Below are 60,948 nucleotides of genomic sequence, written 5' to 3'. Positions count from 1 at the left end.
CCCCAGAAATTCAGAGACAAGAATCAGTTTGGATGTATCCATGGCAAGACCCTGACCTTACGTGCTCAGTCGTTTCAGTTTACAGAAAAGTTTTAGATATAGTCCCTAACATAGGAAACTGTGAAGTCTGTAATGGAGGTGACATGGTAGGCATTGCAAGATCTGTACATTAAAGGAGCAACTAGTCCCTTAGCAGGTAACCACTGAAAAGTGCCTTAACTATTGCCATTAACTGGTCTTCTAGAAACAACATAGTCTATAGGGCTATTGGATTACAAACTGGAATAAATCACAAATCCTCAGGTAACAACCCATCTCCAGTTCTCACCGGGTTTTCCACCTCAGTCACAGCTGGTGTAAAGCATAGCTGGTCAACTCTGCTTGCAAGTAACGCTCAGTCAAACATTGGCCAAAATAATTGGGCTTTGCTTGGCCAGGTCAGAGACACCGAGCTCACCATGGAAAGCAATATGGGGTTACTTCTGTGCGGCAGTCCAAAGGCATGTATCCCAAGTAACTGGTTCCCAGTCTTGAGGGCTTAATCTTTATTACAGCATCCTGCAGCAGTATGGACATCAGGGTGGGTTTCTTATGCAGATGTTTACCTGAAATTCTTCATGCGTAGCATGAAAAAGCTACCCATGGGAAGAGGCTATGGGTGCCCTCCTCCCAAAAAGACAAAGAATATTCCCCAAAAATCAGTGGATACTGGGTTGGATACTGTGAATGAGGGGGTTGTTTGGTGAACAGGCTCATGTGACAGTGGAAGATGTGTTTTGGGGCCACATCACGCAGAAGGGGAAGTGTTGTTAAGCTGCAGAATAGGACTTGTGCCCTCTAGAAAGGTTCCTATGGAAGTGGGGCCCTGACGGGAACATCCCTTCCCTCTTCTCCTTGCCCAAGTGCTATCCCATGCTGTGCTTCTCTCCAGCTTTCTGTCCAGGTGGTGAGCAAGTGAGTGAGACTTTTAGTCTGTGTTTCTGGTATTCAGGCTAGCTCAGGTACTGCTTGCATGAAGGGCAGTCCTCTTTTATATAGGAACAGAAAAATAGCTTTAAATAATAAGTGCTTGGTCCAAGATGGACAGTAGCCATTTTTGAGGTTCATAGGCAAGGAAGGAAAATATGAAACACTTCCCCAAGCATTTTAGCCACTTAAGTTCCTGATTTTTCAAGGAAAACTCTACCACCACCACCCCCCCCCTTGGAAATTTGGAGGGTTTTTTGCAAAGCGGCTATTCTCTGAAGTTGGAGGAGCGTAGCTACTTGATCTCTCTTTCCAATACACAAAGGCTCCTTGCTTATAACCCAAGCAGAGAAACAGTTAAGCATCTTAAGCTGTGTAAGCAAAAAAGAGGAAAAAAAGTTGCCAACATATTTTTGACAAAAGAGAGGAAAATGACAGGCTGTTTGGGGTATGCAAAAAATTTTTCCTTTCATACATATTGACAGCCAGAGGGGGGTTATTATTGAGAATATGGGTAAAGTTACTGCCAGTTTCTGCTGGTACTCATGTTTAAAAAGAAACTATGGAAACCAGGAGTAGGAATATTAATTAAGTTCAAATTTGGAATGCCTTTGCCAGGAGTGGCTGCATGAATTCAATGAAGCAGCCTGTTGGGTTGCAATTCACTATGTTGTTTGCAATTTAATAGAATGCTGAACTTTTCATAAATTAACATGTTGTTTCAATAATCTGATTAAAAGGTTATATGTTGATAAGATTAGCCTTAGTTGAGTTTTCTCCCTTTCTTGCTTAAAGAACCAGTGTATATGTTCTTTAATCAGTATGCAGCCATAAACTGTACCTTAGGGGCAAGATCATTGACTCATTTAGATTGTGGAAGTGCAGATGAAGTCAGTGCAGCTGTGACAGTTTACACCAGCTCAGGATATGACCCTTGTCCCCAGATTCTGGTGAGCATCTTAATTATAAAGATATTCCAAAAATAATGATTTTGAAAAAGATTTTTATTAGCTGTGGAAGTTGATTTAATCCTATTCTATAGAATAGGATAGCAATGATGATACTTTATTCTCTTCTAGTTTGTTTTTTTCTCTCTTGTAACTTGGCTATATTACATACTATATGATTATAAATGTGTACTTGTGTGTATAAATATAAATATACACAGAGAGAGAGAAGGGGAGACACACACTCATAAACAGATGCAGGAAGAAACCTTTGCTTATGGAGGATCACCTCCTGGGACATTTGAGGTATCTGCAACGGAAAGCTGAGTAGACTCAACACCACAGCGTCCAGTTTAGAAACTCAGATCCACAAAAGTATTGGGGTGTCTCAATTCCGTAGTTTTGAAGAGGAATATCTTTAATGGGTCCGTGCCATGATGTGGCATACCTCAGTGCTCTGCAAGCCTTAGCCGAGTCCACGAGGATGGATGTGAATGATGGGATGTATATTGTTGTCTCTGGTAGTAGTCAAAGAAATGGCACACAGAATCATAGGTGGAAACACCTTCAAATAGAGCGGACAGGTCCTTGTTCAGGAAGACAGCCACCCTCTCTGCCTGATTCCTTCTGTACTTTCTCTTCTGCGTGGACTTAGCCACACTTGAGTCCCACAACTGTTCATCGGTGTCCAGCTCACCATATAACTTGCATGTGCTGGTACATCAGTTAGCACGACAGTTGTTGAACAGAAATAGCCAAATGCCCCCCAAATGGCCTGAATTTTACATGAAATAAGGAAAAACCCATACCTGTTTGCCTGGAAAATCAGATACTAAATGAAGGGCCAAACAGAGCAGCCAGTTCTATTAACTATTCCCACAAACCGTTCCCAGTTTGTGACCCAATCCTGAGCTCAGTTCACTGAACTGTCGCACACGTTCAACGTTGACATTTGTTGACTAATGTCCCTCTCCCATGGCCTTTTCTGACAGCGAAGGAGAGACTTTTGAAGCAGCAACTCTAGTTTGCAGAAGCGTCTTGTCACTCAACCAGGAGAACGTAGGAGAAGTGGTGGGGAACGGAGTATGAAGGCTGAGCATCGACTGTCTTGCGTGCAGGAGGACAGGTGGAGTTATCCATGGGATGCTGCTCCGTTTTCAGGAGTACAGTGAAATACATTCCAAGTAATTCTCTCAAAACCCTCCATGCGAGAGGCAGTGCCTCAGGAAGGCTGCCAGCTCTGTAGAGGAGCAGAGTAGCTGCTCTGGTTTTTAACTGCCTTACATCTTTGTGGTAAGAATGGTGACCGTGTTCAGAAAGCACTTATTAAGCCAAAAATAACCCCCCATTCTTCTGTGAAAAGCGAGTTATAAATATAATCACAGTCAGAAGTAGATCTCAAATCTAAATTGTATGCTTTGCTGACGCTTTTTTTTTTTTTTTTTTTCCCCTCCCGCACCCCAACCAGAGGTTGGCCGATGGTAACGATGCACTTCCCGGAGACGGTAGAAGGGAGGCAGCCTTGTTTCAAGTAACGCTGTTTCTGGGCGATAATCCAAAATGCACAGTAGGCAGAAGTTAAAAGGAAGTGCTTGCTTTTAGGTTTTTAAACTATATCCCTTAATCCTGGGTGATGATTGACAATCATGATTTAGAGTACGAGGTGCCCCTTTCTAATCCGGCAAGTTTGATGTTATTTGCGTATCTAGTATGGCTTTATTCAACTAAAACTAAATGGGAGCCTGTGCAATTGATGCCACATTTCAGAGATGAGTCCTGGACTGGGAGTCTATTTACAGATTAGTGGATACACAGTATCCATAGTACTGGCCTTTTTTAATGTGCCTCTGTGTGTAATTTAAAGACTCCAAAAGGCAAATTTACAATTAAAATGTTTCTTGCTGGGGAAGAATACTAGTGGGAGACTTTTTACATAATTTAATTCACCGTGAAGGGAAGCAATATACGAGATTATATTAATCCTAGTTTGATAATTATAGTAAAATAAGAATACATGTTTGTATTTAATAATGATAAAAAGCTATCATTTATTGGCTTTGTGGTTTTTATTATAACATATGTGCTTGATCTTAGTTTCAACAGAAATGCTTCTCTTCTTGCTGAAGTTTGCAGTAAGTGAATGTAAAATGAAGAGGACAAAACAGTTAATGAGTATTTGCCCACAGTATGTTATTTGTAAAGGTGAGGTGACACTTCTTATCTCCTGTGATCAGCGGCTTTTAAATCAATTTTGCTTAAAGAAAAGAAGTAATAGATCGTGATACATTAGAAATGGCAAATAGAGAAAGCATTTGAAAAAAGCTAGATATAACACAAGCATGTAAAGCTTTGCAGCATCTTCCTCGTTTTGTAGGGTTTACTGTTGATTTACCCAATACAGACTAGCTAAGATGCACCCTCGTGCTGATTGAAGCTTGGCATGTATATTTAGCAATAATCACAAGCAGCTGTGGTGGAGGGAAACCTTCTTTCCAGCCAGCCAGATTATATTAGATTAAAATGATCCATATGTAAGGTGTTGCAATACCTACTACTGGGGCAGGAGGGAAATCACATTATACTTGCAACTAGATTAACACAGGGATTGAGCTGACAAATAATTCTCTCCTGCTTTTTATTTTGTCAGGTGGGAGAAATAAAATGTTGCTACACCAGTGAACTGCCTCGACAAGGCATGCTTCTGTAATTGCTTTGGACGCACACGCCGGCTCCTCGAGTCGGTGGAGGATCCCGGCAGAGCCCAATGCCGTAGGATAAACGTGTTTAAACCCCAGTTACACAACCCCGTCTGCAGGAAATGCAGTTGCCGGTGAGCTGCAATAAGCCAGTTAGTGGACGATGTTGGGTGCGTCGTTTTGCACCTTGGATGCTGGAGAAGGTGAGCGTCAGCTGGCTGAGGGGGGAGCCCACTGTTGGGACAGTGCCTGGGGTAACATCAGCTGGGGAAATAGGCTGCACGCGATTATATTCTGGTGTACTGAACATTGTGAGAGTGTGTTACCATGAACGGGGCGTAAGCACGTGCTGTGTGCTTGCAAAATTCATCCCAGAGGGCAGGAATATTTTCCTTTGTGGCTTGAGACTGTCAGTGGAGGACAATACATGATGTTTTCTGTACTGTCCTAGAGAAACAATAGCTCAATAAAATATTGCATAGAGCTAAGGAGTGGGGGGCAGGGGGGCTGAGCTGGATTTGCATAACTCCAGTGTTGGAATTTGGCTGCCAGCGGGGCAGGGGGAAGCAGGGGGCTATAGAATTCACTCTCTTGATCATGAATAGCACCAGGAGCTCCACACTGAACTACTGGGATGGAGCCGTGGTGGGCCTGGGCATGCTTCCAGCATGCTCTGTCACAGAGGAAATTCCTCTCTTCAGTAGTTTTGTCTGAGCAAAGAGGACAGGGCCAGGATCCTGAGGATCTCTTGAGGAACACATCTATATTGTCATCTTGTTACCGGTTTTGCTGATTTTTTTTTTTCATTATTTTATTTTCCATAACCTCTAGCGGCATCAGATTTTAGGACACCATTGGACCCTCTCTGAACCAGGGCTAAGGCTGTATTCTGGCATCCATTCATTCCTATGCTAAAAGCACCTCCTTACTACTTTTCAGGTTTTGTGCATTGAACGTGAAGCTCAGAGCTGGCTCCTGCTCCCTGAAATTGAAAGCCGGTGTCCCATACGCTTGCAGTGCAGCACTGCTGCCCTGTGCGGCGCTCTCACTTTGTGAGCCAGCTGTAGCTGTCTTGAGACGAGGGTCTTGGATTGTGAGAAGGACCACGGCGCCGTACTGCAGCTTGGGTCTTGTGTCTCCACAGCATCTTGTGCTCTCCCTGAGAGAAGCAGCATATTGCTGGGTTGCAGGTGAGCACTCATCCTTTCCTGGTCCCTTAACTCACACAGTGAGATGTCACATGTTGGGAAAGAAAAGTCCTGAGATGTCTGGTCTGTTGCTAGGAAATAAAGTCCAAGTGGTGAGTGTCTGTGGAATGAGCCATCCACACCGAGGTGCTGGAGTAACAACAGGGCGGCCAAAGGAGCAAGGCTCAGAGCACACCCAGCTGCAGTTTTGATATGTTTCTTATTAGACCTTGATCTCTGCATGCAGGACAGAACAACTAGGATGTAGGATTACATACGTCAGAGGGCTGGAGCACCTCTCCTATGAGGACAGGCTGAGAGGGTAGGGGTTGTTCAGCCTGGAGAAGAGAAGGCTTCAGGGAGACCTTAGAGCCCCTTCCAGTCCCTAAAGGGGCTACAGGAAAGCTGGAGAGGGGCTGGTGACAAGGGCGTGTAGTGGTAGGACAAGGGGGAATGGGTGGCAAAGCACTGGAACAGGTTGCCCAGAGATGCCCCATCCCTGGTAGTGTTCAAGGCCAGGTTGGATGGGGCTTTGAGCAACCTGGGCTAGTGGAGGGTGTCCCTGCCCATGGCAGGGGGTTGGAACTGGATGGGGTTTAAGGTCCCTTCCAACCTAAACTGTTCTATGAGTCTCTGATTACTACTGGCCATTTTCCTACCCAGTGCTGTTAAATATGACACTATGGGACCATGTTTGATGCTTCATTTATGTGTGAAAATTGCAGGTTTATACCAGGATTTGGATGTCTGTCATTTTTTTTTCAACACAGTGACTCCATTTTTGATGGGATGTCGGGCTGCATCTACAGCATATTGCTGCAGTATCATCATTCAGTAACAATGCTGCAGCTGGAGGCAAAGCAGGGCAGGGACTTCAAAGCACTTTCAGTAAGTCAAGAATGGAAAGATCTGAAAGGCATCGCAGTTTGGACTCCTGATTCCACTCAGGAATCCTTGAAAATTAAATCTGTTGAGCTCAATTAAACCCTTTCCTGTTTAATGAATACTCTAGATACATGAAACACTTGCCAGTAAACCTTAACACCATATTCCACAGCTTATGGCTTCTTATTATCTTTCTTTGTATTTCAGAGTATGCCAGCGAGCTATCATATGAAGAATAGGTTGAACAACTTTGGGGTAGCATCGTTATTTAGGTCTAAAATCAGAAAGGTCTTTCAAATGGTGCTTGTGAAACCTCTGTCCCCACAATCACTGTCTCTTCAGTTTAAGGTGTGTATATCTCTGACAGAATTGGTGGGAATGAACTTTCATATTCCTCTTTTTATTTGGGCTGGTTTTAGGTATGTGTCTACCTGTGCAGCCATATGTCCTTGTACCATAGGTGCAATGCAAGGGCATCTTCAAGAGGATGGAAGTGATAACTACAAGTGCTCAGAGCAACTTTTACAGGTTATAATCCTACATATTCAGGAATCTAATCTCTCATAGCCTGGGACCTGGCCTCTGCTTCTAAGCTTTGGTCATGTGTTGAGAAAGGCAAACTCTGTGATGATGAACGGCTGTTTTCCCCTTATGTAGGTCATAACTTGAACAGGGCTTGTCACTGCTCTAAGATTAAATGTTGTTACCAGTCTTCTAGGGAAACTCTGTTTTCCACCCATGTGAAAACCATCTGTTTCTCGTAAATTTGTAGATTTAAACAGCGGTTGTTTGGACAATTTATGTCTTTAAAAGATGTTCTGTACATCTCAATGAGAGTTAAAAATCAATCAAAGTCTGAAAACTATATACTCTCCGCAAACCTAATGAATGCATGTCTCTGAGAAATTGCAGCTTGCATTATATTTTGAATTAATTGGCAATAGTTACATAAAGAGATCATATTAAGGTCTCTGAAGAAGGAAGCTGGGTTAAGAACGAGCTTTCATCTTTAAATCTGCTTTTTCTGACTTTCTAAAAGCTTGATTTGTCAAGATGTAGTTGACTCTTCTGTTTTGTGTATAGATTTTCTATCTTTGTTTTTCTTTTAAACAAAGCATGTGGGGGGGAAGCCAATATAACATCAAAGCATTAAAATAAAGAGCTTTAAGGGAAGGAAAAGAGATGTTAAGATTAGGTGAACAAGGGAAGGCAAAGGTGTGGAGGAGATATAATCAAGTAAATAAAGACATGGCAGTGAACTGCTCTAATGAGACACAAGGCTAATTAAAGAAAAGGAACAGATTTAATTATTCTCAGATATTTTACAAGGCATGAGAATGAGGCTGGCTGAAATCTCAGTTCTGCTGAACTCCAAATTATTACTTATTTCTTTTTTTAATCTTCTACTATGAAGACACTGAAAACCTCCCTGAGATCTGGCCTTATGAATCATGTGTTCTTTTCCTTCTGGTGACTCTTTCAGGAGACAGGGTGTGTATTGTTTTCCTGGCCCTGCTTTCCACTCGATGTTTAGGGAACCATATCGGAAACCTGGGTTTCAAACAATTTGTAGCTTCTGCTCCATCAGATGAGTCCTGGGTTTCTCATTTATTCCCTATTTTAGGACTCAATTTGTGGGCCATAACATAATTTCCTATTAATCTGAGCCTACCTAGAAATGAAGTGGATGTCCCTGACCGATCCCTGCTGTCTTGGGTGAAGGTAGCAGCTTGGACCTAGTCTGCATCTCTCGGGCTAGAGACTGGCCTATGTGGATATTGTTCCTTGACTAATCTCAGGGAAGGATAGAGAAAAATGGAAGTGTGAGTTGTTTGGACCATGCTGAATAAAGGTGACAGAGTTACTGTTTCAAGCATGAGCTGCAAAAGACTCATCAGCCAAATTCAGAGGCCTGTAGCTCTCCCCGTCCATTGACTAAGGAACCTAGGCATGCACCACAAAACTGTAGAGTCTCTTGAGAGCAAGCACCTGGATAGTAGGCTTTGCAATCCCTAATTCGTCCATACCTAAATGCTTCATTGGGTTAAACGTGTGAGTCTAAAAACCTATGAGTGCTTGATCTGCCTCACCTGAAAAATTAAGAAAAACTAAATATTATATTCTGAAAATCAGGCACTTTCACACTCAGGTCTGGGGGGATGGTGTGTGTGTGCTTGCCACACAGAGGCACAGCGTCTGAAGCTGCTTCTGCAGAAGTTAATGGCAAACCTTCTGTTGCCTTCCATGGTGCAGATCATTGTGGATGTGTTCTGTTATCATCAATAATGTATCATCATGTAGTGACAGGACAAGGGGGAATGGCCTGAAGCTGCAGGAGGGGAGATGGAAATGGGATGTGAGGCAGAAATCCTTCTCTGTGAGGGTGGTGAGGCCCTGGCACAGGTTGCCCAGAGAAGCTGTGGCTGCCCCTGGCTCCCTGGCAGTGTTCAAGGCCAGGTTGGATGGGGCTTTGGGCAACCTGGGCTAGTGGAGGGTGTCCCTGCCCATGGCAGGGGGTTGGGACTTTGAGGTCCCTTCCAACCCAAACCATTCTGTGATTCTATGAAAAAAGAAGGAACTCTGACAGGTTCAGCTTTCAGACAAGATGCCTTTCCCCCCCGCAACCACTCCTCACCCCCTCCTCCTTCCTTTTCCTTCGTCCTCCAAAGAAAACTTGTGTGCGCTCGCCTCTTTCGCTGCCTTGGCACTGTATTAGAATACTTGCAGCAAAAGGAAAGAAAGGAAAAAATCCTGAAAGCCATGCTTTTCCCTGTAGTTTGGCACCATCGCTTCAGCTTTCATCAGCGGGAACAGCGTGCCAATCTCACGCCAGCACAAACAGATGTGACTCTAGAGCTTTGAGTGTCCAATGAAAGAGGCATTACTCGCTGAACTACGCTCTGAAAGCAGCCAAATGTACCAGCCTTAGGATTTTCCATTGAGACAGACGGTTTCTCAGAGCTTTGCTTCAAGGTGCCTGGATTTTGGTTTTCTTTATTTATTTATTTTCCCTTCCTTTGTGTGCTGACATTATTCCAACGTTCAGCATATGATTTCTGTTTCATAAGAATGTTATCAGACCAGGGTAAGTGCATGGGAAGGCTGTTCGCTGCTCTCTGAAAACCACTATATACATAATGCAAGACTGTATATATAGATGGGATGAAATGTATTCCACATGCATTGGGAGCTCACGTGTATTGAAAATTTGTGCAACAGATAAACTGTATTTTAATTTCCACAAAACCAGCCAGTTTTCATGCTATTTGAAATATATAAAGCAGTAAAATATGTACGATTCAGTACGCTCCACTGAATCAGAAAAAGGAGGTGCTTAGTTGGCAAAACCACTTAATCCAGACATCTACAAGGGAAATCATGTAAGTCCAACGATGCTTAGTGGCAATGAGTGCCACTTAATAGGGATTGTAGTTCTGCTTAACTGGGACAACTCCAGATGATTTAGTAGGCTTAGTAGAACGGGGTGAACAATTTGCAGGCTGTATTCTTCCGAACACATCCCTTTTTCTGATATGGAAAAAAAAAAAAAAAATCACCAAATGGCCTGCAATATTTGGGATGATATTTGCTCCTCAGAATTTTGCAGAGTCTTCCCTGCGACGACTCCTTGCATGGCTTACGTGTCGGCACAGTAAGAAATCACTGCTTGCTCATGAGCCTGAGATGACAGTTGGCCACAGTGCATCAGCTAATTTTTTGTAAGACTAGCAGGATATACTATGATCATCTGTCCTGACATCTGGCCTATATTAGCCAGAGAATTTCATCCTGAAGTCTCTCCATCAGGCCCATCAATTTCAGGTTGAAATACAATTTAGCTTTTGTCAGGGTAGGAGTCACAAAACTGACTTCCTTCTTCAGTGATGGGTTTCTGGTATTTGTACAATAAACATTAATTTAGAGATGAAACTCTTTCAGACCCAGGGTGAGAAAAGAAACTGTTCTTAAATGGTGAACCATATTGAGAAGCAATGATGTAGCTGAACCATGGTCTTCAAGACAGGAACAATTGTGTTTAAAACATTCTGGAGATTTTTTTTTTCCTAACCTAGCTTTAAAAGCTGTGTACATCATGGTATCCCTTGGCATTATTTCACTAGCTTTCACTAATATTGCTACATTAAAGTCTCCAGAGGCATTTGATGTCCTGCTCCACAAAGCAAAAGGTAAATATATAGTAAGAAACTATTTCATGAATAACTTAGGATCTGGAGAGACTGAACAGACAACCAAAAGCAAGTGGTATTATCCCCATTCTACAGATGGAAAACTGCATCTTGGAGGGATTAAACGAGTTCTTCAAAACTCAGAAGCAGGACTGGGACTTGCACTCTTGTGACTTTGCAGCCTAGTTCTGTCTTAACTGCAAGACTAGCTTCCTCCTGAGATAAGGAATGCTCAAGGTAAGATTAGATTCAGAGACTGGAAAGCAAGTTGAATGCTGAGCTGCGTGACAAGATGTTCTTGTGAATTTTTAATCGTTGGCTGTGTGGACAAGTGTGTAAGGCAATAACCTGAGGAAGTCTGTCCTACATTTTATAAACTGTTGTAGTTTTGCAGCTCTTGGAATGAGGCTCAAATGAAAAATCTGTTCTGTAGCACATTCCCTATCATGTTCCCTCTAGACAAAGCTTTAAATCTGTCAACTTAGTGGTGGTTATTCCAGGAATTTATCCTTGGAACCAACTGACAATATCCCTAATATTTGGCTAGAAAGAAATCTCTTCTGGGAAAGACTAAGATGGTGCAAGCTGATTGCAAAGTGATAGTTGTCCATTTCCTTGTTACACAAATTCAATGATCTATGATTTTCTTTTCTCCTTTACTTGGTTCATACTTACTGGTTTCTTCTTACAACTACCAGTGTGAGTTTAATTCCAGGAAACTAAAACTATGTTGACTTGTTTTTAAAAATACTTAAAAACAGAGTTGTACTGCTGTGGTTCCCTGCTCCATGGAACCTCCCTGGAGGGTGGGCTGGGATGTCAATTCTTTGGAAAGAAGGACTTTTATGGAGATTCTAGAGATGGATTCAGCAGAACAGATGAACATACCTTAATTTTAAGTATATAAGTGGCCTCAGCTCTAGTGGCAATATTCACGTAGTCTGTTAACAGTGCTTCCAATGCAATGGTGCTCATTCATTTCTAAGTTTCTGTTTTGCTGTCACCAACCATGTGAACACTTGCAGTCCTCTCAGTGTAAAGTCAAACAGTGGAGTTAACATCACCAGCGAAGTAGCTGAGGAGCATCCCAAGAAGCTCTTCCTTCAGCCTGAGGTCCCACTGCACCACCTATGGAAGGAGTTTGCGTCCTTTTCCCTCACAGCTCCCTAAAACGGCTGGTTCTTCTCTAACCTTACGCTTCCTGAAGATCTTCAAGTATCAAGCTGTAGGTGCGTTGAGGGTTAACTGCAGATGATTACTGAGTTAAAGATCAGGCTCAGACACAAGTTCAACTAACTGTGTAGACACACTGTGAGTCACTGGGAAGCTTTTGAAAATCTCACCTTAAAGGTCCAACACAACTGCCATTGAACCCCCAAGTACTGACTTCAGTGGAAACTGGGCTTGGCCCTTAGCAAGGAATTCTATGCATGTCCAATAGATTTTACAGCGTTTGTTTTGAAAATTACTTTTAAACAGATAAAATGTGCTGAAATGCCATGTCTGTGTGTTTGGAATAATGAAGTGGGAGCAAATGGCAAGTCTTCCTTTCTCCTAAGAAAAGGTGGGACAGGGGAGAAAAGCTACAGTTAAAACTAATTCATGCTTTTCCTATGAATTTGGACTAGACCCACATTGTGTAATATTTCTTCCTGTTCTTTTGTTCATCTCAGGTTAGAAATGTTTCTTAAAGTCTGCCCAGTGTGAGGCAAAGTCCATATTTCTAGCGACGGATTTTTACTTTGATTGCTGCATCTTAAGGGCTCTGCTGCTAAAATAGAAGGAAAAGTAAATTTTGTGCATTGCAGTCTGCGTTCTTGCTCCGTAATCAACTGTCTTCATACCTGGCACATAGAAAATGGATGTCTGATGGTTTCTGAGATTTCACTTTGCCCCTTGGGACAAGTCAGGAGCTGGACCTGGTTAAAACATCCTTTAAAACTGTGTCCAGTTGTGGAATTTGGAGGAGAAATAACTTTAAAAATCTATGATTTGATGTGTCAGAAGTCAGCTACAAACTAATTGTAATTTTTTTGACAGTGGTATGGGTCTTAAGATGGGTTATGGGTATCCTATAAAGTGTAATTCATTGTCTGTATTTGGCCTTTACCTACCTTTAACATCAGAGGACCCACATCTAGCAGTAACTTCATGCATGGTTATTTGTCCCTTCCTTTTCAAGTTTGTAATTTGCTCATTCTGAGCTGATAAGTGTTTGCTTGTATATATCTGCATGTATCAGGTGTAGATTCACTCAGAGCTTAGAAATGATTAAACAACCATTATCGGTAAGTGGGCCAGTGCATGTTCCTACGCTGTTTGACAGCTGTGCATTCCTCTATGTCCCACTTTCGTATTTAGAACAGGGCTGCACCTACGCATCCATGTAACACCCAGATGCAGAAGCACTGCTGGTAAGGAACTGCAAAAGACCCTGTTTGCTGATGAATTTAAGTTTAAAAAGGAACACAATTTTCCATGGAATGCATTAAGCTATTAACTACGTTGATATAACCCACTCTTCTGGAATGATATGAATGATTTTATCTACCACATATTGATTAAGATCTAAGAGAGACAGCAACTATCCAGGGTTGGACCAGAATAATAAATCGATAATGGTTAATAGCACAGAATGATTTTCATGCATAAATTGTTCATTTGGCAGGGAGGAAACCTGAATCGTAAGTGGGTTCACCAGCAGCATGTGGAGAGCCTTTATGTGACTATTGCCACTGCCTGATGAGACAGAGGGAAGGAATCTGAGCCTTACGCTTTCCTCTGCTTCCATCCTTTTCATGACTGGACCAGTCCAAGCAAAGTTAGTCAACACCTATGATGGTAACAGTCCAGCTGAAGGCAATAGCAAAATTCCTATGGACTTCAAAGGGCAGAAATATTCTGCATCCAGTGGACCGCTGATACGATCCCAATGGTAAATGTAATGCAAGGGAGGGAGATGTGCATGGGTGGATTGATTCTCATCTGAAAACTGCATTTTCTTACCCTTCAATGGAATTAGACCTTATTCCCACAATTAAGTGAGACAGATGCATACACATGTGTAAGACTACATACATATGTTTCAGTCCCTATGCAATATCAGCGAAAACGTTTGTCTTTGTATAACTTCTACTCCACTTCATATAACGTAATGTGCAATTGGCATTTGGTTTCATAATGAAAACAGTGGTTTTTTATGCCGTGATGATCCCAATTCCATACTTGACTGCATGGTCATTAACAAGTCCTGCACAAGCAGGGATCTTTTTAATAAAACTGTTCCTTTTCTCTCCCTTTTGCTGCTGCTTTAATATGCTGATGAGACAAACTGAGCAGTTACTTAAAAGTCGGTGCGTTTGAAAGTCAACTGCTTTATAAGCCATGCCGACGAAAGGTCTCCCAGTTAGTCCAGGGAAGTTGGTTTTTTTTGCTGTCATTTCTGTCCTGTTAATTTGAGCAGAAACTGTAATTAGATGTAAGTGGTCTTGTTCCCACAGAAATGAATGGCAGCATCTGGAGAGAGACAACCGTTCCAAATGCTTTTGGCTACCAGCTCTCTACAAGTTAGCAGTATGGAGCAAGGGCCTGAATCCAGACTTCTGTCGGCCTAATTTTATATCTGTGGAAGCACAGCACTAAATCCAATATTCAAATGCCGTGCCGTGATGGGTGTAGGACAGAGTACATTCCAGACTTTTATGTTGCCTGCTCCTCTTGGGAGGCCAGTCCTCACTGCATCTCCGGGTGGGATTGGACACGTTTCTCCGAATGACCAGGGCTAGGAAAAGGAGAGATGCTGGGGCAAAGGCTTTCTTTTTTTTCTTTTCTTTTCTTTTTTTTTTTTTTTTTCATTTCTTCCCTTTTCCTTTTGCATTTCATTATCCAGTTGACAGTATCTGGGCTCTGCTTCCCCAGACAGGAGCACGGCTGTGTTTGTAAACAGTAATTGAGTTAAAAGATGTTTTGTGTCAGAGCTGAGCTCATTTCTTTATTTGCTTTCTCTGCAGAAGGGCTGCTCCTGTACGGAGGTGCAGCCGCTGCCACCGCAAGTGTCTGCCTTGGAGCACTGGGTCTCCACGAGGTCACGCAGCTCCTTATCGCCACTAAAATATGTCTTCACGAGCATTTATCGCAATCAGCACCAGGGTGTTGCATTTTTATCAAACTTTCTGTCCCCTAAAGGAGAATCAGACTTGAAGCTGATAGTGCTTATTTGGGAGTAAAGTTTTCCATTCAGCCTTCCCCGTTAATTGAAATGCGATGTATTTCTTTCCTTTCTTCAGCTTTTTTAACTTATCTATCTTGTTATGTTCAGTAGTAACCTGCAATCTTTCAGAAGCATTTTAATCTCTGGCCAACCACTAAATACAGCTAATTTTACCTTGTACTATGTGGCATTGCAACATTACTCTCCTGGTACCATGCGCGACAGCTACGTGTGCAGGACAAACGTGATAGCACTTCTAAGTACCTTTTATTAAGCTTTGCTACCATGCAAAGCCAATTCTCTTGTTTTACCTTGCTAACACTGATGCCAATGTAGTCTTTTCTCTGCTTGCTGCTGTTCTCCAGGGCTGTGTCTGGTTTCTTTAGAATATGCAAACGGAGGGGGAAGGAATTTAGACTGAAATTTTTTAGAGCTGCCTGAAAGATTGACAAGAACGGTTCCCATGAGTCTAATGGGACTTGTGTATCTAAACCCTTTCAAAACTATCAAATCTCTGACTTGTGCAGTTGTGGAGGTGTCAGTGATGGCCCAATAAATGAGGGGAATTGAGATTTCCAATTGAAGGGTTGTCTCAAACTTACTGTTGTGTATAAAAGAAAATACAGTCTTTCTTCCCCAAAGCCAGGGTGCTTACCCTGAGTGCAGAATGAAAGTCAGAGCATTTACAAGTAAATCTGTTATTCAGTGCGGGAATTAAATTAAATTATTCATCCTTTAAGAAATTTAAGGATGTCAGACTCTTCTTTCCTTGATAATTTCAGCAATACAGTGGAAAAGTAACTTCAAAATTGTTATAAGGCTAAGGTTCAGTGACTTTTTTTTTTGCCTGTATATTTGGCTGTCCTGGTTTTGGCTGGGATAGAGTTAATTTTCTTCCTAGCAGCAGGTATAGTGCTGTGGTTTGGATATAGGATGAGAATAATGTTGGTAACACGCTGATATTTTAGTTGTTGCCAAGCAGTCAAGGACTTTTCAGCTTCTCAACTGCCCTGCCAACAAGAAGGTGGGGGGCATGCAAGAAGCTGGGAGGGGACACGGCCAGGACAGCTGACCCAAACTGGCCAAAGGGATATTCCACACCATATGATGTCATGTTCCGCTGATAACTGGGGGGTTGGCCGGGAGGTGGCACGGCTCAGGACCAAGCTGAGCATCAGCTTTGGGTGGTGAGCAACTGTGCTGTGCATCACTTGTTTTGTATATTCTTCTACTATTATTATTATTATTCTCTTCCTTTTCTGGCCTATTAAACTGTCTTTATCTCAATCCACGAGTTTTACCTTTTTTATTTTCACTGGGTGGGGGGAGTGAGCAAACGGCTGTGTGATTGTTTTAGCTGCCTGCTGGATTAAACCATGACATTGACACTGTTGACTGTGTACGTGAAATTATTATGCACTCACAAATAGGTATATTCTGTGGACAGTAATTAATACTGTTGGATTTAAAGAATAATCTTTCTATCACAAAATATTTTTACTCCTGTCTTTGTAGACCCTAGAAATCTTTGTCTGCTGTTAGAAGTTGCCCTCTTTTCTTTCTGTCAAGGACATGCTGGTAGTTCTCTGACCTCTTTCATGGACCTCTGAATTTTTTGTAAATGCTCAATTTTATTTCTTTGTCTTCTAGTTGTTCACTAGGATGAATGCCTGTAGCATGGCCTTCCCAGAGACGCCTGGCTGGCGTTTCTTCAATCACGCTCAGTATTTACATTCTATTGCTACAATTTGGATTTTATTATGCTCACTATATTTGGCTGTTTCTATATTTTCTATACTTTCCTATTAGATCTTCTACAGATATACAGTTTGAACTCAGGATTCCTATCAATGCTGTATTTTGAAAGGGAGGGGTTTTTCCTTGGTATACATCCACATACAACCTTCCATACAAGAACAAGAAGTGCTGCTGTGTTCCGGTTTGGTCTTTTTCTAATGCTAGTCTGAAGATGCCTGATCTTGACTGGCATATGCAAGACCTGCTTAATGATCCATGAGAATCCATGATCACAAACAGGACGAAGAGTAATTAATTATTTTTTTTCTTGGGGTTTTTTTTTTAGGAGACTAACAATGCTCTTTTTAAATTATTCCCTTTCACAAGTGCTATTGACATGGGGCTGTAAGCTACATGAATTACTATCTTTGATTAGTGAGAGTTAGACAGACTTATCCAAACTCTGACCTGTCTCTTGCCATTTCTTCAGACACCACCATATTCTGGTGGAGGCTGATTGTGAAGGGCAGGAGAAGACTTTTGGTGATGATAATGTAAGCTACAAGGACAGAGAGATGATCTAGGTAACTAGAGTCTTAATTATTTTTTAATGAGCTGGTGTGAATCCCTTTGTGGAGGGGTTTCTCTTCATTGCTAGGGTAGCAATTTAGATGACTATCCTTCCGATGGACTGCCTGGGAAGTGGACAACGGGGGTGAGACACAGAGGGGATCCCTCATGCAAGCATTGTGGAGGACAGCAGCTGTAAGAGCCCATTTGTGCTGTCAGAGCAGATGCATGGCAGCACCACTGAGAGGTCAGAGATTTGGGAATCCAGATGTTTCTGCTGCAGGGGAGCTTCTGCAGTCTCCAGTGCAGCCTTACACAAGGAAAGCAGGAGGTGGCCTGAAGCCCTCTGAAGGGCCTGTGTGCTCGGACTTAATTGTATCATGGCATCCCGCCTGCTAGGCAGATGGGGGAGAGGAGGAGTGTGACCACCACCTAAACCATCATCTCCAAGAGCCTCTGAGGCTTCGCAAGGGAAGTGATCTGAAATTACTTCTGCAAACAAACTTGCCTCTATTAAAGAATTTCCTGGGATACACAGGTAACATCTCTAGCAGCTATTAGTGTTGTATGATGCATCTCTTCACCTTCAGTCCTACGTCTAGACCAAATATTAATTACTGAGATAAATACAGCTCCTGGTGATTTTGTCTATGGTGCTGTAAAACCTTCCCAGTTCATGACATCTCTTAGTCCTGTTTGAGTGTCTCCTCGTGTTGTGAATGTGAGAGATCAAGCATAGGGGAGGCAGGAGAACTCCAGGAGGCAGAAATAAGTCCAGTCATTCTCAGCTGTGGACTGTACCCCATACAAAATCCTTTGCCTTAGTATGTAGTAGAGGTGGGTAGTAGCTAAGGTGCTGCTGACCTCATGGGTCATGGAGTTAGGTCACCTCCTGACCCATACAGTGATGAAGTGCCATTCATAAACAGATCAAGGTCCATTTTAATCCTTACTGTGTTTGTTTTCTTGGGTGGAGAGGGAGCACTGTCCTGTTAGTCCACTTAGCCAGGCAACTCCATACCCTCTTACACTCTGAAACCTTCCTCTATATTTTCCAGGCTAAATAAGATCAAGATTCTCTTATGCTCATGTACATTACTGTCCTTTAGCTTCAATAGTTTCTTCCTCCAGGCAATAAGTCTACAGATTTATTTACAGCAAATCTATCCCCTCCCAGCTTTGTTTTGCTAAGGCTGAAGAATTATTCTTTATGTGCTGTCTTGCCCCATCAATCCCTGTGAAAAAGCACGATCCCACTTCTCAAAGAGTTATTGGATATCTGAAGCTGCTTTAATAAGAAGTCACTTAGCTTTTCTCTCTACTAGCTCTTGCATTATTCCCTGAACAAAGCCACTTTGGTCTGTGGAAAGTCTAGAATTCGGCTCAATGTCAGAGTGACATCCAGTGGAAGAGCATCAGAGCATCTCTATAGCACACCCACCTGGCAAAATCTCGGTTGTCATTGCTTTAAATTTATTTTATTCTTGCTCCATTGAGCAGGGCAAAAACTTGCCAAAGTCAACATGCAATGAATGAAATGGCTTTCGTTGTGAGACCTGTCAATACACTTCAGCTTCTTTACAATAAAAGGGTGACTCCTTTGACGTCTGGGACTTGCACCTGTCTTCCTTCTGAAAGCAATACATTCTCGATATGCTGAAATGCCACTCTTAGGAAATCAACAGCGTTAATCTATTGGTAACACTAAGGTCTCAGGGCCAGCTGTTCAGCTTTTCTTAGTATCATAGCTCCATTGATCTAAAGCAGCTCTGATGATCCACACTGACTGCTTATACCAGATAAAATCCCTTTTTTAGTTATTTTGTGCAAGGAGAATAATGATTAAGGCTGATCTGGGAACAGAACAAAATGGATTATCATAATAAGTAATAACTGTGAAAGGGGAGGTCCCTATAGTTTGGCCATTTAATGTTTAACTTTAAGTGGGAAGGGGCGGGCGGAAGCAAGAGATGCTCTGGGTTTTTTTCTGCCCATACTAAGTAGATGGCGGGCAAAATGACTCTTTATTTCCCACTTCCTTGTGGTTCCTACATGGCCTTTTCTTCCCATGAGCCACAAGCATCGGTGTCCAGGACTCAGTCCTCTTCCCCTTCTCGCAGGGTTTGGTCACCAGGATATTTCATTCAATGGGTTGTAATGACTCCTGATGGTGGGTAGACAGCAGTTGCTGCTTCAACCCCACGGCAAGCAGATGGAGAAATGTCAGTTATTGACCCATGTATTGTGATGAGTTTTTATCATTGTTTTTTTAATTTTCCATAGAAGATGTTTAGTTTGTGGATCCTGGAGAACTTGTGGGATTCTGGGAGAACCTTTGACCAAGAAGATTTCCCCATCTCTTCCAAATGTCTTACAGGCAAGCAAGGGAAGAGCTTAATTCGCTTAAAGAAGCACCAAGTGTTTAAGGTAATTTGAAATCCTTTATCTGTCAGTATTCTTGACAGCAATCAAGCACAATAGAAAATAAATAAATAAATTAAAATTCTGTAGCCATGGAAGCACACTTTAGATCAGATTTCTATTTGCATGCTTCATACATAAACATAAAACATATTTCATGTACCAAGTTAAATAATGCACAATACTTAAACTATTCTTACTTTTTATCCTTTGGTTATTGTAATTACAAGTAATTTTGTGAAGGATTTTCTATTTTTAAGAAATCACACTTTTGTACTTGATCCAGCTAACAGGATTTTCTTACATTACTTCATAAAGAGACCATCTTTAAACTTCTAATGTTATTTCTTATTCATTAGTACATATGCCTGTAGGGTATGTTCATAAATGGGTTAAAGTTACAAAGTTATGCTTATAAAAGCTCATGGTAATTTGGAGTATCAGGAGGATTTATTAATTTTGAAATCTTAAAAGAGCAAAAGCTAAAATGAGATTGGATTAAGTATATTCTTGCATGCAGTTATTCTAAACACCCTTAAGGACCGCAGACTAACTTACAGAGGACATTATGCAAATATGAATATATCTCTAAGTGCCTCATAGGCTTGCTGATGTAATATTTTACATGGTTAGTTAAGTACATCAAGTAAAAGGTTTGACCTTGATATACTGTAAAAGGTACTTATCCCACAACACCCAATTGTTTTCAGTGCCATTGTGAAATATATCATTCAAACGTGCAAACAATTTTGTGCATAAATCTCATTAAATGTGGCTCCAGCAGCCAAACAGCTGTCCACAATACCCAATCTCTTTAGAAGACCAAAGAACTGTTTCATAATTTATCTTTATCAAAATGTTGTTTATATTTATCGACAGTACCAGGCTGTACTTATGCAGTGAGATGACAATTTCTTATGAGGACAAATAGAGTTTCTGGGCTTTATTACTGGCACCTGTTCCCATTACACAGTTCCTTTTTTTTTTTTTTTTTTTTTTAAGGACATATAGAAGGTGGAAGACTACAATGCCCTAAAGCCAAACAAGGTTTTGGGGAAGGAAAACAAGTTCCAGTTTTGATCTCAGCTCAGAATTTCTGTAAATTCTTGGATTTACTTTCCTCTTTGATTATGCAGCAATAAGCTTGACTATAGGGACTTAAATGTCACATTTTCCTGTATCTTTACTTCTCCTGCCTCCACTCCATTCTATATATATGTGTGTGTGTGTGTATTTATTTTTTTTTTTTTTTCCATTGAGGTGGTAATGAAACAGAATAGAAAAATGGATTGCTAAATATTGCGTGTTATCTTTTCTGTATGTGTATCTGAAGGGAAGATTGGCTGATGTGGCACCTGCAGATTACTTTAGGGTAAATCCTTGTTTGTTCTGTTTAGCATTTTTGTGGTTATCAGTAACTGAACTGGAGGGAGAGACTCTGTAGATGGATGGGGTAGGCGTGGGTTCCTTATATTAATCAGATGGAAAAAACAGATATTCAGGCTTGCACACCAAGACATCAGCCCCCTTCTAAAGTCTGTATCGTATCAAGCAGTTCCTGTGGGGTTCAAGCAGTAAAAAGTATAATCTCCCTCAAGTCCCTCCAAAATGACCAAAGCGCTCCAAAAATATTTATGGCGTATTATGTTGGACTGTAAATACCCAGTTGGGATTGCCTTTCTTGTGGGGTGGTTTGAGAGTGTTCAAATAGTTAGGGGGTATAACTGGGAAAAAAAAGTGCAATTTCATTGGGGTGATGTTGACAGTGGGGGATATCACGCTCCGAGTAGTGGGGTTTTTATCAGGTTCGTCTCAGGAAAATGATGAATTAGCTGCAAAGTACCACTGAGAATATTTCATTAGCGTTTGCCAGCTACCTGGGAAAACGTCACCTTTTGGATGTGGCACAGAATGAAATATTATCACATACACCCACACACAAAGGAGAATACAGCCTTGTATGAGTAAGAGCTATTTCTGTGACTGCCTGCCATGTTATGGTTTTGCTCAGTGGAAAAAGCCAATGGTTTTCATACCAGATGAGTGGCTCTTAGCTCTTCTGTAGAGTAGGATGTTACTTCCAAAACCAAGATTATATTTTGTGGTGACACTTTAGCTCTCAGATCCATTTGGTTTGGGGCTCTCCTATTTTGAAGGTTATGTGCCCTGAGAGGAGAAGAGTTTGGAGGCAAGATGAGGTTTGAGAAATTGTGTTCCTCTCTGAGCCTTATTTGTAAGGAAGCCTGGAATGGATATGTGTCATCAAATGTATTGCTCTTGTTTGACTGGCTTTTGAAGTGAACCCATTTCCACGCAACAAAGACACATCCAAGAGTGTATGTCAGTATGTCCTGTAGAGAATAAACAGAATAGAACAGCCATGTATAAATACTCTTTTCCTTGTCTCTCTCCCTTCGTCAGACCAATATTTCTGTGTTCATATGGATAATTCCAGATATCCATTTCTTCTGTTGGCTATATCTAACCAGAGTAAGCCTGCTTGCTAGAGGATAACGTTTTGGGAAGTTTATTGATTTCTTTTGCTTTCACCTGGAAAATGTAATTACTATGAAAGATGATTTTACAAAATACAGAAGTTACCACTGGGATCTGTGAGGACACGGTGCCTCTGAACAGAAGCTTCCATCTCTGCAGGAGTGGAGGTTAATAAGGAAAGGGTCTGATCTTTAACGAAGTCTAGTACTTGAAGTAATATGCCACACACGTAGTAATTTAGGACCTGGTCCACAGAAGTGTGGTATTTGGATAAGCGGCTGGGTGCCTTGTGAATTTACAAACACAATTAAACAGATTAGGTTAGGTTGGTAACTCGCTGGAAATATTTGTTGGCTCCTTTTGGCATCTGTCTACAACTTTGGTCTCCGAGAAACCTGCCTGAATGTGTCTTAATTCTGCATGGTGTTTGAAAGAATTTCTTTTCTTAAGATGAGTTAATTAAGTAGGTTCTTAGCTATGTATTTTTTTTAATCCCAGTGTACTGCTGTGTATAAGCACACTACATTTATCCTTTTTATCTACTAAAACCTCATAAACAACAAAAAAGTGATTATTAATACATTCTTAGTGCACACACATAGCAAAACCTGTACAGAAGCACACGCAGCGCAGTACGTATGCACATAAAGCAGCAAGGGGTACTCCTCCATCCAGATCTGACTCATTTTAAATTCAGATAGGTGGAAAAAATATCACTGGAAAGATAACTTATCGCACCACTGAAGATAGCTTTTCTTTTCTTTTTTTTTCTTCTCCCACAGTGCTGAGTGTGTGCGTACATGAGCTGTAAAAATCAAACTGAAGCAAAATATAGATCTCTTAACACGAGAATAAGTACAATGCAGTTCTTTAGGGTCCTACAGATTTGTATTACGGATTTCCATGTACATTCACTTTTCTCACTTTCAAGATAATTGGAGAGGGAAAGATCTTTGTTTTGAACCGAGGTAGCAAACTGCAGGGTGAAAGAATGAGATTCTTCTACCTATGCCAGAGAGGCAACACAACTTAATACACAGGGACCTGGGTGGAAAGCTGGGGCAGATTAACCTCAAACATACGCAGCTGACTACGTGAGGGTATGTGTCCATATGTTGACTGGACATACACAGCTGTGCTAGTCACCCTGTGGTTCCGGTGGCAAAGATGCTTTTAGGGTGCAACTCAGCTGACCAGTATTTGATAGCTACTTTATGAAAAAGTGAATTGCACCCTACGCTCCACTGATTCTATTGACTAGATCTCCAGTGGCTTTAGAGAGAACCCAGGGTGGTTGGCATAACATAGCCATGTACATATAGGTAGATGAAACATATTGCTGGAATCTAATGCTGGCTGTATGATTAACTTATTTTTATAATCTTATATTTCCTCTCATTCCGTGTATCCTGTATGTTGTAACTTTGAATCAGGGTTCACCTCTGGTACTATATGAAGTGTAACACAACATGATGCTGGCTCCAACTGGGCTTTCTTGGTGTTGCTGAAATGCAAATAACATTTTTATATTTTCTTCAAGGAAGTATAGCAAAGATTTTGCACAAATTAGAAGAACATCAGATGTTTCCTAGAAGTGAATGTCTAATATCTGGGACATGTAAAAGTGCAAAAACTAAAGTAAAGCAAGAACCATCCACCCCCAAAAAACCACCACTGTTCAGGAGAGCCAAATCTACAGCCACTTTTATTCACCTGACCCTTCCACTCGTAATATGTTGGCAATGCCTTGATAATGTGATATTTTGTCTCTGCCTTCTCCTGTTGTTGGGATGCTCATGTGTGGGGGCAGTGTGGGAATTTGCTTGTCCTTCTTGCTGGTACTGACTCGCATCATCAGAAAGTTAACGTATAAAGGAGCTGGCTGGCTCTCAGCCTTATTGAAATCATTGCGGTACTGTAAAACAGTGCAGCTGCATTGACTTGCACCTGCTGAGGCTCGGCGCTACAGAAACTTTATGGAACAATTACTGGGAATATATTAATAGCAGATGATTAGGTCTTGTGGAAGGAAAGGGTCTGTAACACTAATATATCAGTTCATGTCTGTGCTTGCAAGGAAATTGATGACAAATCTTTCTGATAACTGGGATTTGGGGGCAGAAGGTGTCAGTGATGATAACTGAAAGTTGGGAAAAATGCTTTTGGTCATATAGGGTTTTTTTTTTAAAAAAATCAATATTCCAACAAATAGGAAAAATATATCTTTAGGTGGAATTAAAGGTCTTTGAGCCCTAGCCAACATATCTCAATGTGGTTTGAAGGAATTTTTTTTAAATTCTTAGAATTAATTTTTTTAATAAAATTTAAGTATATTTTGAAATAGAAGCATTGGTTTCAAAGAGAGGGTCCAAAATATTTAGTTTAGAAAGTACTTTTCATCAAAATAATTTGTAATAGTTGCATTAACTGGCTGTTTAGTTTGGTTGACCACAGTTTGTCTTTCATGAAAGATGTGTTGTGCACAAACATCCTCTGTCTCTGTCCATTTCTTCCGTTTCCACGGTCATTGTCAATGTCTGCAAACGTCCCTCCTTTTTCTGTCTCTCTTGACCATTTTCCATTCCCTCTTTTGCCAAGAAACCACATAAAAGGTTAAAGCTTTTGTCTCTTCAGGGCTTTTTTTAACTTCCAGCTTCCTTGTATCTTCTGTCTTTCATAAAGTGCAGCTCGTACTGGGCACGGTGCGCTGCTCTGCGGTCAGATCCTTTCCCTTGCACATCCTTCGGACCTCTCTTTCCACCACACCTCTCTTCCAGCACACTTCCTTTTACGTTCCTTGTCCAGACTTCTCTTCAAAGGCCTTTGCCTCTCCTCCAAGCCTCTATCTATGGCCACAAACCTAGCAATCTCCCCTCCCTTAGGACACCCAACTGTCTTTTGGTTTATCTCATGTTTGGAGTCTTGGCTTTCCATCTCCAAGACATACTTTCACCTGCCTGTATTGCAGCATTTTTATGGATCAGTGATTTCATAGGTCAAAGGCAAATGTGGAGAGAAGTGCAATAAAGTGTGGCCATGGGGATCATACCAATGATGGTCCTCCAACCTAGTCGGACGCAAGCTAGATCCGGTTTGGAAGCTGTATAGACACATTAGCACGGGGCTGTGTCCAAGTTAATAAGCTAATATGTCTTCTGGACCAAACCTGGCTTATGCTGTATCAAGCTTGGATCCATTTATACCAGCCTATATAAATATAAAATAGAATTTTATTGTTCTTGAATCTGCCTCAAAAATTCCTCATGTCTCCTGCCTATGCTGTTGGGAGATTTCCTGCTGGGTTCTGCTACAACAGGCAATCTGTTGTGTGCAGGAGTACAGTTGTTGCCTCTTTCTTGGATAAGAGTAAGAAAAACCCCGGTGGTTGCACAACAGCTCATCTCTGATGTTGGTGGGCATTGTAAATGTGCTCGCGGGCTGAAGCCCTGGGTGCAGGACATCACTAGCTGGTCGAAAGAATTGGCGGGTGTAGGAGTGATATGGAGGTGCAGCTGAAATTTAATTTCCTCCAGAACCGTTCTCCACAAGCTGTGCAAACTTTCTTTAGCTAAATAAATACACTTAAAGACAAAGATTTCCCGTTTTCCTAGAAATACTCATGGTAACAACTGCCTCTGCTTTCACTCCTGGAGCCTTAACAAACAGTCTGCACATTTGCATTTTCTCTAATAGTCTCAGCAGTAAACTTCCTTCCAAAAAGAGGGGAAAAAAGGAAATCTTGTGTTCCCTGAATGCAGAAAGAAATTACACATTCTGTCTCTGTCTCTCATACATACAGATACACAATTTAGTACTTTACATCTTCAAAGCACTGCTCAAATAGGGACTAAATTGTGTTTGTAAACTCTCGCTTTGGGAGACAAGTTCAAATGGGGCTTAAGTCTCAAATGAAATGCTGATGGTCTCGGTCAAGCTCCTAGTGAACGTTTGCCACAAAAGCACAGCATTGTTTGCTTGTATTGATAACAATTAATATTATTACTCTGTCTTACAGCACAGCCCCTATCAAAGACGTATTGTACGATGCAATGGGTGTATGCAGAATAAAAGACCTGCCCTACCTCAAAATGTGAACAGGGGAAAAAAAAAAAAAAGAAAAAAAAAAAGGAGAAATTATCTGTTCTTTCTGTTTTGCAGAGTAGGAACCGGGGGCTGCAGTCCACAAATACAGTTAAGCTGATGCTTACTACTGTCCTGATTTATTACCTATTTTGCTAAATCCAAGGTAAAATTACGAAGTGGTGTGACCATGGTCACGGTGGGATTCTATGTCAAAGCCAGGGACAGAACCTAGCTCTCACAAGGCCATAGAAATTGTGTTAACTGGAAGGTTACCCTTCCTCTCCAAATGGAGTTTAATGAATATAACACACTTCAATAGGTGTATTCATAAGAAGTTAGCCATTATGGATGTAATGCATGAGTTTTTCTCTCTTGGAAATAGGTTACTCTTACTGGCCATTTCCTGGTCAGGTTTTGATGAGTCCCTTTCAGGCACAGTTCCCATTGAAATAGGTTTGCCTGAATGAGGACTTAAGGAACAACTGAATAAAGACCTCTATAATTGCTCTATAATGATTAAATGGTTCCCATGAGCAAGGCAGTTCAGAAAGACGTGCTTTCACTTAGCAACATCCGCACTGCCAAAATGAAATAGCCACATCTACCGCAGGCAGAACTTAATTCATTATCGTTGCTGCTGTTATTGTGGTAGACTAGAGACTGGGCAGGATCCGTCCAGGAGAGTGGTAGACCCTGTACAGACACACTGTACATGGCAGTCGAAGTCCACGCAGTCTTGGGTCTCTTGGTCTGCTCCCCTGTGTGCTGATGATGTGCCCATTTGGAACAGTTTCTTTACTTTGCCTTATTTTTGCCCCATTTGTTCTGCTTTTGAAATTGTATTTGGGTACAGATGTTAGTGATGCAGTTTAAAGGCAATGTTTCTTCAGAAGGATTGGGCTGGAGAGAAGACAGATGTATACATTTAATTTTGAGGTGAGATGCAAACTGTTCCTGCAGGAGTGACCAGTTCTTCAGGTTCCATAAGGTTAGCCAAAGAAAGATGTTTTATTTCCCCATTCTCTCAGTTGGTTTTTTGGGGTTTTGTTTTTTCATTTTTTTAAAAAATTACATACTGTGGCTTACAAAAAAGGACAAGAATTGTACTGAACTCTCTAGTAATGAAAATGGAGGAGTAGGATAGCCTAAGGTGTTGATTGAAAACCTACCTGAGAAAGTCTTGCCCTTTGGACCTGTGGATGCTGGATCTGTTCTTAGGACCACTGTGGAACGGTAGAAGGCAGCAGGAGATGGTGGGTGCAGCAGGCGGAGGCCACAGGAACAGAGCAACCTTCTCAGGGTTTCCAAGAGCGTTCTTTCATTGTGCGTTCATCTTCCCTGAGACTTTTGAGGCTGTTTATTGGAAGGCTGGGGGATTCCCCCAGCTGGTCCTGAAATGCTCGGCCCCCACTTTGGGCACACAGGCCACAGGTCAATGTCACCCAGTGAATACTTGCACCCCAAAGGTAGAAATGGCAATGCTCCAAGCTGAACGATCTTTGGTGATTTCCCTTGAATTTGTGGCTGCCAAACAATGGAGTTGAATCTCTTGAAAATGAGGAGGTCATAAAAACAAGCTATGCATTGTCAGCTGTAAAGAGAGAAGACCATTTTGTTCCTCAGGGCCATATTCTAATCTCAGATGCACAGTATGCATTACCATATAGCTTAAAAAAGCAGATATTTATTTCTAAGATGATACGTGGAGTTGTGTGCAAACCTCTTAAAGAAACCAGTGTCCTTCAGGAGTTTTTTCATGCACTCAGACATACCCAGCAATGACATGGACCTCTGATAGAGCATCTTTGGTTGAGGGGTAAAAGAGAGGATGGGAAAGCCAAAGAGAAGCATAGGCAATGAAGCAGAATAGGCCAGAATTGGAGCTGGAAGCTTGTGAGCAGCCTTTCACTTCTGAGAGGGACGTGTGGCTGCAGCATGGTAGGTTGTCTATCCCATGATAATGTAATAAGACAGCACTAGAACATAAGACTAGAGAGTGTCTTATGTAAGACTAGCATCTTACAGTGGTACCGAGATAATAAGGGAAGCTAATGCATTTCAAGAGGCTGTGGGTTTTATTTGTTTATTTGCTTTGGGTTGCTTTTTTTGGTTATTTTTATTGGTAGTCTTAGCTTGCAACATGAACAGATCATTTGGGCCATCCAAGCCAGAACTAATTGGTGTCAACAACTAACTGGTGTCTGACCTCAGTCTAGCTGCTGGGAAACAGCTGCCAGCATCCACAAAACCATCCTGACAGCAGGTGGTGGTGAGTAATCACAGAAAGATGGGGCCAGAAGGAACCTCAGGAGATCATGTAATCAATGAACAGGTGTCTCCTCTGTCCCTACAGGCTGAATGTCAAAGTCTTCACATGTAAAGAGTTCCAACAGGCATACCTCATGTCTTTGGGAAGTTAAGGGGTGAGGGTTTCAAGAGTGGTAGGTAGCAATGATTCCCCATGGTGCTACGCTGCACGATGGGGCTGGGCTAGGCAGGGTTGGGGTGCAGTGATCCTTGGCAGCCTGGTCAGCAGTCCTTGCTAACTTATCTCCAGAAACCGCAGAGTGGGACTGCCAAGCAGCCCTTGTGCTGGCACTGGTCTGGCTGGCAGCCCTGGGATGCTGTCTTCCAGGAGAGCTGCACGCAAGTTGGGTGAGAGCCAAATGGCTGGCCCTGGAAACTGGAACATCTACTGCTAACAGCTAGGCTTGCAATAGTTAATAGGTATCCAGCTTAACTGCGGATACTTGTGATCATATGGTAGCGTTTCCTGTCTAGGAAAACATTTGCAAAACATTGTATGGGTCTACATAAAGATTGTGAAACATCTCACCCAACAGGATGGGAAAAGCTTAAGCCAGGGTGCAGTGCCCTAATTTTTCTGTCCCTGGGCAGTCAGATGTGGGTTTGTGCACCTGTGAGCTGCTTGCCTTGGTTTCACATTGCATCTTGGGTTACAGGGGTGGTGTCTGAGATGGGAACGGCCAGTGAGTGCTTTGCAGGTTAGCACCTGATTTAAAGGGGTGCAGAAACCTCGTGCAGCAGCAGAATGCTCCCCCTGTTGAACTTTAACCCGTATCGGTTTTCCCTTGGGTTTGGGTAATCACCCTTGGGTGGAACAGGAACCAAACACAGATACAGCACAGCGGTGGCAGCTCCAGGTTTGTATCTGAAAGGAAGTTTGCATTTCTTGTGTAACCAAAGTGGGGGAATAAACCTCCATTCCACATTGCATAGGAGCTGTAGTAGAGCACTGTCATCCTGATGGCATGTTGAAGGGGTTGAGATTTTAGGGTATTTCCTTTGCGTGTTTTCCTTATCCCCAACATCAGTTCCCATAACCATGTGTTGGGCCTTAGCCAGCTTCTTAGTCTTTCATCTAGGAGCTTTTCTTTTACGGGCATTGGGACAGCTGGGGGACAGAAGACAATTCTGGCTGTGATGGGGAAGTGTCACAGTTTGGCAGGCACCAAAGTCAAATAATGTCTCTGAGCCTCGCTCCTGGAGTTCTCACACAACCCAGTAGTAAAAAGAAGACACGAGTTTGCCTTGTGCATCCTCGAAGAGACAGAACAGATGCTAGTTATGAGCCTCCGGGATCCATCTGAGATGAAGAAACAAAGCCAACTTCATGACTCCGTTTATCTCCGCCAGGCCTATAAGATGAATTCAGTCATGCCAGTGTCAAAAACTGCTGTCAGGTCTAGGAGATGAATATGGATACTAGTCATCTCCAGAGCTAGAAGCTCTGCTTGCTCCAGCAGAATCATTCCTGTACCAGTCAACGATTCAGTGCAGCCTACCTGGTCTTTGGGAAGGGGATGCAGTCACAGATTTGTCTCCTGACACCACTCAAACTTTTCCCTGCCTCCAAGGTTAAACTAGCATAATCCTCAGTAAAATGGATCACACAGTGGTGGCTTCTCAAACACAGGCTGAACTACTGCATGGCTCGAGCAAACCTCTCTAATTAATAAACTCTTAGAGAGATATTGACCTCCACGGCCAGCAGCTACCTTCTGTTGGGATATTCTCCAGCCAAAACTGGTGCAGTTTTGACCTTCAGATCCTTTCCCATCCCTTCTGAAGAAGTTTGGGGAAAATAAGGAAGAAAACCAACGACGACAGACTAGATTTTGATGGGAGCTCGGGTTCTGCTCTTCTCTATGTGTTCAAGCAGCTCTCCAAAATCTTAACTGTGCTTTTTTATGGCTAAACAAAGCCGTGACAATGAATTTACAACAGCTATACTTTGCCAGGCCCTGACCCAGCAGAGTACTTAGACAAGTGTAACTTCAAGTCTATCAAGCACAATGCAATCACTTGCACACTTAGGCTTGAGCACATCTGTAATGCCTTGCTGGAGGTGGGCTGGTGCTCAGCACCAAGACTGCAAGGCAGGGATTGCTCAGGAAGAGGCTCATATAATAGGAAAATAATGACCAAAAAGCTGCCTGTTCATTGCAGCCTCTCTGGAAACGCAAGAGGCGGGTTGGAAAGCAAGGACGAAATGAAAGTGGCAGAACAATAAGCTGTTTCAAGCACCTGAGAATATATTTCAAGCAAGAGAGGGGAAATAAAAAAAAAAAAAAACAGTGAAATTTCTGAAGCAGCACTTGAGTGTGTTTTTTTCTGCTGCTGGTTGATGTATCACCTTTCTTATTGAATTTTTTTATTTTGCGCTAAAAATATACATTATCTTCCAATCCTTCTTCAGTGAAGTAAAATCTAAAATGAAAACAAACCACACATTTGGCCAACCCTGCCTTAAAATTACACATCAAGAACATTTCCAGTGACAAATACTTTCAAGGCAAACAAACTGAAGAGAAATTAAAAAATCTCTGTGGGGCATAAATATGTAATTACACTCACACAGGGAGCATTTTATCAGGTAAACCATCCTACTTTGCTAATTGAAATGCTGCAGCACAAGGTTTTTTGACAAAGGGGCTGAATATGCATGCATATTTCTCACTGCTGCTGTTCCATTTCTCTCTCTCCTTTCCCTGTTTGCTCCAGTGATGGGGTAGTGATCACTCCTGCTTTCTTTGTTCAAATATCCTCGTTTCCACCACCTCCACTTAATTCCGGCAGGGAAAGTGTTCCTTTCACTGGAGGCACAGGTTTGGGGGGGGGGGGGGGGGGGGGGGAGTTGTTGATTTGAAAAAGAGCCCAAACCACAGAAACCAAACCGTTTTCTTGAATTAAATTCTCCAGAAACAATAAAATCTTGAGAATTAAAAAACCCCCAACACTAAAAAACTAAACACCAAACCAAACCTCCAAAACCCCAAACCAGCAGAAAGAATAAAAAGAACTGCAGGAAGTAGGTGCAGCTGTGTTGATCCAATCTCACTAAAACAATCTTACCAGGATGAAGATGAGTTATGAGAGTCGATGGGAGCAAGGCTGAAATTTGGGACTGAAGAGATTTGAGGTCCAGATACCAAACCTTTGTTATAGAAACATTTGTCAGTATTTAGTGGCCATGGGCAACATTCAGTGAAATATTTATGGCATGATCACTTCCAAGAAGCATGGCTGCTGGCAGGCTATTTAATTGTCTAAATGCAAGCTGCAATGCCAGCTGTGGTTTTGCTCACCCATCTGCGATGGCTCTGCCATGCCAGTTCTCCTGCCCTGAGAAGGAAGCAGGGCATATCCTTCCTGGGAAGGAGGGGTACAGGGTAGTCCCGTACACAGACCAACTGCTAACGCTTGCTCAGCAACGGTGACTAACTGTGACGACAACTAGGCAGTGAGGAGACATAATGCCCAGCCTTCCTCTGGAGCAGTGTGGGATGCCAGCATCTCTTCTCCCTGCAGATGAATGGAGAACAATATGTTGTTCCTCTCTTTCGTGACCTGTTGCCTAGTTTGGTCTTTCACCTGCATTTTTCTCTCCCTCTGACATGCAGCACAGAAGCTGCTCCAGTTGCACAGCCTTTACCCATCATCATGTGGGGAAATTCTGAAAGCTTTCAGTGTTTTTCTTAATGAATTTTATACGTTCCATATTCCCTGTCCGTCTCATGCCCATCTCTGCTTTTCTGCGTAAATCCTTCTTTTTGACAGTCCTCTTTGTAAAGTCCCGCAAGTATAACCTTGACTCCACCTCCAGTTCTTTTTCCAGGCTCTGCTGTTTGTTGTGAACAAAAGAAGATTGACAGGAGCAATAGAGGGGCTGAAGTTTCCAGAGAAGGAGGGCTTTACCATACCATATACCTCTCCAGGTAAGTCATGTCAAAAGCATGTAGATGTGTAACACCCTGGAAATCATTCCAAAATGGCCAAAATAAATTTGAGCTATCTCTTGGTCTGTCTCTGCTTCCTTTGTCTGGCTTTACCATGTGATAATGGCAGTGTGTCCTCTCACAGGAGTGATGTGATTAAATAGCTAAGGAATGTGAGTTATTTAGAAACTAAAATGAGTTATTTAGAAACTAAAACACTGTAGTTGAAGACTAAGAAGTTACCAGAACTCAGAAGACGTGGTCTCCCTTTCATGCCACACAACATAACCCTTTCCTGTGATTTAAGGGGGTCTGAGGCTAAGATATCTCAGGAAAAGGGCTGAATACCGAGCCAAGAGGTCTTTGTCTTCCATGTCTCAGGAGGGTCACAGCTGGGCTAAGAAACAAGTCCGACCCACAAATCCTGTTCCCTGAATGGTTTTAACCGGGGAGTTGGTAAATGACACAGGCACATGCTGTAATTCTTTGCAAAGGAAATCAGGGTTCAGGGAAAGGAGATTTGCACCCAATTCACACACCAAAGGGGAGGCAGGGATGCAGCTGGAGCCTTTGTCTGAACCTCAAAGCTGGAAACATCCCTAGGTCACACAAGTTCTACGTGGTGCAGTGCAGTCCTGCTAAGCTATAATGTTGGAAGTAGGAAGGGACTCAAGCTGAGCTCCACTTTTGTTACTCAAATACAATATTGCAGGCTCCCAAAATCAGATGGTGCTGTTGTGTAGGTACTGTACAGGTACAGAACAAAAAGATTATGCCTGCCCCACGGAGCTCATAACCTCAGTATAGGAGAAGAGTGGAGGAGGGAAGGTTGTAGAGAAGTGGGAACAAGAAGAAGACAGTGTTGGCTAACAGGGTTGACATCAGTTACTCTGATCCAGCAGTCTGACAGCTGTCAAACCATTTGGACTTACCAGAGCACAGATTTGGGAAGGATGGTGAGATACAAGATGCACATGAAGAATGTCCTCACAGGTATGAGAGGCAGCTTGGAAGAAAGCACATGTGGAACCATAACAGGTAGGTGATAAGACAGGAGTCAGGTCTGTCGAGGCAATATTAATTGTGGCTAGTGACAGAGAGATGGTAGGTTTCATTAGAAGGAACTGGGAAGGGTCTTGGAGGTAAAAAGCAGTAGCTGGTTCCCAACAGCTCAGAAATGCTGAGGAGCAGTGATGGTGGCTCCCTCAATGTCAGGTTCATGCTAGTGAACTCTCTCCTGGCTCTAGGTACTGGGGCAGGACAGCCTCTTCCTACACAATGCATAGGAAGGCGACTGGGTGGATGTGGGAGCAGTTACCTGAGCTGTGAGAAGGACCAGGGCTTTGAACCCCTCTCTAAACCCTTTCTGGAGGGACGCCCCGGCAGCTGGGCTCTGTTCTGAGTTTAGTCTCTCTCTGTCTTTGCTGCACAAATTGTTCTGCTCCATGTAAATATTTAAATATTCCTTTGGATCTGGCAAATTAGTACCTTCAACATGCAGGTAAGAGCTGCTTTCTCTCTGACTTTGAATCTTGAATAATTTTACATGAGGAGAATCAGGTTCAGTACAGGACATGTGAGAAATCTGGGGTGGCGTAACAGAACATTTTAACCACTAGCGTGTCCTTTCCCATTTCTTTTTTGATTGACTAGACCCTCCCTGTTTCCTTTCTAGAAGAATCCAGTATGAGAATCCCATTGGTGCTTTCCAGGACCTGGGTGGGCAGGTGAGTGCCCAGCAGCTGAATGGTACTTCGGGTACTATGAAGACTTTTCTGGTGGAAACTGGAGCATCCAGAGAATTTCATTATCTTGAGAGTTAATCACCAACTTGGTAGGGTTTTTAATCTAGACATCCAAGTCCACTTCTGGTTCAAGGTTTTGGTACACAAGGTATTTTATCCTTGGCCTGTTTCATTAGACAAATGCTTCTGGCAATAGGATATTTGCCTAGGACTCTTTAATGTCCTTGGCTGGTTTGTGTCTCTCCTGAGTCACATTCACAGGGATACTGCCCATCTTTTTCTCTTCCCTTTCTTTGTCTGTCTTTTGAGCTGCATGGTGGATGTTTGCTCAATAAACAATGTTTGAAGTCAGTTGTCTCCAGGTATCTGTGTTGACTGAAACCACTGTACTGTGGCAGAGAGTGCAAACAGAGCAGCTTAGTAGATACTGTTATGGTTCATGTGAAGCCCTCAAACATGGCTGATGAGGATTTCCTTAGTGACAGATCAGTGGGTGCTTGAAGGAGTCTGACACTGTGTGATTTTTCTGCTTTATTACCCTTATTTTCCTAAAATCCGAGGTTGGCTTAGTTGAGTTTATATAAAATGCAGATAATGCATCTTGCACCAATTTGGCTGGAAAGCGGGTTATTCAGACATGCAGCTCTAATTCTCCACCTGGTATTTTCCCAGTACATCTTTCTTGGACAGTTCAGTATCTCTTAGAAGATCTGCAAAAAACAGAGCAGCCCTTCAGACAGTTGCAGCACCCAGAGCTGAATTGTCAGGGGTGGGAATGCAGAGGTAAAGGCTTATTGAAGAGTGATGACATGATACTGTGGTTTTGTTCATCATTTGAAAAACAACTTGAGATGAAAATTGGAACAGTAGCTTCAACTGTCTTGCCATGACAACATCATACAGTTTGGCCAGAAATTTCCAAAGGTTTTGGTTGATAACTTTTCCTTGCATTTTGGTAAAAAAATATTATGCTCTCACGTTTCTTGCTTGGGCTTTTTGTTATTTCTAATGGGTGAATCTTTATCTGTTTCAGTGCCTGCAATTTATTCCTTGTAATGTTAATTAATAAATCCAGGCTGATTTTGCTGAGAGCTGTAACACTCACTCCTGATGGTGGGTAGGGCATTCTATTAATCCAAACTGTGATGCCAGCTAAAATTCCACCTGTTTGTGGTCTTTTAAAATCCCTCAGTGATTTTATAAACCAGATTATGAGACCAGGCAAGTGTTTGCCAAACTCATATTTAGTCTCTGGTGCAGTTGTAGCTGGATGAATTGTTGAGGTACTGGTTGGGCCATGTTGTTTTCTGGTAAAGCTGCCCTGTCCCTTCTGAAGAATTACAGGAACTAGAAAATTAATTTCCCACCTTTTTTTTAAATACTGAAATTCCTTCCATAAGACATTGTCTTACAAACATACAACAGCTGCAGCTGTTGGAGAGCAGGAGGAAAAAGATGTTTGTGTGAGCATCACTGGACTGCTTGGATAAAACCGCTATTTCTTCTCCTCTCCAGATTCACTACAGATATTTTTTTTTTAGTAAAAGTCCAGAGCGAGTTGAGGAAATCTTCAGACAGTTTCCTGGTCTGCATTGTCCAACACTTGTTTTTAACAGAACCATCACTTGTATCTTAAAATATTTTTCACAGCTCTTCCTGAGCTTGAGTTGCTTGGGAGTAAACAGTGGCGATTCTTAAAGCAATTGCCTATATTCACTTTCTTTGAACCTTCTGGCCCCTGTTTTGACTACATAAGCATTTGCAAAACTTTGCTGGCATATGACAACTCTTGTTCAATAACTCGTGTGCAGTCTTGTGGTGAAAAGCCAGGCAGCACACTGTGCGTGGAAGAGTAACCTTTTCAGCAGTGTTACTCTCAAACAAGGCTTGACGGTTCCACCTGATGGACTTCACCTCTAATGAACCTCGACCACCCCATATGAACCCTGGCTGTCATCTGATGTTATCAAAATGCACCTGGAATAGAACAGAGTACATGGCATATGAATGAACCTGAAGAATGCTGGAGGGCTCAGGGGTTCAGCTCTGGTATATCTCAGCGTGGGTTGTGTCTTCAGCCTGGTTAGAAGAGCTGACCAACCTAGCAGCATGGCATGTGCTCTACACATCTCAAGAGTGCTGTTATGCAGTGTCACTTTGCTTGCTGATCTTGTAGACAAACTTTTTTTTCTGAACAATGAAGATAGTGGCTTTGAAGGGAAAACTGACCCCTGGTCCCCCTCGTAAACAAATCCAGCTTCGCTTTAAAATGTATACATTTTCTTGGCCCCAGTAGTTAAAGAGCTGCCTCAGGACCTCAGCGCTTGGGAGCTGTAACTTAACTTCCACCCTGAAACTATTTGGCTTGTTCTGGTATATTCTTGTGCTAATGCCAGTTTTTCATCTAAATAGGCTTCTTTGCTTTGTTATGCTTACTTCCCTGCCATATTTCTACAGGGAATGCTGAATCTTTTTGCGTCTTCTCTCGTAAGATTGAAATACCCATCTCCCAGATTCACTCTTCTCTGTACTTGTTGACATGGGAGGATCTCTCCCGAATGAGGCACCGTGCTCTACCAGTGTCTCTGGAGAGGGTCAGTGTCACTTCCCCAGCTCCACTGGCTGTATCTGGCTGGATATACCCTAGGAATGCACTTGGCTTTTCCACTGCCACGGGATGCTGGGGTCCTGTAGGCACCCTGGTAATAACGTATCCCAGTTTTACGTGTCTGGTTTTGTCAGCTAAGGGGCCTTTCTTACAGTGAACTTTTTTAAACTACTCTTACATCTACAACTCCTGAGATCATCATCATGTTTCCACAGGATTTCCACTTTGCCTGAATGCCTCTCAAACTCATATCTTCAGCAAAGTGAAATCTTCCTATATTTCTGCCTCCTTTGAAGAAATACCTTTCCATTTCTCTTTAGACTCAGTTAAACGTTTGTTGCTTCATTTCACTTGGACTCCTTTGCTCGGGCAAAACCTAGAGTCTCTCCATGCGGCTGGTAAATGTGATGCATCAGTGCAAAGAAGTGTCCTTGCTTGGCCATCTCTACAAGGGCTTGCCTGTCTGAGCTCTGCAATTACGTGATTTTAATTGGCTTTTAATTTGGGAAGATTATATAATATACTTAAATGAAAACCACAGAGGTGTTGTTAATACGTAGGTTAGAAATTGCAAACAAAATGATAAGTGACTGAATTGCTTCTGAGCTCATACAGGAAAATTCACATTTACTTTCCCATGTACTTAATGTGAAATATACCAGAAAGTCCGTAATTAGAAAATTATAAGGTTTTAAAACCTATATTGCAAAAATACATTTCTATTGCTCTGGAGGTTGCAAACATGCTTTCCATGTAGAGCTGTATGTTGCATTTATGCTGATTTAATCATTCATTAAACATTAGTAAGAGGCCAATTATGCTGTTCAAGAATAAGATGTTTTACGAGAAAATGACAAAAAGATACATGTAATCATTGAAATGCCAGTTTACAATCAGATAGGATGGGAAATAATCCCTTTAGCAAGCTTAAGCTTTTACATATTAATGGCAACATTGGGGAGAGTGGAAAGAGGGCTTTAACAGCCTGACGGCCTTCCGGCCCTAATCAGAAAGTGAGTGCTTACGATGCTCTGGACAAAGATTTAATGCACTGATTTATTCTGTGGCAGAGATATCATGAGACATGCTCTTTAATTGCCCTAGATGTAGTTCAGCAAGTGCGTGTCTACATATCGATACATAAACATAGACAAAATAGGGACCAGAAATATTATTCTGACTTGAGAGAGGTGAGATGTTCTAGGAAGGTGAGAGAGTAAAGAGCCACCAGAACATTTCCATACTGATATTTCTGAAGGCCCATGTCAATCACTATGTGGAAAAGGGAGGAGGATGGAGGGAGGACATACAGGTCAAATCATACCTGTGAAATCATGGCTCCTGTAGAAGCATGGGGACAAACACTGATTTTTCCTCCTCTCTTTCCATACAAGACTGAGAGACATCAGACAAAACTCTTGGCTGATAGGTTCAAAACAAACAGAAAGAAGTGATTCTTCACACAAGGCGTTGTGAAGTGGTGGAACTCCTTGCCGCAGGATCTGGTGGATGCTCCAAATTCTCATAAGTTCAAAAAGCAAGTGGGTAAATTCATGGAAAGAAAGTTGTTTGAGAGCTATTAAGCACCATCTTCCATCTTTCTCAGCTGCAAATTTTTGCACACTGGGAAAATGTGCTATGGAAACATCAGCCTGGTTCGTAAACCTGCCCTTAGCCATTTGTTTTCTGTGACTGTTGGAGGCAGGATGAGGAATCAAATGGACCTTTGAGAGGAACCAGCATGGTCATTCTTGTTTTCATATGTGTGTCTACATGTATATACATCAGTAAAAGATATTTTTAAAATCTCTTTTTTTGTGACCTTGCACAGACTCCTGTAAGAAAATCATTCAGCATTGTTTCTCTCATATGTGCTACATATGCTAAAGAAGATGACATTCAGCAAACCACGGAATGCACTGCTGAAAGAACGGAGACTCCTTTGGTGCATGTGAAATCAGAAAATAGAAAACACTACTCAAGGCCAAAAAACTACAGAGGTAAGCTAAAAAAGAAGAAAACAAGACAATTGTTAATTTTAATGTTCTCATGAACTCTGCTCCAAAGTGACTCACCTTTGAATCTCTCTGGGTACTTTCTGTGTCTGAAAATCTCGCAGTTCTCAGGTTTCCTCCGGGATCTGACCTCTCCTGTCTTTTTTTCCTAAGCACTTGGACTAATTTGGACTGAAGGCTGAGTAGGGTTGGGCAAAGAAAATCCATTGTGATCTGATCAAACACTCAATCCTTATGAAAAATCAAGGACAAGAAGCCCAAAGGTATGGGGACTTATTTGCAACGGGGAAAATGGATGTGGGACCAAGAGGTCCTGGGGCAAGAACAGAAAAAACAGGGAAGACCCAGGTGAGCAGAAGATGAGTTCCGGATAAACTTCAGCAAAGCATCACTCCAGCTTCCCAGGGCCATGCCAAGCATTGATGTTCTCCGACTGCTTTACCGACTCGTACATCTGGCTGCCCAAACATACAGCCCCCTTTTCCCAAATCCAGTTGGTCAGCTGTCCCCGTTGCCATGCCGGCCTCTGGGCAACAGACCCAAGCGATGCTGTTGAGAGGGAGAAAAATGTATTCCAGCGATAATATTGAAGGGTTACAGCTGCCAAACACACTGTGTCTGTGGAAACACCTGTTGAGTAGCTGTTGCAGTGGGAAGAGCAAGATGAAGAAAGACAGCTGTAAAAGTGCCAGCAGCAGTAGGAAGCTCTACCAAGACTGCTTTGTGCCAGTTAGAGATGTGCCAAATTATTTGGCTGCATTTCAAATATCTGGGTGTCCACTACATTTGCCAGCTCGCGCTCCCAGGGAATATTTCAGCATTAACACCACTACTGCCATGCTCCCGCTGCTCTTCCACTCTAATTTCAGCCTTTGCGTTTCTGTATTTCTTTTATTTCTATTTCCTTCTAGTGCAAAGGAAAGCCCAGTATCGCAGTGCAGAGCCCAAAATAAGGGCTGGGATCTGCAGCTGGTAGGAAGACAAAGCATTACTGTAAAGGTTTTTGGCAATTGGCTTTTGAGATCTGCTGGGTTATTATTTTGTGTCTCTCCTGTTGTCGTTTTGGATTTTTTTTCCAGAGAATAATAATTTTATCTTTTACAAACAGTTAGCTAACCTGCACACTTCTCCTGCTTCTCCATCTAGAAATCCTTGGAACTGCAGAGCTCAGCTTGGGAAAGTTTACAATGGGAAAAGAGCTGAAATTTGAAAGTTTAGGTGGGCTAGACAGCTGGTGAGGTGGAAATACAATTGCAGAATGCTATAGGGAAATATTTCCAAACGTTTTGTATCTATTCTGGAGGGCTTATGTGCGATCCATAGCACTGGCGATACCCAATGAGGAATGAGAGAGCTCACAGCTGGAAGATTTTCTCTTTTCAAAGACAATCTTTCACGAATTAAAAGCACGCTCTATACAAACAAGGAATGGAGAGAAGATGGAGTTGTAGAGTAATGAGAATTTGTTTTAGATAATCTTCTCCTTAAAGTACCCAAAGGGTGTAGGTTCATGTCCTGGACCATACCCTCTCAGTTCTTCCCGACTTTGCTTTAAGTCCGTCTGCATCACCAAAGCCCTGTAAAAAGGCCACAGTGTAAATCCATTCCTTGTCCACAATAAGACCTAGAAGTATGTGCAAAGTTAAGCTCATCTTTTTAAGAGTTTTGAAAACTAAAATGAATGACTAAATATCAAAGAATTAAATTGTTGATCAAATAATTCCTGTAAATGTCCCAACCTCTCACCTTGCCTCAGTAAATACTACAGAGGCCGAGAGACACCTGAATTGCAGCGCACTGCTGTGCCTTCACCGCTGCAGCACTTTCATTGCGTTTCTGTTCGACAAAATCGTCTGTTGTCATGATTTTTTCAAATTCCCAAATCCTAAGAATGATAAAAAAACTCCCCTGTACCAAAGAGCTAATACTTTTCTGAGAGAGCTTTTTTTCTTCCCATAAAGGTTTTTCTGTTAAGTGTTTGTGGGAAAAATTTGTCTTCTTCTGTCTATTTATGCGTATTTCCAAGGTATCCTTATCCATGACAGTTGATTAGCCCTGGAGGTGGTATTTCTCTGCAAGGCACTGCTGCTTTTCTGGTTGTACACAAGGATCGAAAGCGCTGAGCTCCCAACAAACAGAATCATGGTGTCCTACCCATTTTGTGTGCCTTCCATCACCACGTGGCAAGTCTTCTGGGGCAGAGATTCACTCCTGTTCTTTATTTTTTAGCAAAATAGGATCCTGTTTGAGCTGGGGTCTCTGGGCCAGACTGTGATGCAGATAACTATGGCTAAAACAAAAATCTTTCACACGTTTTCCCTCACAACAGGGCCCTTCTTGAGAATAAAGCTCTTTTATTAAAGAAACACAAATCTGTGCTTTTTTAATGAGAAAGATAAAATATCACACCGTAGAAATTGGCAGAAGACCAAATATGTCCAGGACAATTTACTTTGCCCTAATTAGTCTTGTCTTTTCCCAAGCACCAGTCAACCTGTTCCTCTTCCGGATTGTTTAGTCCAGGATTAGTATCTGTATGCCTGACTTATTCTGATTTTACCTTCAGGTGCAGGTCAAAGACCCAGTGGTTGTACTTCAATAGGGCTTCCTTGGTTAATCTTTGCTCCAAGACAATGGGGTGGTTTTACAGAAATTCCTGCCACTCTGTTCCTGTCTCTGGGCTAACCAGTGAGGGAAGGACAGAGCTGTTTTACCCTGAGCTTTCAAATGCCCAGTGGAACAAGAAAGCTGCAGCCTCTTGAAAGCTCTCTGGCTGGATCTCATAAATAATAAGAAAAGTCTCTGACTGTTGCCTTGGCCATGTCAAACTTCTCTTCAGACAACCAGAAAATTCATCTTTCCTATTAATCTTCCTGATTTTGATGCCAGATTCATGGGTTATGGTCTGTTCGTCCTGAGAAAATGTTATCCGAGTCAATATTTAGACAGAATAAGCCTTAATCACAACATAGTTATGCTTCATTAAAGAGGTTTTCCATTCGCTTCATTCAGAAAATAATGCAGAATGTACCAGAAGCAAACAAATTGGGTAGATTTCCTATTCATGAAACCCTTTCTTTCTTCCATAGAAATAAAGGGATAATTACTTGTTCAGAAGCCTTTCTTTTTTTCCTTCAGAGGAGGAATAGGGATACATTTCCTCGGCCTTGCTAGTGTAGATGCACTTGTTGGGTGGTGCCCAGCTCCTCACATTGCTGATGAGTAGACCCAGAATGACACAGACTGCTTTTTCTCTTAATTCTTTCTTTAGGTACCACCCCAAAACGGTGTTCATCTATGATGCTTCTCTGGTCATGAAGGTCATTCTAAAAAAACCTACTTTTAGGAGTGACCCTGACCTTGGTGTACTCCCAGGCCTCCCAGGAGTGTAGCTCAGGCTCTCTGTAGATCCCATCTCACCTTCAGGTGGGAAACATCCAAGGAAAAGTCCCCTGCCTGCCACTTCCCATGTCCCCTGGTCTCATACCCTGTCTTTGGCCCCATGGGACAACCACAAGGGCAGAGAAAATAGATGGAGGAGACTGAGACTGGTCTAAGCAGCTGGCCCTTTCACAGCTGGGCACATACTAGAGGTCAGGTCTCAGGAGCATGAATATGTAGAGTAGAGTGCAGGCATGGCAGATATGGCCTCAAAGCCCCCCTACACAGCCATGTGGCTGTATTACCATAGTAACTGGCCATTCAGCTGTCCATAATGTAGTTCTTTATCCTCACAACATCCTGGCAAGGTAAAAAAGTGCTTTTTGTCTCCGTGTTGCAGAGGAACCTGCGTGCAGTGGCTCACCCAAGGGCACGCAAGCAGGCTGTGGCAGAATGATGCTGCCTTGCCTCCTGCAGCCTGGGGCAGCACAGAAATCATGACATTTTCCTTCTTTCTTGCACTAAGGAAATGGGTTGCAGCTCCTTCTTCATTTGCTGTTACCCACCACCCATGAGCACAGACCAGACTAACTGGGGAAGGCTGCAGAGAAGCTGGGGGGCGTGGGGGGAGGCCAAGCGGTGTGTCGGAGTCTGTCCCCTTCTCCAGGGCATGGAAGAGCAGATGATTTTGCCTGCAGTGCTCATAAAAAAAATGATTTCTTTCATCTCTTTCCTGAGCAAAGGCCAGTGCTGAGCCTAGCAGATTATTCAATAACATCCCATAAAAATATTAAATTTCTGTATCGGAACCAAATTAAAATTGTATTTCATGATGTGAACAAAGGTACCCAAGTCGATTTCGTCTCTCTCTCTCCCTCTTTTTTCAAATTTAATATCACATAGAAGAGAGAAATGAAATCTGTATTTAAATGGCTGTGGAACATTGTGCATTTAAAGTGCACAGCAAGTCACTCCCTAAAGCACTCCATATGATATGTAAATCTTTTGATCTTTCACAAAATGCATGAGTTCCATAAAGAATAATGAGTACTAGCTTGGGAACTACAATATTGACTGTCACTGTAGTGCACTTAGCCACAATTATTATTTGCATGGCTTTTGCAACATAACTGGAGGGGAGAGTCCTGTGAATATTTTTAATGCATTCTAATAGCTACTAAAAGAGATTTTATTTTATAATAGATGCATTCTTTCTTTTGGGTCTACAAGTATTTTTTTCAATTTATTCATTACATTTTTTACTCTTTATAAGGAAGCCTCTATGGGGAAAAGCAGAAGAGCATACAAGTCCTGAGGAAAGAAACAATTGACATCCTGCCCTGCCATTAGCTGCAATAAAGCAGGAAAATTGACAATAACATTTATTTATTCTTTAAGCCAATGAGTAAAGTTTAACTTGATAAACGATCTTGGGTATGATCTGCCTGAGGGAGCATGAAGTGATAGGCTCCCTTTGAGGCATTTCCGAGCACCGGCCAGATTCTCTGCAAGGTGTAAATGCATAGAGATCCCATAGGATCAGTTTGTCAGTGACTGCTGAGGTCAGCAGAGCCTTTGGCACCAATGTGGCATGTTGCCTCTGATTTTCAGCATGGGAAGGATTTAAATGCATCGGCCTGGTGGTAATTGGTACTTATTTCCAATACTAGTGATAGGGAGGGAGAAGCTGAGATGTTGCTGTCTGCATGCTGAGTTTTTCCCACCTTTCTCTCCAGCTTTCTGGGGATGCATCAGCCCAGACCCCTCCTGGAGGTGGGGAGCTGAACTCTGTCTTGGAGAAGAGGAGATTTCTCCCATCTTTATTGTGGACACCAGCATCCCATTTGTTCACCCAGGAGATGAGAAGACCGCAAGCTAATGGTGCAGGGAAGCTTGGTAGGAATAAAGGCTGTCACAAGCACCACATTAAATAAAGTAAAATTAAAGAATTAACTTATTACACCTCTGCTTTCTGATTTCCTTCCTGAAGCTCTCAATATCTCTCTGAAGGTCTGTTCCAAGTAGCTCGACACATTTTTTTATTTGCATTACAACAAAGCCCAGAAGCTACAGAGAAAGATTAGAGTTGGTTGAGCTGGCAGGGAGATGGTCAGTGCTCCCAGGAACACAAAACACAGCAAAAGGGCATGGATGGTGCTGCTGTTCTTGGGTTGGATAGGAAAAGGCAGATTATTGAAGATGAGCATTTCTTATAATGCAGAAATGATTGAGTGGTCCAAAGAGACACTCAGTGAAGTCAAGTGCTGTTTTACCATTGACTTCTCATGGAACAGCACACATGTGACAGGTCATGGGTGTGATGGCCTGGCACCTCTTTGGTGCACAGTTCACCCAGTCAGCAGAACAGATTTACAGCTGAAGAAATAACATACGCACCAAAATCAAATCCGAAGATCAGTCTGTGTCCCTGGTGACCACTTGGTTCAGAGAACGGACCTTTCCTTCTATCAGGCAACAATGATTCTTAATAGTTTGCATTGATCTGGTCTCAAGGTCTAGCCTACAATGAGAAAGCAATGTTTTGTCTTTTTGTGCCTCAGTTTCTCTGATTGTAAAAAATAGGCGTAGTACCATTTTCTTTCCTTATAAAAGCACTTTGAAGAAAACGTTGTAATTAATGGTATAGACAAACAGTGATAGAGCATTGCAATAGAAAATTGGTCCTCTGATTTGAACAGGCTTCAGGAGGCCAAGGTGGTAAAAGACACTTTCTGAGCTCCCTGCAGAATCAAAGCCCATTTTCATGCAAAACAGTATTTGTGAAATTTTTTTCAACCCGTTTCAGCTTCATCCCAACCTAGAAAGGATGCAGGACTTGGAAAAATTAGTTCTGTGCATGGCAAGGAAGCATCAAAATCTCTTTGTCTGTTTGGCCCCTTGATTTAAACTCTGACACATCGTTGGGACACATTGGTCGGTCCCATTTTTTCATTGCTCTTATCCTTGAAGATGTGACTCCTGCTCAGTGTTGATCATTCAATTGGTCTTTAAAAGACTAATGATACTAGTGCAGAGGATGATTTAGATCTTGCTAAGTGAGTTAATTCTCTCTGGTTTATTTCTTGACACTGAATTGCCCTACATTTTCTAGTATAATTTTTAGTTTCCCACCTCCATGCACAAGCCCATCTTTAATGATGAGAAAAAGACAAATGAGTTTGGGGTGAATTACCATATTGTTGTCTGTAGAACAAGAACCAGATTGTTGATTTTAAGTCTTTCTTTTTTTACCCTGGACCATGAGGATAATTTTAAAAAAAATAATAATAAAAAAGGATTTCTCTTTGAAGACATTTGTCAGAAACAAGCTGCACCAGTTCTCAAAAATCTACTGAACTTGTTTACTTGGTAAGACTTCTAGTAATTTTCCATAACATATTGCCATTTATTATGCTCTGGAAAGGCACTACAGTGATTTCAAGAGGAGAAAACCAAGAAAGATTATTCATTTCACATCCTCATGCAATTCTTTTGTAGGTGGCTTTCAACAAAGGGTGATATTGGATTACATTCATTTTGGTTCTTAATAAACTAGTAAATCTCCCATTGTTCTATGTTGTCCAATTATAAAAGCAATGAATATGAGACTAAGCACTTCAAGATAACCATAGCTTTAAAGATAGACAAAAAGCTTTATAGATTAGGATCAGAATAAAACTGCCATTTTTGTAGCATTTTGATGAATAATATTTTGTGAATTAAAGCATTCTCTCTTAGGAATGTCAATAAATTACTCTTTAAGTAGGAACCATTGCAAATCTCAGGGAGAGTTTCCGAATATCTAGGGTACTGAAAAGGAAAGGAAGTAAATCCTTCCTAGAAGTTATTTCCTTGCTGCCTGAAGAGGAGATTATGAAGGGTATTTCCTGAGGTCTCTTTGCCTATAGGAGTCATCTGTTGGGATTTTCTTGAACTATTTTTGTTGCCTTCCCAGTTAGGATGTGGTGCCTTTTCAAACATGCTTCTTAGCTACACTGTGTTTCAAGAATTGATTCTTCAGTACTTTGTAAAGGCTTAATTGGCAATAAAAATTAGTATTTTACAGTCAGGATTTGCTTATTTGCTTGGTCCAAAGCAAGGGTTTCAAAAGTGGTCCAAGAACTGCTTTTGAGAGGTCTCTGGAGGTAACGAAGAACAACAGCATTGGCAACTGGTTTAAATACACTGGGCAGGGGCTGGACCACTGGGGTAAAATTTTAGGCATTGAAAGGTGGGGAAAAAAGAGTTGCAAGCCACAGCTGTAAATACCACAGGCCAGAGTGCTCTGTGGGCTTATGAACTGGGATCATTACCTTACTCAACTCAGTAAGAATTCATGAGCCGTCTACAGAAACATCTATTAATCTATTAATTGCCAGCAGATTCTTTGTCAGCAAATCCTTAATGGAAAGTAGAGCCCTCCACCCCTTTAATCCTCATAATCCTACCTTGCATGCAACTTTCCAAAATTGTAATGCAGAATGGCTTAATACTGTAAATTTGTCCATTGACGGAGAGGAAGAAATGACATATGGCTCTCTCCAGTGGTGACACAGAATAAATGTCCCATCCAGTTGCTCATCCTAGTTGTATTTTAAAGCACAATATAAAAGGAATGTGCACCACAGATATCAGTTTGGTAGAGAGGAAAATATATAATGAAGATATGTAGAAAGACACACGAGGACAGATGTGGGGTATGTCTAGATAGCTGAGTCCAAGCATTAAGCCTTTGTCTCTTCCAGGTGAAGGTTTAGCACCCATCTCCTCCCTTGGCTTGGACTAGGATGAATTTTTGCATCAGGAAACTTCTACAGCCCCAGAGAGATCCTGAATCCTCTCTTTGAATGTAGCCTGGGAGGGACACCATGCTTGGCAGATCTGGCAGCAGCATTAGTGGCATAGCTCAAAGGAGAAATGAAGGGTAGAAGAGAAGATCCTTCCCTGCGGTCAATCCTCTCCTCACATCCTTACCCTCTCACTGCTTCCCAGGATTTCAAGAATCTTCATCTCTTCCTGGATGGCTCTTCCATTCGAGAGTGAGCTGCTGGGTAAAAATAATTCTTTCGTTCAGGATTGTCAGTCACATCATGGGACCATGCCTGAAACTGCAATCACACTTTTTGATCAGTTCTGCTGAAACAACCTGTTGTCTTTTATAATAACATTTCCATTGGGAATATTCAGCTGCTGAGGCTAAAAAGAACCATTTCGTATCATACAGATAACTACACACGCAGTGACTTTGCATTTTTATCTTTTTGATTTTCCAGTGGGTGTATTTGCCTGGGGTTTTTTTCAGACCACATCCATCTGCTTCGTAGTTCTTACAAAAGCTAGTTTACATGCAATAATTGCCATTAAAAATGTAGAGGGAAAGCTCATTGCACAAATGCATTGTTTTGCTCCTTTTAAAGCACACAGAAGCTACAAAACTCCATGAAGCTGATTGATGGATGGGTTTATTTAATTATTACTTTCAGAAACATGTTCTCTATCTTGCCCATAGCAGGTGCAGGCTGTGACGTGGCATTTGCTCTGGTAATTATGCAGTTTTTTTGTAAATAGCAGAACAAGTCAGGATGAAAGATAGCACTGCCCTCAGGTTGTGGGAAATTATTCAGCTTTCTCTTTACCAAATTTCAAATGATACGTTTAAATGATAAGGTCACTTTGATTCCTGTTGCACCTCCCACCCCACCACTTTTACTCCTATGACATAGAAATGGGAGAGAGAGAGGGAGTGGCACTGGAGGATGAATACGTGGAAGGGGCAGTTTGTGATGGATGTTGTTAGTTACTGCAGGAACTGAGTGAATGATGTGGGTACTCTACACTGCAGTATAGCATTAAAGACACTGAGATGTAAGAATAAAAGTGGCCTTTTAGTAAGGCTAGTGCTTTTCCAGGTGAGGCACTCCAGCTTGGATTGTTTAACTCAGATCTCCTCCAATGTCCTCCATCCTATGCTTCATCCTGCTCTTCTTCTGTGTTTGAAGGGGTCCGCACTCAGAGTTCAGGCCATTTCCCAGCATCTCCATCCAGTGTTTCTTTCCCCAAGCAAGGGGTAAATAACAGGTGCTGTGCAGGCAGATGGGTGTACTCAAATTCTTCGCTAAGAGGATGACAGACAATGAGGAATGCCAAGGCAAGCATCCCCCAGTCACCAGGAGATCCTTCCACAGAGAAATGGGACCTCTAAAGAGCCTTTGTCATCCTCTGCCTGTAAACTGTTCCCTGAACATCTCCTCCCCATGGGATTCAAAAACACAGAGTATGGATGATGGCTGTCAGCTACATCAAGATTTGGAGCTGAGGCTCCAAAGGAGTAGCTGGCCACTTTCACATTGATTTAAGATAACAAGAGATCAACAACTAAAGCCTATTCCTGTAATCTGCTCAGAGCAGATCTACAAACAGCTCTCTTGCAGTAGTGTGGAGCAATGTGAGGATGTATAAAATCTCCAGGCAGTATTTCTAAGCTTGGGTGCCTAAAAATTTCCACCAGGGCCAACATTTTCAAAGCCAGGTAACAATCTTGTGAACTTCTTTTGACTACTCAGTTTGGTCCCTTTGAAGTGGCTCGGCTGAGTTACCCAGGACCACTAGCCACCCTGTGTAAATCCTGGGTCTAAAGCCACATCTAGGAGATTGGGTATCTTAGCATCTCCACTCTCGGCTTACGCTGCTGTGAGCTGCCCAATCTTTTATCGGATGTACTGAACACTTGCACTTCGCATTGAAATCAATAGGAATTGATGGTGTTTGGCACCTACTGAAGGCACAGTCTTGCTTACTGATGGCAGTGGGTAAATAACAGGTACTGAAATAGGCACCCTTTGGAAATGTTAGCTTCTCTGCTCTCTATCAAGTGTGCAATGAAATGAGAATAAACCTGACAATGAAAATGTGTGTTCAGTTTATATAAGAGCTTAGCTGAACAATATAATGTTTCAATGGAAGGTGCAGAGTACGTATATGAATGAAAATCAGTTGATTGTTACCATGTGTCTATCAAAATGAAAATAAGGTCCTTCACAAATCTTAACATTTTATAGAGGGGAGGAATATTTTTTTAATTAGGATTAAAAATATTATCTATTTAAAACGTGCCCATGCATATAGTTCTGGCATAGCCTATGGCAACACCTATAATTTTAAAATAAAACTGTTTTTTCCAAGAAGGAAGTAATTTTGAGTGATAACTAATTTAGATAGTGCTAATTATATTGGTTGGAACTTGCAAGGGAGTCAATGGATAAAAAGTTGATTAAAGCAAAGTTATAAAACAATAAAAAGCTCTTACTCTTCTCTTTGAGATGTTCTGAACATTTTAATGTTTGTCCCTGCCAGCTCTCTTAGGTGAGCTGCAAAGTGCGTGTTTCCATACACTTGTTTGAAATCAAATGAGAGGAGAAAGTAAGATCTTTTTGGTCAGTTTAAGAACAGTGGATGTATTCTACACCCTGAAATACTGCTTAAGATGATGTAATAAGTTACATAGCAATGTAACATACCTGATCCTTTGGTTGTCTGTGTTTTGAACCAATGGCCAATGTTACTTTGGCTGAGACAAGCAAGGAAGAGTAGCTGATAGGATTTGTGAACCTTTCTATCTCTGGAACTAATGCAAGACATTGCCTGGCGTTGCTCACTATAGGTCCTTAAAAGTGCATCAAATGTCTTACGATGCAATGCAAATACCACCGGACCCTACCTTTATGTAATTTTTTCTGGAAGTGCTTTCCTAGCTGGGATCCCACAGACCAAGAATGCCTTATGTCTACTTCCAGATGCCTCATCTTTGGTTTCATATCTGCAGCAAACCATGCAGTCTTGCTGGTTCATAGCTGGACATGTAGTCTCTAACATTGGAATGGGTAGATCCACTCGTGGCTTTGAGGACATGAAAAGCACAGCCTTCTCCATGGTGGAGGCAGGTAGGGTTGCTCTACCCAGGCCAGAATTCTGTCTTTTCTCTATCTTCAAGTTCTTCTGCTGGAAAAGTTTAACTGACCCTAGCAGAGAGTGACCAAAGCACAGACCTCCTTGAGAGGATGAGGAGAGGCAAGTGAGGAATGAGGTGTAGTTAGTTCTAGTTGAATACTAATTCTGTTGATCGCCTCACTCTGTTTCTCAAGCCATGTGTTCCTTACCCTCCTGGCTGAATAATTTACACAAGAAGATGGTAAGGTTAGTGAGTTTTTCTGAGAAATCAGGCAGATCTCACTGAGCTACAAAAAGAGGAAGCCAATGTTTTTATCCTAACTGTAAGTGTCCTGGTTTCCCCCAGCCATATGGGAAATCTCTTCCTATCATGCCGTTGCTCAAATTTTGCTATTTCTTGGAAACAGAAATGAACCAAAGCCTGTAATGATACAGGGTGGGCTGTTGCCGACTGCAGAGAAGTGGTCCTGGGTCTCTTCTGCTGCTACAGGGTGCAGCATCTCAGGACAGTGCATTGCCATCAGGAGACACAAAGAGAAGGCAACAGAAGAAGAAAAAGACGGGAATATAAGCGGTCCTCATGCTTTACTTGTGTGCTGGTCCTCTTATCCAGCTGCATGAAGGTTAGGTTTTTGCAGGTTTTTGCAGGTTTTCCTACAAGATAGTCATCACTGTGCACAGCGAAGACTGTGTGTGCCTGAGGATTTTATGTGTAACACAAAATTCTGATCATGAAGTGATGAGGCAATTTTACCTTTCGGGTTCAAATTCAGCATTATTATTATTGGTGTTTATAGGACTCATATTTTATTTTATTTTAGGATGTATTTGCTTAATTATCAAGAGAAGGGGTAGATGTTAAAAGAAAGGGAAAAACAAATAAGAAATAGAGATATTTAATATACATCAGCTAGACTGTCTGCAAGCAGCCTGGCATAAGTCATCCTTTAATAGAGCTGTAAGAATAATTAATTTTTCAGTTCAGTGGTCAAACTGAAAAACTATGAGGGAGGAAGGAGAGGAGGTGAGTGGGGTGGGAAGAAACAAGGAGAAATGTTTGGGTCAACCTTAAGTAACAATTTTTCATTTTCTCTCACTGAAGCGAGACAAACACATGTATTATCTGTTCTTTTGAAAAATGGCCCTAGCTGAGTTTCTAAACAAAACCTTCCTTCTAGAAGCAAGGCCTGAAGATCCTGCCTAGATGGTGGTGACACAGAACATCTTTACTTTTCTGAAATTTGTCCTCCACCTTTAATTTCCTGGCCAAGCTCAGTCAATAAATTTACCGTTAGTGTGCAAAGACCTTTATTAAAATTTATCAAAACCTGCTGCCCAGCTTCAATCTGTCTCTGCAGCATCATTTTCCACCATTTCTCAAACTGTGGATCCTGTAAGATATTTTCTGCTGGAAGCAAGACCCCTGCTTTTACATCTATTAACAATAAATTTGGGTTTTTTAATGAACTTTTCAAGGGTGTTTTAAAAGGATCCTCAAGCCCGCTGGAATACATTGCTCAGGGTAGGGGATGTACGATGGATAGGGCCACGGATGATCTCAGAAGACCTGGATTTTTCAGCATGTCTCTGCCATGAGTTGGAGTACAGGCTTTGTCCTATCATCCTCTTCTTCCCTCTTGCAGGAGCCACTTGTTTTCACTGTATCACAAACAACAAACCAGACCAAAAAGAAAACATATATAGGTGCCTGGCTGATAAACTCACAAGGGTAAATCTCTTTGTGGGTAATCAGCAGAGATCCTAAAAAACAGACTCCTTAAAAGCATGCAAGCAAAAGAGGTTGCTATAAGAAAAATGTTTGAAGGGGTATTATCCAATTAGTACTGATAGCTCTGCTAATATGGCAGCAATTAAAATGTTGTTTGTGAAATAAATAGGAGAAGACCTAAATATTCTTTGGACTTACATATGAATAATGCTCTAATATCTGGTGGAATAATTATAATGAAGCTGTAAGTATTCTCTCATCAGTTGTTTACTGAAATAGCAGTCTATTTAATCAGTAGCAATGCATTCAAGGTGACTAAATATTAAATATGATTGGCAGCTTACTGCTTGGACTAAAACGATTAAGTAACATGAGAAAGAAAGTGACAGGTGACTTCAGTCCCCTCGAGGAAACATGCCCCAGCCAGGAAATGGGTTGAGACTTCTAATAATATTGGTAACAAGTAAGTGCTGAAATGTTTGCTTGCAGCAGTCAGTCTGGAAAGGAATGCAAATCCTGTTATACATCTTTTTCATCTTGGTGAGGTTGCAGTGGCAGCACTCGCCAGCTCTGAGGTACCGTGCATTTTAACTATCCTGTAGAGACATACACGTGCTTGAGATGTGTCAGATTGCCATGCCAAAAAAGCCACTCGGATCCTCAGTGCTGAAACAAATGCAGCCGCCCCGGTGCAGGCTGGCTGAGCCGCCGTGACCTGATGCACCATTAGTTGCATGGTTTCTCATGTTCACCCTTTTTGGAGTCTTTCCTTGTTACGTATCCCATTGCTTTGCATTCAGTCAGGCAAACAGGGGTCAAGGCTGAATTGCAAATCGATTCCAGGAGCCTTTGAAGGTCTGCAGAAGAGATGTGCTAGCCTTGTTTTGCGTGAATTGGCATTTGCCCCAGGCTCTGATCTGGGGTTGCTGGTTGCAGCTCTGGAAAGGGAATGCAGCAGCTGAGGCATTTCCAGCACTCTGTTTCACAAGGGGATCCAAAGTGATCTTTCCTCTAAACTCCATATCCAGCAAAAGTATTTGACACTTTGGGTAAATCGATGTTTCCATTTTTAGAGGGCTGAGGTTCCTAAATCCCTGCAGTAATGCAAGCTTCCACTCCAGCATGCACCGTATCCTAGTTGTGTGTTAATTGTATCTAATGCTAAATCAAAGCTCACATCTGTGAGATGTCCACACCAGAGTATGCAGTAGTGTCACCTTCCCCTGGGCCACATCCTGATGATAGCTTCTCTGGAAGAATACTTTGCTCCCTGGTAGGCCCAAATTAAAGCACCACTCACCTTTAGCGAGCATGACAAATTCTCACCCTGCTGCTGGCAAGTCCCAAATTAAAACTAAGAAATAGAGGCACAAGTTAGAATAAGAAACTGGCCAGGGTTGTGCAGGATATCTGTAGCTGGACCGAAATCGGAGTCCAATTCTTCCGTCTTCCAGCCCAATGCTCTCTTTTCTAACTGGTCCTTCCAGGTTCTCATGAGCATCTCCCTCCTTTCTGGCTCTGTGGAATCGGTGTCAAACCTAAAATCTGCTGCACGGCATGCTGTAGTCGTTGCTGCTGCTGTTTGCTGCTCAGCTGAAGTAGCCCAGTAAAGAAGTTGGGGAGCTTGGGGCAGCTACAAGGGCAGGAAGAGAGACTCATTCCTCTCTCTCCGTGTCCCTAATGGGATCCTAAGTGTAGTATAGACATGAGTGTCAATGCCCTTTTACACAGAAAATAGAGAATGAATTCCAAACAGTACTGGAGACAGCTGACCCTTTTAGCACAATGCTTAAATATTCTAGTGCCGTGCCAAGGCAGCATGTGCAGAGTAAATATTTTAATCCCTAATTAATCACTTTGGTTAGATTGGTAAAACAGAAGTCTAATGAAAATAATTTGAAATTTCCTTCATGAATAATTGCATTGTTCAGGGGATTCTGGGAAGAGTCAACTGGCTGACCTTCCATTCTTGGGCTGCTCTATTGCTATGAGACTTAATTTGTGTCCTTCAACCCTTTTCAGTCACCGTCACGAGATTAGAAATACCTTTCATGCAGTTTAGCAGCAACTATGCAAAAGGACAGTGCAGTCAGCAGAGAGGTAAGAAATTAGCACATGCTTCCCTGCAGTGAAACACATACAGTATGGCACACAGGACAGGGGCAAAGCTCCTTTTCCACTCCGTGTCCCTTTATTATGTCCTGAACATGATGGATTGCATTGTTTATTGAAGTATTCATGGCCATTTTTAATTAGAGATGTGAGGTCTGCGGGTGCCAGGGCTTTGGGTATTTGCAGGATTGGAAAAGAATTTGCTTGTTGATACATCCTGGTGACCAGCACCATGGTTGGTCCCGTGGCTCCAGGGGAATTTATTTCCTCCTGCAGGCCCTGTCTTTCCGGTGGCCCAGTGTAAGGCTTCAATCCTGTCTGGACAAGATGGGTTGGATTCTAGGACCAGACCTGACTGTTCCAGTGAGAACAGTGTTACACCCTCCCTGCTCACGTCAGCCTGCATTTCTCTAAAGACCGGCTACAGTATGCTGAGGAGGGATTATTTAAGTGAAGCAAGGTCTGTGGTTCTTCCACACACTTACCCCTTCCTAAAACACCCACAATATACTGTCCCCTGTCTCAGTATGCTTTTTCTTGCGCGTGATGGCTGCAACAAAGGATTGTGCAGCTGGGAGCATTCATGAGAAGTTGTGTTGTGCAGGCAAGGATTTAAAAACACATTTAAATTGATCGGCCCTTGAGTATCCTTTCCAGGGGGAGTCTTTCCCCAAGCTGCTGTGGAGCAGACCTGTTGTGGGAAGATTTGTTTGCTGAGGAACCGCAACTAAGGTGTTTACTAAAGGTGGAGTTTCTGTAGAGAGGGCAGTACCATCAGACACTGCAAAGCTGTTTGGTTTGCCTGTGGTTTTCACAGAGTTGCTTCTTGTCCAGGATGGTGTGTTCAGCCTTTGAAGTGGCCACCAAAGCACGTGGGATTCATGTGACTGTGCAGGTGGGGGAGAAACAGTTTTTACATAGTTCAGGGAGGGAATGCAAAGGTTTTTTAAGTAAGCGGTCATTAAATATGTGGCAGGAGGACTGACAAAGGCAAGGTGGCTTGGATCCTGATTTGGGGATTGGTTGTCTAGAGGAGGAGTGGAGTTATGAGTATGGGTCAGACCCTTGCTTTGAGAGAGAGAAAGGTGTGATAGAAAATGATTTATTGGGCTAGGAAACACGGCTGTCCTTGCCAGGGCCTCTGTCTAGCAAGCTGGGGATGCATGTGAGTATGGCTTAGAACAGCTGCTGGTGAAAGACCCCACCAGAAAGTGTTTTCTATCTATCAAGGGAATGCTTTTTGAGACAAACAAACAAATCTAAAACTTTGATTTTTCTTTTAGAGGACAATTAATAATCACTGTTCTTCTGCTAATGGTTTTACCTGATGAAGCCAAACTTTTTGCAACGATTATCACTTCATAGCATCTTGCAGTCTCCACTTTCATTTGTGGGGGTTTTTTTTCCCCTCACATTCACTATGTTACTTTTCTATTCGTCTGCGCAGTTGTCGCTTATCAGCCATGGAAATTTACAGATATTAAATTAGCTACAGGAGGGCTCTGATATTGTTCCCTCAATGCTAGAGAAACCTATTGAGAACTAAAGGAAAAATTATTAATGAAAACTGAATGAGAAGGCTATAAAGTTCAAACAAAGTGTGTTCCCTACCTCACAAGATCTGGATGCATGCAAAATTTCATGAAAATTACTCATAAAATGGTATATTATGTTTTGCTTCTTCAGCCAAAAGCGTTGTTGAAATATTTTCATTCAGTGCAAAATATATTAGATGATAACGATAATTAATGTACTGAACCATTTAACAAGGAGATAATAAAGGATATGAAGGGTTTATTATAAAAAATGTGACCCTCACCACAGGACTTGAACTTGCTGCTTTTGACAATATGAAGCAAAGCCTCTACCCTCTAGGCTAGAAAATGCCTTCTCCAGTTGACATGAAGATCATAAAATAATGTCATGAAAATGAACCTTGGTTTATGTGTTGAAAAAAAGGTGTGGGGAAGGAGACTAAATCTGTGAGTGTCTCCAGCAACAGGGTAAATATTCAGCAACTGGGTTTTTGGAGAGATTATGTGTGGACCAAAACAGAGGATAAAGCTGTAGATCTTACCTCTCCACTATGATACTGATGCTCAGCACAGTACAGTCTTTCTACATGATCATAAACCAAAGGTAAATAAAACCAAGTCCCACTTGTGAAGGAAGCAGTACAGAGACTCCTTGCAAGCCAGTGGAGCTTTTGCCTCTGTGGAAGCTGCCTACAGACTTCCAGCACAAATGGTAGTAGGAGCTTGAAGGACAGAAGCAGAGACTTAGTCTCCAGTGTGCAGTAAATCAGCCTTAATCATAGAATCATAGACTGGTTTGGGTTGGAAGGGACCTCAAAGCCCATCCAGTTCCAACCCCCTGCCATGGGCAGGGGCACCCTCCACTAGCCCAGGTTGCCCAAAGCCCCATCCAACCTGGCCTTGAACACTTCCAGGGATCCAGGGGCAGCCACAACTTCTCTGGGCAACCTCTTCCAGGACACCACCCTCACAGGGAAGATTTCTTCCTAATATCTAACATAAACCTCCTTCACCTTAAGGCCATTACCCCTTGTCCTGTCACTACCTTATTTTAAACCTGTGCCTGGTTTCAGTATCATCTCATGGTGAAGTCTGCATATTGCCCCTAAAGCAGGAGGTGGACAGACTGGAAGGGGAAGGTAAGGGAAAACAAGGGTAAATTCATGTCTGTCCATCGGCATAGCCAATAAAGCCAGCCAGAAAGAGTCACAAGCTCCTGACTCTTTTGGACTTGCCAGGGAGGACTGAGATTTGCTCAGTAACATTCAGATTTCCTCCAAGAAACAACAAAAAAAATGTAAAATAAATTTTAAAATTAAGAAGACACTAATTCCTTTGCAATTCTCTCATATATCATTATTTTGACACAAAGCATGCAAGAGAGAACAGATAAAGTTTGCTTTTCAACCTAGATTTCCTAGCTCATTCCTTTGCTCTATATGAAGGAAAACCGGCTAAAGCTGTTACTGACTTTAGCCAGAATATCAAACTGAACCAAAATGACAATGAATCTAGGAGGCCGAAATCAGCTTCATCGCCCAAAACCCATCCTACGTTATGATCCGAGCATGGACAAACCTGCACCCATCCAAAAGACAGAACTGAGCATCTACAGCCCTATAGTGATCCAGAATATTGACCCAGCTTTAGCATTCATGGACCTTATCAACAGCAGTGACCTAAATACAGGGAGAACCAAGTGCTGTCCTGAAAATCAGAGCAAGTGCCATTGCTAATGGCACTGGAGAGGCTGGAACCTTGTCCAGAATATTGAACAGAGCACAGAGAGCGCTGAAACCCATCTGAAATCCTGGGTGAAATCCAGACAATATTTTTGCAAATTAAAAACTGTCGTGTTAGAGAAATAGAGTCAGAAACTACAAAGGCACGGGAAGCCTGATGCTCTGTGCAGCCTGCTGACTCAAACTTGCTGCTCTGGGTTCCTAGCGAGCCATTTTAATTGAAAGTGAGAGCGTTTGTTGCAAAAGGTTGGGAAGTCCTGCTCTAATTGACTCTTTCTGGGGTTAACAGTTGAAAAGAACGAGTCGGATCCCAGCTCCACCGTCAGCACCAGGAGTCAGTCCTCCCCCATCATTAATTACTTTGGTTACGTTTCTTAATCAGCACTGCTTGGATCTATCGGCGAGATCCCTGGCTCCGTGCCAGCGCTGCCACTCTGACTAGATAAAATACACCGTGTGGGTAAGGGGAGGAGGGCAAGCTTTGCTTGTTATTTCTTCTCTCTTTGATGCTGAATTGGTTGGTTTTCCGACACAGACCTTCCTGTACAGCTTCTTTCTTTAACAGAGCTGCAGGACTGTTGTCATTGTGGCTTTTGTTTGGTTGTTTCTTTAATCAACCTTCCAGCATGTTAAAGGGTTGTCATCTAAATGAACTGATTCCTGCAAATGGCTATGTTTGGGCACTTTTTCCCAAAACATCAGTGAACCACAGATCTTGACATAGCTGTAAATTAAGGCAAAGGTGAGGAAAAAGAGGCCCTCGAGACTTCTCCATGCTACATCCCAGCTAAATATGCCTATGACACTTGCTGTGCAACAACTGGAGGTGGGTCTCCATCTGCACCTGCACATTTTCATGGAAAATCAGGTCCAAATAAGTCACCAACCTACAAACACAGGCTTGGGGAGTCCAGGTCCCAACAGGGCAGCAAGCAGGGAGCAATATGTGTCTTGGAGCAGAGAGCCGCCGTGTCCCACCCTGATCAGGGCTGCTGCCCAGGAGTTTTCTTTGGTTTCCTCACCCTATTTTCATCCCCTTGCCCCAGCACACTTTTTTCAGCTGAAGAGTTATGGTTTTGTCCTCTCCAGGTTAAGCAGGGGGGGCTGACACCTGCTCCATGCAACTCCTAGGGACTCCTCACCAGACATCTAGGGATTGAAGGGGATGGGAGAAAGGATGTTATACCTTCACATTGCACTTCTCTTGTAGGCAGAGGACAAAGCCAGGACATTTTCAGAAGTTGTCTGCTGCAGTCATGCTCCTGGGAAGGGAGGTTTCCTGCAGGGAGACCTCTTTGTGTCCAGGAAAGAGGTTTATGTGAACTGGGCAGCCAGCTACTCAACTGGGGAACTGCTAGATCCAGGGATGAGCCTGACTCCTTGCTTGGATCAAGCAGTCCAAGTCCTCTCTGCTGCCATTTGCTTTGTCAGAGAGAAGATGAAAAGCAAGCATGGCCGGTTTCTTTTTGATCTCTCAGATTATGTTGTCTCACCGTGAGACCAGTCAAGGGGGAGAAGCAGGGTGAACCCAGAACAATTACAGCACATTTACTGTAAGGGATTACATTTTTTTTCCTTGGAAATTTCACAATTGACTTTAATTAAGTTCTTCCAAAACCAGCAATGCACAAGGCAGTAGAGAGGGAAAGGATACGTACGTGCGCGTGTGTTTGCTGGATGGGATTTTTGCAAGTTTTCCTTCATCTACTGAAAATTTGCTTGGCTGTCCCCGTTGAAATAGGCTGTAGCCAAGCTTCAGGTAGGCTGATAACCCATCGTGTGGCCCCAGGATGATACACTCATGCCAGGTGGTGATAGCTGGCGAGGGGGTAGCCTTTCACTGCGAACGACCCTATAGCCTCTGTAAAGTATGTGCAAAAAGTTATAAAACTAGTGATATATATGTATTTCTAAGACCTCCTGTGACATAGCTGTATTATTTCTTTAAATATACTCTTTGGGTCAGTGATGGCATCTCTGTTTTATACCACTCCTGGCACAGTGAGACCTGCTTCACTGCCAAAACCCCTAAGGGTACTGGTTTTGCTATCACTCCTGCTCGTAAAACGTGTTATCTGGAACCACCTTGTCCTCGGCAGGATATTTTCTGAGTCGGTCGCTCACTATTTCTGCAAAATAGTGCGCGTTTCATTTGTCTGCATGGGGGTTACTAATCAAGGATGTCATGAGCTCTCAATGAAACAAAGTCTTTGGACGTGGGGACCCAGAAAAATGGACACAGTGTACTCGCAAAATGTTCTTAGTAGCACATGTGAATTTCTTTGCACTCAAATTAAGCAGGATTAAAGCAGCTAAACTGTTGTTGCTCAGTTCTCTTGGATCATGTGACAAAGCCTGAATCGCTTTTAGTCACTGGTATAGGCCTAAGTCAGTCCCTTGATCTCCAAATTAATTTTTGAATTGAATGATTGTGTGGGGTTTTTTTGTCCTAATTGAGTCTTCAAGTGAAAAATGCTTAGCAAACAGATGGAAAACTGAGGACAAAAGGCTCTATTATGTAATAAAAAAAGGGAGAGTTCACTACAGCAGTTTGAAATTAGTACTTGGAGGCTCTATTTATTTTTTCTTCATGAAATACCAAACAGTAAGCGATATGTAGTGTGTTTTGCACAGCTTGGTGGAAAACCATGAAAAAGGAAGAAGGTGGAAAATTCGTACTGTCGCCGCTCATAACAGACACTACAAAGCATCTGAGTAATTTATTGATCCACTCCTCATTTTTCTTTTATTGATATGGCAGAAGCAGCGGTTTCTCTGGGAAGAAAAAAATTTCAAGTGATAGCATCGCAAAGCTCAAAGGTAGCTCACGTATGTGTTCTTGAAAACCCCCAAACTTCCCCTGGGAAACGCACCAGCTTGTTTCAAGTTCTGCGGGACCCTTGGGGCACCCCGGGGTTTTCTTGCTATTCCACGGACCTTGGGAAGTAATCCCCTACAAGTTTGGCTATAAGCTAACAAGCTTTAAAATTGTACTGAGCATGTCTATACGAGGTCAGGATTCTGCTGTGGGAGGCACTGCATATACGTTGCATCCCAGAATTCGTGTTTTCCATAGCCACATGAAGGGAGGTAGAGGTGGCTGGGCTGGTGAACAGAGGTGTACCAGAGCTTGTGGCTCACCGATGAGGCAGAGACAGGCACGCAGCCCCCACCTCCTTTGGGACAGTAAATTAACGTTTAAGGAATTTCTTGTCTGCTTCGTGCAGCCAAGATGAGTTAGGTCTCAATCTCACGTGTCTTTTGCTTTTGTTATTGGTTTGGGGGTTGTGCTTTTTCTTTTACCCTTGAGATACTGAAGCAAGGTGCCTCAGACCACTGTCTGAGGTAATTTTCTTTCTGGTGGGCTTCTTCTGCCTTCCAAAATATCAAGTGCAGCTTAATGGAAGAGTCAGTCTTGGATCACCTGAGACAGCTCTGGGCTGGAATGAGGGGGAAATAGATGGAACTTCTTCAAGGTGCTCTCTTTCATTCCTAGGCACAGAGCTAATG

The 60,948-nt window shown here is 42.3% G+C and overlaps 2 long non-coding RNA genes across 2 annotated transcripts; both read left to right on the top strand.

Moving 5' to 3' along the window:
- Window positions 1–2,919: 2,919 nt before the first annotated feature.
- On the top strand, window positions 2,920–5,783 carry LOC142601886 (uncharacterized). Its single transcript, XR_012835468.1, has 3 exons — window positions 2,920–3,206; window positions 4,008–4,115; window positions 5,549–5,783. It is a non-coding gene; the product is annotated as an uncharacterized LOC142601886 (long non-coding RNA).
- Window positions 5,784–17,304: 11,521 nt separating this feature from the next.
- LOC142601885 (uncharacterized) lies at window positions 17,305–34,437 on the top strand. Its single transcript, XR_012835467.1, has 4 exons — window positions 17,305–17,399; window positions 19,669–19,812; window positions 32,513–32,624; window positions 34,300–34,437. It is a non-coding gene; the product is annotated as an uncharacterized LOC142601885 (long non-coding RNA).
- The last annotated feature ends 26,511 nt before the right edge of the window (window positions 34,438–60,948 follow it).

Source organism: Balearica regulorum, chromosome 5 (assembly GCF_011004875.1).
Source record: "Balearica regulorum gibbericeps isolate bBalReg1 chromosome 5, bBalReg1.pri, whole genome shotgun sequence".
Taxonomy (NCBI): Eukaryota; Metazoa; Chordata; class Aves; order Gruiformes; family Gruidae; genus Balearica; species Balearica regulorum.
This window is presented reverse-complemented; position numbering and strand designations above follow the sequence as displayed.